The sequence below is a fragment of the Lactuca serriola genome, chromosome 6 (assembly GCF_051521515.1).
Source record: "Lactuca serriola cultivar US96UC23 chromosome 6, Lser_US96UC23_V15, whole genome shotgun sequence".
NCBI lineage: Eukaryota > Viridiplantae > Streptophyta > Magnoliopsida > Asterales > Asteraceae > Lactuca > Lactuca serriola.
In genome coordinates this window covers 158,460,673-158,515,999 of record NC_136413.1, presented here as the reverse complement: position 1 = coordinate 158,515,999, position 55,327 = coordinate 158,460,673, and the positions used below count along the sequence as shown (strand labels likewise).

The following is a 55,327-nucleotide window of genomic DNA, read 5'->3' as shown; positions in this document are numbered from 1 at the left end:
TTATTTTTAAATTGTATGTTCTCTATTCATAAAATAGCAAAAAGACTAAATTTTTAATTATTTCGTTACTAAGACTTTCAATTCTTAGAAATTCTAAATCATTTGGATTTAAAGAACATCCAAACACCGATTTAATATATTTCTTTATCAAGGTTGCGGCACATCTTGTTGCTCGTTTACCCGCTACGTCTATGTAATTTTCAAGTTAAAGGGAGTAAATAAATTAACCAGATTCTGAGAAAACAAAACTTTTGCATCATGAAATACAAGAGATGAAGTATAGTGGAGGTCTTGAACACATACAAATTTACTTCCCATTCATGGCGTTATGCAAGTTTAATGAGGGTTGAATAAGGTTGTCACTATGCCCACCAGGTGTTCGGTTAAATGCCAAGGTAAGTTTTTTTTTTTTTTTTTTTTTTTTTTTTTTTTTTTTGACTGTTTATACAAAAATCTCAAAATTATATTCATACTGTTTAGGTTTGGATTTTCTTGGTTTATCCACCACCTTACAATGTTTCAAAGAATGGTCTAATTCCATTTACAACATGTTTAATCAAGAAACTTTAATGACTTAATTCATATATCTTAACATTTTTCTCTAATTGACCATATGCATAAGCATATTTCTAGATTAAGTGTATTTTTAAACTATTAAATTCATAAAGATTGGAGTTAGCAGATATAGAAGTCGTAATCAGGGAGAAACATATATATGAGACAATAGAGAAACAAAGATGAACATGGAGTGCAGGCCGTTTTTATAATTTATGGCTTTTAGTTTTTTTTTTTTAATCTAAAAAGTAAAATCAGTGAAAAATGAAGGATGGAAGTAGAACTTCACAGGTGTAATACACAAAAAAAAATGCCCTAGAATAACCGAAATAACGTTAAAGAAAAAGAGCAAAAACGATAATAGTCATCACAATCAACATTGTATTTGAAAATAATACCATTATCTCAACATGATAATCAATATATGAGGAATTTTTTTAAAGTACAATGTCCTAATAAGATTTTTTTTTTTGAAAGTATGATGGAATTAATAAGTAAAAATAATAGCAAATTGTCATGGCATCCAAAAAAGCTAAGATGGTCATTTTCACTAAAAAAAACTTCAATTTTTTTTTGCTTTTTCTTATTATTATAATGTTTTTTTTTGTTAGGTTTTAAAATTTGTAGAATTATTATTGAAATATTCATATATTTATATCCAATGATGCTATGTTTCTTATATGAGATACATGAAACTTCTGTATTGCTTTAATATATTTTGCAAATTTCCATTTACTAATTTAACTTTAGGAAGGTTTTGACAAGGCAAGAAAGGTGTTTGTAGACGCACACGACTCATGAGGACCAATATAGAAAAAATGTAACAAAAGAAGAAAATGACAGACACAGAAAGTGCAAGAACGAAAACAGGAAAAAAAAAACATGAGTTTCACTATTCCTAACTGGTTGTTGACTCTTTTGGTGGAAAAACCCGGGTTTTGCCCCGGGCCATTTTTTTGTGTGTTTTTTTATGAAAAAATGTAAAAGTTTTGACTGCAATAACCAAAGTGTCAAAATGGTTAAAAAATTAAAGGGGTTAGAGTTAACAAGTTTTTAGAAAATAGACCAAAGTTGTCAATTTCATAAAGTTGTGTTGCCAAACTTCGAATATTAAAAGGTTCCTAAAAAATATAAAAAATTTGATTGCAATGACCAAAAATGTCAAAATAACTAAAGAATAAAAAGCAAAGTTGACAAAAAAACATGGAACTTTACTATTCCTAACTTTGAACTTTTTTAGTATAAAAAAAAGACCAAAATCAGAGAGACATAAAGCGACAAAGTATTGTAGCAAAATTGGAAGGTAAAAGAGAATAGATAGAATTGCAACATCACCCAAAATCAGGGGACCATTTCTGTCAAATCGTTAGGAACTTTACTTTCCTAACTTATACATTTTTCATATATATATATATATATATATATATATATATATATATATATATATATATATATATATATATATATATATATATATATAAAGTTAATTCATACATTTCCTTTTTAAAATCATGGCTTAAAAATAGTTTTTGTTTTCATATTTACTTTTAACAACTTTTATAAAAAAACTTTATTATTTTTTACACATTTTAAGAACAATTTTTACACTTTTTTTTACTAGTTTTATAAAACCTTTTAAACTTTTTCAAGACTTTTTTGTACAAATCTTTTTAGACTTTTCACTTTTCAAGTTTCTTCAACTTTTTTTATTAATATTCATATTTACCTTTTTTTAAATGTTTTTACTTATAATTTTTTAGGTTTTCTTTAAACTTTTTTTGTTACGCTTCAAACTTTAAAACTATTTACTTGTATTTTTTTCATGTTTAAATTTTCTAACTTATTCTGATGTGTGTTCAGATTTAAGACTACGAGGCTAAGACTAAGCGATGATATTCCAAAGGCTACGACTTGTAGGATACTCAAACCTTTGTTATAATATCTATTTGATACCTTGCATTTTTCTAAACAACTAACCTTTTGGAATGCTTTTTAGGACCGTTATTAGTAAACTTTTTATAACACCTAAAAATTTAAGTCAAATTTAGACTTTCCAAAAACATTTAAAAGCCAATAGTAACTACAAATTTGTTTCCAAAATAGTCTTTATCAAAGTTTTTCCTAGAATACATAACAAAATGTGAGGATGGTACGATCACGCCTTTTCCTTGCCTCGATCCCCTGATGTACCTAAAACAATAAACTAAAACTGTAAGTCCGAAAACTTAGTGAGTTCCCCCAAAATAACAACACTCACAAATATACATATTATCATAAGCACAATATACAATGGGTCCAGTCAATCATTGGGTTGGAATACCACAGTCCCTCAACCAGCAGGTTGGAATTCCAACACGGTATGGGTCAAATCATCCTCGGGATGGAATACCCCAGGCCCTCAACCAACAGGTTGGAATGCCCCAGTCTATTGGCCTCGGCACGAAGCAGATAAACCTCCACCACCAAACAAACATGTGCACATATAACAGATAATCACATAACGGTCTACAACCAACACTGATCTAACAAATCCTACCACATAGCTCATCATATCATCCTATCTACCATGATTCCGATCTAACAATTCATACTACATATCATATAATATTATCCTACCCTCTAGGATACCGATCTAACAGATCATACTAGCATAACATAACCAGATAACAATCCAAAGGGTAACAACTTGTTACCTTCAAAATGATGCCAAGGCAAAGAAGAATCTGGATCTACAACAACCATTAGCTCCAACTTCTTGAACTCCAAGATCTTAACTCCAAAGGATCTTCTTTCAAGGCAAAAAGCACACACAAAAGAGGGTAAACTCCTACAAACTCATCGTGTAGACCTTGAAATCAAGAAAGTTCTTATGTAATTCAATTACCTGAAGATCGAGGCGTTATAATTCTCCCCCACTTGAACTAGACTTCGTCCTCGAAGTCCACCGAGGCGAACAATGTTGGGTAATGCTCCCGCATCTCGGCCTCCGGCTCCCACGTCCACTCGGATCCTCTCCGATGATCCTACTGCACCTTCACCAATGGTATCTCCTTGTTCCGCAATGCTTTATTTTGATGGGTTTTGGCCATATGAACATTCCTATGTGCACATGCAAACCCTAATGCTTGGATCTAGGTTTCTCTAATTAGACATGCATTGAATCCAAGGCTTCTAATGGCTAATAAAGTATAAGAACAATACAAAATCAGAGTTAGAAGCTTACCTTGAAACACTTGTTTGATCTTCTAGTTCTTGGAGCTTTAGAGTCACAAATGTCACTCCTCTAATGGCTTACAAACACCAACCAGCAAGAGGATGATTTGAGAGAGAGGAGAGGGAATAGAAATCGGCCAGGGTTTCTTTGCTTTAGCAGAGGTGCCGATTTCCCTTGCCCCAAGGGTCTATTTATACTTGTAAGGCTCCTAGGGTTTCACCCTTAAACCTTAGTTGGATAATCTTTACTCAAAGCAATCCAAATCCTTTCCAAGATAAGCCCTTGGACGATTTGTGGCTTATCCTAAGCCCTAGAAATCGTCCAACCCTATCCATAAAGGATTTACAGCCCAAAGTGTAACTATCAAACAATTGACAGTTTATACCCTCTTATTTAATTAATCTCTTTAAGTCACCAAATTAATTCTAATTAATTTATGACTTATATTAATCAAATAATAATATTATTATTCCTTATATTATTCTCATAATGTATTAATAATATTTATTCTCTCATAATAAATCATCATGTCAAGTTGTTATGGTGAAGGCAACCCAAAAGGACCATGGACAATCCGGTCAAATACTTGCCCAATATAGTTGCAGCCTTAGATACTATTCCAACATATTCTTCTTTTCCAGAATGGCCATCGGCCTCTCCGCATAATTTAAGCGCTCATCAACCTAGATATCATCCAACGACACCACCGCCTCTTGATCCATGATGCACTTTCGCAACTGCGAGATGTGGAAAGTGCTATGTACCCGAATGAGCTCCTCCGGTAGCTCTAACTTGTAAGCCACCTTGCTGACCCTAGCAATGATCCTGAACGGCCCAATGTAACGGGGACCCAATTTCCCTCTCTTCCTGAAGCGGATAACACCCTTCCAGGGTGAGACCTTCAGGAGTACCATATCACCCACTTGAAATTCTAACTCAGAACGACGTCTGTCGGCGTAACTCTTATGTCGGCTTTGGGCAGTCTGCATTCGAAGCTCTGAGACCACTCGTCGAGATTTCCCGCATGCAACCCGACAAGTTTATATTCATCTAACGATTTGGGAAAACCTTAACCGACTCGCCGAGCCGTTCTACAAGCTCGCCGAGTCTAAGGCAATATTCACCAAACTCGCTGAGTTGTTCATCCAACTCGTCGAGTCCTTGACCATCTTCAAATGACTCGCCGAGTCGACCATGCGACTCGTCGAGTACCTTAAATCCTTCATCCATACAGAAGCTTTTTAAGTCATGCAAAGGCTCCAAACTGCAGATCTAAGCTTCTAGGGCATGATTATCTCGGTCTGAAACAATGGAGACCGGAACCCCATGACGAGCGACGACCTCACAAAGATACAAGTCGGCCAGCTTTTCGGTCGAAGAACTCTCCCGTATTGCCAAGAAATGGGCACTCTTGGTCAGTCGATCTACAATGACCCATATGGAATCAAACCCCTTTGCCGTCTTTGGTAGTTTGGTAATGAAATCTATCGTGATCTGCTCCTATTTCCACATGGGAATCTCGAGAGGCTGCAGCAAACCATACGGCCTCTGATGTTCGACCTTGACCATCCTACAGGTCAAGCACCTCTCGACATACCAAGCGATCTCTCAGTTCATAAACGACCACCAATAACTCAAACTCAAGTCTCGGTACATCTTAGTGGCCCCCGGGTGTATAGAGAAATGAGACTTATGAGCCTCCTCCATAACTGTCTATTTGACCCCACCAGACATCGTAACCCAAACCCGACAGCATCAGGTCAATAATCCCTGACTATCTTTCACAAACTGGGCGTTATCGCCCTTGATCCTTTCCATCTTCTAGTTCTCCGGTCGCATGCCCTCTACCTGGGCATCTCTGATCAATCCTACAAGCGGAAAATCCACCGCTATCCTCATACATGTTGCTAGGGTTGAAGACCCAGCTGACTTGCGGCTCAAAGCATCTGCATTCACATTCGCTTTACTGGGGTGGTAAAGGATCTCGCAATCGTAGTCCTTAACTACATCCAGCCATCTGTGTTGCCTTATATTCAGGTTCGGCTGGTCCATGATGTGTCTCAAGCTCTTGTGGTCCGTATATATGGTATAGTGGACCCCATATAGGTAATGCCTCCAAATTTTGAGAGCGAAAACCACCGCTCCCAACTCCATATCATGTGTAGGGTATCTTGTCTCATGTGGCTTCAGCTACCGCGATGCATAAGCTATCACTCGTCCTATCTGCATGAGGACCGCCCCTAAGCCTGTGATGGATGCATCAAAGAATACTACAAAATCCTCAACTCCCTCAGGGAGTGTCAAAACTGGAGCCTCGCACAAGCACTGTCGAAGGGTCTCGAACACCCTCTGCTGCTCAGGGCCTCACTGGAAATCCACCCCTTTCCTCGTCAGACGAGTGAGGGATACTGCAATCTTGGAGACGTCTTGAATGAACCTCCGGTAGTATCCTGCTAACCCCAAAAAACTCTTGATATCCGAAAGGGACCTCGGAACCTCCCACCGCATAACTGCCTCGATTTTGGCAGGATCGACCAAAATCCCTTCTTGGTTGACCAGATGTTCGAGGAACTGGACCTCTCATAACTAAAACTCACACTTCGAGAACTTGGCATACAATCGTTCTCGCCTTCGAACTCCCAACAACTCCCTGAGGTGCTCCTCGTGCTGCTCTTTGGTCTTGGAATATACCAAGATATCATCTATAAACACTATGACCAAGCGATCAAGCATCAGTGTGCACACCCGATTCATCAGATCCATGAACACTGTCGACGCACTGGTGAGCCCAAACGGCATCACCAAGAACTCGTAATGGCCATAAAGAGTTCGAAACACGGTCTTCTATACGTCCTCATCTCTAACTCGGACCCGGTGATACCCCGACCTCAAGTCAATCTTGGAGAACCAAGATGCACCCTGCAACTGATCAAAGAGATTGTCTATCCTCGGAAATGGATAACGGTTCTTTACCGTCAACTTGTTCAACTCCCTATAGTTAATGCACATCCGGTGCGATCCGTCCTTCTTCCTGACGAAGAGAATCGGTGCTCCTCATGGAGAACTGCTAGGTCGAATGAACTGCTTGCCTAGCAGTTCCTGCAGCTATGATGACAGCTCCTGCATCTCAGGCGGTGCCAACTGGTACGATGCCTTGGCGATAGGGGCCGCACCAGGTACCAGGTCGATCCTAAACTCGACTTGCCTCTCCGGAGGTATTCCTGGAAACTCCTCCAGAAACACGTCTGCAAACTCCCTGACTACTGGAACCTCGGAAACTGAAACCTGATCCCTGGCTTGCGTATCCACTACATACACCAGAAAGCTCGCACACCCGTGCTGAATATACTGTCGAGCCTTGGCAACAGAACAGAATCCCGAACCCACTTTTGTGCCTTTCCCATATACAATCAGTTCTCCCCCACTTGGGTTCGAATTACCACCCTCTGGCTCTCGCAATCTATTATGGCACCTAAACGACTAAGTCATTCCATCCCCACGATCACACATACTTCCCTCATGGGAATTGGAATCAAATCTATCAGGAAGGACACTCCATAGATCTTCATCTTACATCCTCGGAAAACTAAAGAAGCAGAAACCCCGTGTCCGTTGGCGATAGAGACTCGCAACGGACACTCCAACTCGCCTACTGACGCACTAAACTCCTTACTAAAAGCTTGGGATACGAAAGACCGACTCGCTCATGAGTCAAAAAGAACCAAAGCGGGAAATGAATTCACTAAGAACGTGCCTAACACGGGTATAACAGATAAGCATAATACATGCATGATAAATAAGGTAAAGGATAGAAACATACTAGCAACCACATCCGGTGCTGCCTTGGCCTCTGCGGCCGTAAGTTGAAATGCACGACCCTAAGCCTTCGGAGGATCCGCCTTCACTGGCCTCCCATCTGCAATCCTCAAAGTGGCCGACATCGGAGTCTGTTCCGGCTTGGCAGCTAATAATGGACATTGGGCCTTCATATAGCCCACCTGCTCACAATGGTAACAAAGCCTGACCCCGGAAGCTGGTTTCTGCTGTCTGCAGTCCCTAGCCAAATGACCCTGCTTGCCACATCCGTGGCACCCACTCCCTGATCGACACACCCCTGAATGAACCTTTCTGAACTTTCCACAAGTACGGCCTGGATGTCCTCCAAACCTGGTATCGGCGATCTTGGACCGCTTCGGCGCCGGTTGCAATTGTGTCGGGGCCTGCCGCTGCTCCTTCAACTGCAGCTCGATCTCCAACTCACGCCACCTTGTGGCCTCCTGTAACTCCATAAGAGTACCACATCACTGGGTACACACAAATTGTCGGATATCGGTCTTGAGCATGCTCAGATAATGAGTCATCTGAGCCTGCTCAGAAGCAAACTTCGGGCAGAACATCACCCTCTCAGTAAACATGCGGGTGATCTCCATCACCGATTCTCCATTCTGCCTCAAACTCAAAAACTCCTGAGCCAATCGTTCCCTCTCGACCTGAGGAATGTAACGAGCTCAGAACATATCTCTGAACTGCTCCCAAGTAACAACAACTCTCTGGTCATCGGTGTACAACCCAGTCGTCAATCTCCACCAATTCTTGGCCCCAGACCTCAGTAGGTTCAGGGCACACGTGACCTTCTGGTCAATAGGGCATGAACAAGTGAAAAAGCACCCCTCTAAATCAGAGATCCACCTCATGGCCTTGATGGGGTCCTCAGTCCCATCAAAAGTGGGGGGCTTCGTGTTATCGAAGTCCCTGTACTGGAATCCCCGTCCGGCTCCTATTCCTCCTCCTGCCACTGATACAGCTGTCGCGGCAGCCGTCTCAACAAGGGCTGCATATCTATTGTCAAAGTACTCTATCATAGCGGACTTAATAGTCCCAAACAGTTCCGGAATCTGGCTCCGGACAATCTCGACCACCTCATCTCGGATGATCTCTCTGACCCGATCCTCTGTCATCACTGTCTCTCCCTGGATGATAACCTCGGGTGCCACCAAAGCATCCTAATCACTCTCACCCGATCCTGATCCGGATCTAGTCACGAAGCGCCTAGTAACCACCATACTGAAAATACAACAGGAAAATATCAAAAAATCCGCGAAATGATTGGGAACCAACTCCCTACAAAACAATAGGGGTTGTGACTTCCTTGCTACACGTATGGGTCCTGTGCTTTCAGTAGTACGGGCCCATACTACCTTCCACACCTACCCATATTTATCTCAAGTACTAGCACAACGCCCTAACACTAGACATACACATGGCTGTCGCTCAACCTCACCCCTAGAGGAAGGCTAATTGTCTCATAACTAAACTAACGGTCTCACGCAATCACCCGACCATGAAACTTCCACCAACCATGTAGCACTGATGTATGCTAGCCATACATAACACTGGACCCTATAGACATTCGAATATCCAATCCTACCCTAGGCCCTAATCAATAAGAACATAAGGCCAGATCAAACATTCTCAGGCTATAAGATCTTAATTATATATGATTGTGATGCATACACAAGTAACTATAGTAATGATGTCAATCTCATATAAAGAAAACCCTAGGCTAACAAGCATCATAATATCAGGCAATCCAATTATGCAATTCCTGTAGATCCCTAGCCTAGTACTAGCATGTTGTGCTAACTTATCACATAATCAAATAATTGGTATGGTATTTTGGGGTTTACTTACTGGCTCCGGCTGATTATACACTCCGCCTCCTCCTTAGTTGTTTTGAAAACCCTTTTAAATTTTTATCTTGAAAATCTTTCCTTGATTTGAGACTAGATTCACACGAGTGTTGCTCCAATTCGCTCAAACCAAGGCTCTGATACCAACTTATAACACCCAAAAATTTAAGTCAAATTTAAACTTTCCAAAAACATTAAAAAGCCAATAGTTACTACAAATTTGTTTCCAAAATAGTCTTTATCAGAGTTTTTCCCAAAATACATAAAAAAAATGTGAGGAGCGGTACGATCATGCCTTTTCCTTGCCTCGATCCCCTGATGTACCTAAAACAATAAACTGAAACTGTAAGCCCGAAAGCTTAGTGAGTTCCCCCAAAATAACCAAACTCATAAATATACATATTATCATAAGCACAGTATATAATGGGTCCAGTCAATCATTGGATTGGAATACCCCAGGCCCTCAACCAGTAGGTTGGAATTCCAACACACTATGGATCCAATCATCCTCGGGATGGAATACCCCAGGCCCTCAACCAACAGGTTGGAATGCCCCGGTCTATTGACCTCGGCACGAAGCAGATAAACCTCCACCACCAAACAAACATGTGCACATATAACAGATAATCACATAACGGTCTACAGCCAACACTGATCTAACAGATCCTACCACATAGCTCATCATATCATCCTATCTACTAGGATTCTGATCTAACAATTCATACTACATATCATATAATATTATCCTACCCTCTAGGATACCTATCTAACAGATCATACTAGCATAACATAACCAGATAACAATCCAAAGGGCCGGCCTTGGTGCCTTAGACCCTTGAGTATAGTGAGGAAAACTCACCTTGCAATGTCGGCTCGCAGGAATAAGCTCAAACTCTCGGATCACTGACACGAACACCACCACTTATATTTATTATGAACCATGCTCGTAAATCTCCAATCTTTCCAAAACTATCCTCAAAAGTCAATGGGTCAACTCATGGTCAAAGTCAAAGTCATCGGTCAAGGTCAACAGTCCATGTTGACCTTAACTCGTCGAGTACCCTCAACTGCTCACCGGGTTTCTTTAATAATCGCCCACCCGTCGAGTCACCAGAGTGACTCGTCGAGTTCCTAAGGCTCGCGATCGAAGCTCTGAGACCACTCGTCGAGGTTTCCCGCGTGCAACCCGACAGTTTATACGCATCTAACGATTTGGGAAAACCTTAACTGACTCGCCGAGCCGCTCTACAGGCTCGTCGAGTCTAAGGCAATCTTCATCAGACTCGCCGAGTTGTTCATCCAACTCGTCGAGTCCATGACCATCTTCAAATGACTCGCCGAGTCGACTATGCGACTCGCCGAGTACCTTAAATCCTTCATCCATACAGAAGCTTTTTAAGTAATGCAAAGGCTCCAAACTACAGATCTAAGCTTCTAGGGCATGATTATCACGTAAAGTTGCAAACTTTACATGCATGCAAGATGATATGACCCAAAACAAGCTAAAAGGATTGGCGTAAGGCAATGGGATATGTCATAACTTGGCAATTACTGAACTTTATGATAAAGGGAGGCTAAAGGAGCTCAGATCTGAGGTTGCAACCCCAAATCTTGACCCAACACAGAAAATCACCACAAACCCTAAAAAGGGCTCTAAACCCAACCATGAGGGGTTCTAATCAAAGGAGAATCAAGGTAACAACTTGTTACCTTCAAAATGATGCCAAGTCAAAGAAGAATCTGGATCTACAACATCCACTAGCTCCAACTTCTTGAACTCCAAGCTCTAACTCCAAAGGATCTTCTTTCAAGGCAAAAAGCACACACAAAAGAGGGTAAACACGAATTAGGGTTTTTGGATCCAAGAGAGGTAGTGAGAGAGGCTAAGGGAAATATGGGACCCTTAAATAGGGTGCCAAAACCCCAGGATTTAGGGTTTCATTTGCCAGCTCCTACTCGTCGAGTCCCTATTTGGACTCATCTAGTAGATCACTAAACATGCGAGCCAATCCGCTGCTACTCGACGAGTAGGGCTACCAACTCGTCGAGTAGACCTTGAAATCAAGAAAGTTCTTATGTAATTCAATTACCTGAAGATCGGGGCATTACACTTTTAAACTCTGAAACATTTTATTTTAAAGCTAAAAGGATTTTAAATGTATATTTTCATACTATCTGCAAGCTTGGTCCAAGCCGAGTCCATAATAGCAAAAAAAATAGTAACAGAGGATGATTTTTTATTTTTGTTTTTAGAATGAAACATTGTTATAAATTTATCTTTAGATTGGTTTTGTAATATTATTAGTAGTTTGGTTTTTTGTTTTTTGTTTTTTTGTGTTCTTACTACCTAATAAATGTTTTCTAAACAATGTGTTTTAAACTTATAAAACAATAAGAAAAAAAAAACAACTAAAGGAAACGAAAACACCTAGTTGGTGATTATCTCACGAATCTCGTCATGTGTCAATCCTGGCCTATTCGGGCGACCAGCTCCTGATCCAGAACCTCTAGTGATCGCCATATTGAAATCAAACCGAAATACATCATAATATCCACAAATCATACTATTACATCATTAAAGGATCACTAAATATTTGGGGTTCGTGACTTCCTTGATTCATGTACGGGTCTTGTGCTTCTAGAAGTACGAACAAATACTACTTTCCACACCTACCCATATTTGTCTCAAGGATCACCACGAACCACCCGACCACTAAGCCCCAACGACTAGGATACGCACACATCCTATACTCACCCTCAATAGCGGCTAATCATTCCTTATGTTGGGTTTGTACAAAACATACTCACTCATGAAACTTCCACTAACCATGCAGCCACTCGTGTATGCTAATCATACATAACACTGGACAAGATAGACAGTCGAGTAGATGATTCTACCATAATACCACAACCATACAATGAACATGAAATAAGGCTAAATCAAACACTCTCATGATCAAATGACCTCTAGCCTAGCTGATAGAGTTGCACCGGGTTTTACAACCCACAATGGGGTGCAAGGTCAGGACGTCGAATCTCAAAGAACCCATAATTCCTTGTATGAAGCTTCTTGTGGGGGAATTTTCATTGGGACCCCCTATGGGTTCGATCTTCCCTTTGGGATGACTCGAAATTGGGTTTCCTTCTGAAATAACGGAGGATAGGCTTCCGTTGCACCAACCATCATTTCCAAAAAAAACATTCTCATGATATAAAATCTTAGTTATGTATGACTATGATGCATACACTAAGCAGCCATAGTAATAATGTCAGTTTCATATAACATATCAAGAAATTTTACTAGGCTAGCAGGCATCATAAATCAGGCCATTCGATCATGCAATTCCAAAAGATCCCTAGCCTATCAACTATCATGTAATTCTATCATATCATCAATACAAATAACAAGTGTGGGTATATTGGGGAATACTTTCCTTGGCTCCGGCTGATTATGCACATCGCATCATCTCCGTGGACCCTTTTAGAGTTAATTTTTGAAAAATATTTTTGTAGATCCTTAGTTTGAGTCTGGAATCACACAAGTGTTCATCTAATTCTCTCAAACCAAGGATAGGATACTAACTTGTAACATCCCAAAAATCATGATAAAAAAATTTATTTTTCATAAACCATAAGACATATAAAGCATTGTTTCCAAAACATAGTCACAAAATCAGAGCACTTAAAATATATCATTATCCAGAGCACTTAAGCCCCATTGCATTTATAGTTGTATATCTTTTACTGGTTGATATACTTAGTTCACTATAAACAATGATCTGATACCCACCCCAAAACCGGAACAGCGGAAACGTTCGGGGGTGGAGGACATCATGTTAAGTATCACGAGATATGTATATGGTAAGCAAGTAATAAAAAACCATTTCATTTCAAAAGAAGTGGTTACAATGTGTGTGTTCACAAAACATAGAATTCATACATAAATAACAAAACAAGACTTCAAGCTGTAATGCTGCATATTTAAATCCCCAGCACGAGCACCTGTCTAATAGCCTCCTGAGAATACAAGTTATTTGAAAGAGTTGATCAGCAATTAAGCTGGTGAGTTCATAAGATTTTAGTGATGTGTGTAAGTTGTAAATTGTTTTTGAAAATGTATATGTAAAAGTGGTGTAGTCTGTAAGTTCTATTTTGAAAAGTTCGCCTGTTCCTCCTAGAAAATCATATATTTCCTACTTGAATGAAAGTTAAGTGAAATGACACTACAAGCCTTTCTATGGGTACTAAGTGGGTAAAAGTTATATAAAACTCAGAGTAAACAAACAATCGATTGTGCGCATCTACCTTAAGCTCACAACCCAACGGGGAACAGAAAGTAAGGCGGATAGCACACATCCCATTGGTTGTTAGATCGTTATCATATATAACCCTGGTGTATTCACCTGTTACTCATGGAGTTAATTGTAATGGTTCCTTTATATCTAATGAAAATTTCTTTAAGAAAACCTATATTTCTTATAGTAAAATAGTGACCACAGTGACTATTTTTATAATAGCTTAGTTTATATTGCTATATATAATATGATATCGGATAGAGAGTTAATTGGGTGAATCTGCCCTAAGTCCACAACCCAAATTTTAATCTTATATGAATATAAATTGATTTTAATCTTATATGAATATAAATTAATTTTAAAAGTAATTACTATTTTGAAAACGTACCACTACTCGTCGACGACTCTGGGGTAGATTCTCCTGCGGTGATCATCAGAATGCGTGCATCCGCTCTTGAGTTCCTTATTATTGGGAAGTCCCTATGACGGTGACCAGTCTCATCACAGACATAGCAGGCTTGGTTTTCTTAAGCTCCGAGGACTTGGGAGATCGGTTGAGTCGGTGCCCTACAGTAACGGATTGTGTGTCCTTTTCTGTGGCAGTTCAGACACTGCATTTCCCGACATACTCCGGTGTGGTGAAAGTTGCACTTTCCACACTTCGGAAGGTTTCCAGCATATCGACTGGCAGGGGCTGAAGCAGTAGGCATTGTGGCGGCGTACATAATACTCGCTCGTTGCTCTTGTGGGGTGTCCTGTGTTGTTTGCTTCTTTTTTCTCTTGTTCCCCGACTTCTGGTTATTGTCCTCTTCCCTCGATGGTTCGGGAATCGGAACTTTTACACTATGGCGGACTCCATGATCGATGAGTCGCTGAGCCAGTTGTTTAGCACTATCAAACGTGGCTGGGTTAAAAGACAACACATTTCCTTGGGTCGGAGCAATTAGACCCCAAATGTATCTCTCTATCTTCTTCTTCTCTGAGGTAATCATCTCGGGGCATATAGCTGCTAGTTCGTTGAACCGGTTTGTGTAGGTCACTATGTCTGAGCCGACCATAGTGAGATCCCACAACTCTTGTTCCAGTTTTTGAATCTCGCCTAACGGGCAATATTCCTCCCGCATTAATTCTTTTAGGTTTCCTAACCTACTGAGTTAGCCACTGATAGGGTCAGTGACTTAACATGGCTGTTCCACCATGTTAGGGCCTTGTCATAGAAGTTGCAGACAACAAACTTCACTTTCCTTTCTTTTGGGCATAAACAGATTTCCAAGATCGACTGTGTCTTCTCGAACCATTGCATGAGGGCAATGACTCCTTCAGTCCCATTAAAGGACAATGGCTGGCATCTAGTGAAGTCCTTGTAGGAGAACTCTCTCGGGCGCACAGGAACCTCACCTTGAGTAGAATCAGTAGGCGTTTCACCTCCACCTGTACTGATGGGGTGATATTGAGCCATGGCTGTTGCCACAGCCACGGCCACTGCAACGTTTATAGCTGCCATATCGATTTGCGAAGGAGGCTGTATTGGAGTTATCAGAGTAGTGTGTTTGGGTGATCTGCGAGGAGGCATCTTTGCTAAAAGAAAACAAAGATGAATCGGAATAAGTTTATAGTAATGGACACAAGCCGAAAGCTGAAAAGACAAGGTTATCCTAGTTCTGGATGTATCGGGCAGGGTTCTAGAAACAATTCATAAATGAGTCTATACCTAATAAACTTTATGAATTTGAATTAACTATCCTCGAATGAATATATGTTTCCTGAATAACTGTTACTAGCTGCATGTAGGAAAATAATCCTAACACATGTAGTGTGAGCAGTGTTTCCACTCGCTCGATAAATTAACATGATTAATATTTATTAGTGTGACGCGTAAGACATTTTGGTTATTTCGGCTGATCTTTCCTTGAAAACTTCTCATGAACTTGTCCTTGTTCCTCCTGGACTCTTTTGTTGTATACTATGAGGAAGTGGTTACATTTATCTGGGCTTGTCGTGCGAGAATGAAAGTGACTAAAGAACCTATGAGCTTTAAGGTAACTTTATGGGGGTGATCCTTACGAAATCCTCCTATAATTGTACAATGTACACAAGTTTGTATATAATTGAAGATTAAATAGACCTTTGAATAAATGATCCCACTCCAACACTACACCCTTAAGAGGAATGGATAGCGAAGCGTAGGCCATAAATTCTATGTCTATAAGATCCTGATTATATATAAAACTTTAGGAACATACCTTGCAAGATTATAGACTTATCCAAGGGTCTTTTAAATTCTCACATAAGTTACTTATCTGGACTAAAATACTTTTATAGTATTCTAACTCTGAATGTACTCGTTCTGGTGTTCTCTTGATTGGTTTTCAGGTAAGTTTTAACTCTGTTGCAACACCACATCATTCCCAAACACATGTCGGTCACATCTCGAATGAATATAGTTAATCAGACTATATTGATTCTAGCTATGATTACATAGCTTTTCAGGTTAACGACAGTGCCCAACCTTTAAATACTTTAGTTCTGTTTCTCCTCGTGACAATAGTTCTATTATGTACATGTATGAGCAAGTAGGTATATTTTTATAACTTGTAGTTACACTTTAAAATATATCATTATCCAGAGCACTTAAGCCCCATTGCATTTATAGTTGTATATCTTTTACCGGTTGATATACTTAGTTCACTATAAACAATGCTCTGATACCAATCTGTCACACCCCAAAACCGGAACGGCGGAAACGTTCGGGGGTGGAGGACGTCATGTTAAGTATCACGAGATATGTATATGGTAAACAAGTAATAAACAACCATTTCATTTCAAAAGAAAGTGTTTACAATGTGTGTGTTCACAAAACATAGAATTCATACATAAATAACAAAACAAGACTTGAAGCTGTAATGCTTCATCTTTTAAATCCCCAGCACGAGCACTTGTCTAATAGCCTCCTGAGAATATAAGTTATTTGAAAGAGTTGATCAACAATTAAGCTGGTGAGTTCATAAGATTTTAGTGATGTGAATAAGCTGTAAATTGTTGTTGAAAATATATATGTAAAAGTGGTGTAGACTGTAAGTTCTATTTTGAAAAGTTCGCATGTTCCTCCTAGAAAATCATATATTTCCTACTTGAATGAAAGTTAAGTGAAATGACACTACAAGCCTTTCTATGGGTACTAAGTGGGTACAAGTTATATAAAACTCAGAGTAAACAAACAATCGATTGTGCGCATCTACCCTAAGCTCACAACCCAATGGGGAACGGAAATTAAGGCGGATAGCATACATCCCATTGGTTGTTAGATCGTTATCATATATAACCCTGGTGTATTCACCTGTTACTCATTGAGTTAATTGTAATGGTTCCTTTATATCTAATGAAAATTTCTTTAAGAAAACCTATATTTCTTATAGTAAAATAGTGACCATTGTGACTATTTTTATAATAGCTTAGTTTATACTGCTATATATAATCTGATATCGGATAGAGAGTTAATTGGGTGAATCTGCCCTAAGTCCACAACCCAATGAGGAACAGGAAGTAAGGCGGAAAACACACATTTAACTGCCTATTGGGTATTAGTTTTATATATAAATATGGTGTATAAGCTAAGGTATTATAAACTTACTCACCTAAAGTCTTTAAAATTGTACCGGCTTAATAAAATGGATTAAATCCTTTTCTGGAAATTTCTAGTTTTGTATACCAAAAGTATTGACGTTGGAAAGTATGTTTTGTACTAGTAAAACTATGCTTCGACTCTATGTCCTATAACCTGACCCATACCTGGTACCCTTATGATGACTTAATGTATACAAAGCATACATGTATAGAATCGGGTAGATAGTAGATTGGGTAAACCCGTACCAATCCCACAACCCAACGAGGAACAGGAAATGAAGCGGAGAGCACACATTCTATTAGCTGTCGGAACCTATTGGTATATATGTATCCTGTGGTGTATACATTAAGGAATCATAAGACTAGCATTATGGTCCTAACTTTTAATCGTAGCCTTCTACCAAGACCCAACTATTTTGAAAGTAGCCTTCTACTAAGACCCGACTGTACGAATATTATTATTGAAATCTAATTTACCTCACCGATTATGTGAATATGACACATAGTAAAGGTATTTAATAATATATTAACTGGAATTTTATATCCTTTTATAATTGTCGTATATACCGTGTGAGTACTGTAGTATTTGTAATAAGTGACTACTTTTTGTACTATTTTGCCTTAATTGAGGGTTAAGGCATAATGTGATGGCTAGATCCCATGCTAAACGCTCCCTTATCAAGAGATTTTGGGAACTACACGCGACCCCTGCTATGATTGCAAGCCGCGAACATCCACATTACTATGATCATGTATACCCAATATAATTATCACAATGTGTTAGTGATTCATTTGTATAGTTAGATCCTGAACTTGTTCCATGCTATAGCACCTTATTATGTTCTGTTCTGTTATCGTGTATTGTAATCGTATTTATGTAAACGTATTCATGTAAGCGTATTGTATTAATATAGACTCATGAATGAACTGACTCTTTGTGTGCTTCATTGTACTAGAAGTAATGAATAACATTCTCCTAATCTATACCTATTATAGTTTACTAATGTCCTACTGGGACTGTTATTGAAAAGACTCGTTTATCTACTAAGTTATGCTTGTACCTTCAAAAACAACAGAGTTTTGTATAACTATAAAGTAACATAACCTTTAAAAGAGTTTTGAAATGTTTTGACAACTTATAAATAACACAAGCAACATTTTGAAAGATGTTTGTAACAAACAATTACACAATTATCATTGTGTTCAACTTGTATCCCCCCTTAAAATAGTTAAAACATTTAAAAGATTCATTACGGGGTATGAACTCATCTGATGTGGGTGATTCAAACGGGTACGCGTGTAAGGATGAGAAGTTCCACGAATGAAGTCCCGAGACACAATAAGTCCTAAATGACATATAAGGACACATATTGACATGAATATAGTGTTTATAAACAACTATATGAAAGGAAACACCTTCTGGGACTAGGAAACACCTTAATTAAGTGTTGGAGTCACATGTGATTCATCAAAGGGAAGTGAAATGGCATCAAAAGGGTGTTTAAGGTTTTGTAACCATCACCTTTGGAGTTTACGGTCGTAAACCCATGAGTTTACGGCCGTAAACTCATGTTTCCTTTACCATTTTGTGTTTTGAAGTCTTACAAGTCATTCTAAGCATTCGTACTTCATGTTTAAGCCTTAGGAAGTGATTAGGGCAACATTTCACCCCTAATATGGAGTTTACGGCCCATGGACTACTTTTCCATGTGTTTACGGCCGTAAACCCATATGGATTATAGTAATTTGATGTTTTCAAGTACTAAGCACATCAAGGTAAGGGTCTAGGTTAGTTTCCAAGGCTTGTAAGGAAATAGGGCACACTTTGGCACCATTTTTAGGGTTTACGGTCCAAGAACATCTTAGACCGTAAACACCTTTGATCTTGACTTTCTTGGGTGTTTTCTTGATGTTTAGAAGTGTAACAAGTCTTATAATACTCTAGGATAGAAGTACTTACTAGGTAGAAGCTTGAAAATGTGCTAAAAGTCCAAGAACACTAGTGTGTGTTCTTGGTGAAACTTGAAGATCTACACTTTTGGAATGATTTCATGGATGGAAGTGTGTTAGATCACTATATTAAGGTAGATATCAACTTATTAGAGCTAGAAACACTTACAAGTTGAAGATCAAGGAGGAAAATTTGGATGCTACTTGAGAAGATTTGAGTTTGGATCTTGAATTTGTGAAAAAGTGATAAAATAACTAAGTCTCACTTATATAGTCATTAGGGTTTACGGTCCAAATACCATTTGGGCCGTAAACTCCAAACTCTAGGAGTTTTTGGAACTTTGTTGATGCACAGTAAACCCTAGGGCATCCTCTCTCCTGTTAACTTCTGAAGCACTAACTTTAAAACATTCAAACTTATTCCAAAAAGCTTGAAAGTTAGCAGAAACTGTTCTGATTTCTATTGAATTGAATGGTTGTATAGAATAAAAATTTCGGGCTAAGCTATTTGAGGTATAAAGTTCTTTACTTGATGATTCTTTACGCTAGATCCAATTTAGGGCTTTATTTGTGTATTTTTGGGTCGTTAAGCCATATTTATGAGTATGATCTACTCCAGAAGCCATGGTGTTATATCTTAGCACCTTTAAGGTCTATTGACCATAAAAATGCAATATTTATGAGTTCTATTGGTCCATGCATGTGTTGGGATCCTTTATATGGTTCTTTTTGAGTTTTGAGTCCTATTAAGTCATGCATAGGAGTAACGTTGCCAACTTTACGTGTTAAGTCACCATTTGGGATCAGATATGATAGTTTGGCTTAGTGAATTAACCGATTAAGTGTTTAATGGTGAAGTCTGGTCAAATGCGGCGTACGTTGGGCGTAGCCAGCTAGTACGTTGCGCGTACTGGCCACCGAGGTAGAACGTGGTGCGTAAGACTTAGTAAGTCGAGCGTACTCAACAACCTTGACTTTTGATTGACTTTATCGGTTTGGGCCATATCTTGGACTTTTAGGGTTTGAGTCTTTTTGGGCCATTAACCCTTTGGTTTTGGGTCATTTCTAGGTTATGGGCCTTCTTGGATTTAGATCCATTATTAGTTTTGAGCCTATTTAGGAAGTTGGGCCATATTGGGCTTTGATGATTCCGTAGTGGTTCCACTGGAGGATATTCAGGTGGATGATCTCCTGAATTGTGTCGAGAGACCGGTGATGATTCTTGATAGGAGGAAAAAAACCTTGAGGAACAAGGTTGTTGAGTTGGTGAAAGTACGGTGGCAGCACTGCAAGGGCTCAGAATGGACATAGGAGTCGGAGGACGAGATGATGGAGCATTACCCTAAGTTATTTGCAGTAGCGGACTTCGAGGACGAAGTCTGATTCAAGTGGGGGAGAATTGTAATATTCGATATTTATTGGTATGTTCCTTTTTAACCCTTAATGTGAAATCTTCACATTCTAGTCCTTAGTCTAGTACGTTGGGCATACTGGCTCATTTGATAGTCGCAGAGGCGTCCACGTACGTTGGGCGTACGTGGGAGTATGATGGGCGTACGCAAAGCAGGGGAAAACCCTAATTTTTAGGGTTTTTGCCCTATTTAAGAAACTTATGTTGCTTTGGTTGTATCATTTGGTCATCCTCTACTCCTCTACACCTTAAGATCGAAACCCTAATTTCCCTTTTGTGATTTTTGAGCTTAGAAGTGACTTCTGGTGGTGTTTTTGGTGATTTGAAGGAAGAAGAACACTTGGATGTTGCTTTGGAGTGACTTGAGCTTGTATATCCATAATCATCAACGTCTTTGCAAGCTATTGGAGGTATAAAGTTCTCTACTTGATGATTCCTTATACTAGATCAATTTAGGGCTTTATTTGTGCATTTTTGGGTCCTTAAGCCATATTTGTGAGTATTGTCTACTCAAGAAGCCGTGAGTGTTAGATCTTAGCACCTTTGAGGTCCTTTAACCATAAAAATGCAATCTTAATGAGTTATATTGGTCCATGCACGTGTTAGGATCATCAATATGGTTCTTTTTGAGTTTTGGGTCCCATTAAATCATGCATGGGAGTAAAGTTGCCAACTTTACATGTTAAGTTACCATTTGGGATCACATATGAGAGTTTGGTTTAGTGACTTAACTGATTAAGTGCTTAATGGTGAATTTTGGTTAATTGCGTCGTATGTTGGGCGTACCCAGCTAGTACGTTGTGCGTACTGGCCACCAACTGAGTATGTCGGGCACACTCAACAACCTTGACTTTCGGTTGATTTTCTCGGTTTGGGCCATATTTTGGACTTTTAGGGTTTGAGCCTTGATGAGCCATTAGCCTTCTGACTTTGGGTCATTGCTAGATTGTGGGCCTTCTTGGATTAAGACCTATGATGTGTTTTGGGACCATTTAGGAATTTAGGCCATATTGGGCTTTGGGATGCCATTTAGGAATTCAGGCTTTTTGAGCAAATGGGTTGGGCCTTGGTTTTTGGGCCAAGTAAGAAAAGGGTAAAATAGTATTTTACCCTGGATGTTGGACAAGTAATATAGATTATTGATTATGTGTTAAGACCCAATTATTAATTGGATATTATCTGATGATGTTAGCGCAGGGATTTTTCGGATCAACAGACCGAGATTTTATCTAAGAGATTCAGCAGATTAAAGTAAGTGTCCTCACTATACTTGGCGGGTCGAAGGCACTAATGTCAGCCCATGGTTTATTATGATTAGGGTGCTAGTTGTCTGCGTGACTCTGCAAGTATGATATTTGTTATGTATACTGGGCGGGGCCTGATGACTCTCTTGTATGTTATTTATCTATGTGATTCTTGCATGTGTTTATGTGTTTGTATGTATAACGGGCGGAGCCCATTATTTACTGACAAATTGTTTCGAGCGGGGCTCGATGTCGGGCAGGGTCCGATGACTGGTGGGGCCCATTATATGTTTGATATATGGTATTTTGGAGAACTCACTAAGTTTTGTGCTTACGATTTTCATTTTATGTTTCAGTTACTTCCGGATCCAAGAGGAAGAACTCGGGGTGATCGCATCGTACACACCATGATGTTCTGTATTTTACTTTACTCTGATGTATTTGGATGTTTGATCATACTTGATTTTATTATGGTTATAGCAGGATCGACTCAACCCAACCACAAGATGTCGACATAAGCAAACAATAATCAATAACCAGCAAGTACAGGAAACAATGCAAATTTATCAATCTAACAGATCACTACTGCATAGCAGCATCCTATACACAAGGATAAGTAACACAATCTAGTGGGCCGACATTGGTGCCTTCGACCTACGAGTACAACGAGGAAAACTCACCTCAAAGTCTAAAAGATAGCTGAACCGATCACTGGTCCAAATACCTGACTCTATATGGCACCTATACAACATACATGGACCAAGCCTCAATCTATAACTTAAAATACTCCAATTGTCCTAAAGTCAAACTTGGTCAAAGTCAATAGTTGATGATATAAAAGTCAATGGTTAACTTCAGCCCAATTACGCCATGAGTACATGACTCTACGCCACGCGTAGAGTACACAGTGGCTTTTACGGGACAAAACGGGGCTATGCGTTGCGTAGCCAAAACTACGTCATGTGTACCACACTGTTGCTCACTTTTTTCATTAAGTTCTTAATACATAAGGTTAAACCACCAAACTTCCAGATCTAAACTAGATGGATGTCTTAATGGATAAATTCTCTGACTTTATCTATTTGCATGCTTACCAAGGGCACAAAATCATAACCTATGTCCAAAAAGTCACCCAAAGCTCCATAACTCATACATGGTCGAATGAGAGCGACCAAGCTCCCATTTTTATTACTTATAAAACCTAAAAATGTATGGAAATGACACTCTAATGGTCTGGAGTATCTCATACTCACATACACCATGGTTATAGGTACAAAAGCTTGAAACCTAAAGCAAAGCTAGATTTAGTACAAGAACACATCAAGGTGGGAACTTTATACCTCCTAGAGATGGTTGAGGAAATGAAACTTCTGGATCCAAAGCTGATTTGAGCTTCCAAGTGATTCGACAACCTTCTCCTTCTTTCAAAAATGAACACCAAACACTCTTAAGGCTCAAAAACACACCAATGGGAATTAGGGTCTCCAAGGGGCCGTCTGGGAGGATGGAGGCTGATGATGGAAGCGCCTCAAGGGATTTAGAGCCTTTAATTAGGGCTCAAACCCCCAAGATCAGGGTTATGGTTATGGGCAGCTACACGCTGCGTAACATGCTCTACGCCCCACACAAATCATTTAATCCCTGATAAATGATTCCTTCATATCCGCTGCGTAGGAGGTTACCCTACGTCTCGGACCCACGTAGGACCCATCTTCACAAATACTAAAGCTTTTAAATAAGGAAGGAAATTTACCTGAAATAACTGAGTGTTACAATTTAGGCGTTCTTTATATATACACTCTTAGAATTACGATTACTACGACTTCCATTTAGATCACTTAGGCTAATAAGCAACCTATCTCCGATTCATATTTTCCGACGCACTTTGTCGTATAGAACTGAACGCGAAACTTCAAAACATCATAACTTCTTCATACAAAGTGTGATTTGGGCATTCTTTATATCGAGAATCATCATTGCGTTTTCTACAACAATCATCTTTTGTTTTTAGACGTTTATTTAATGTATTTTTAAATTCTATAATAATGTTTTATACAAATATTATAAGCCCACAATATATGTTCATAAAATATGTGTGCAATATATAACTATTATTTATATAACTCACATCACATATGATTAGTTTTTAATTATTTATGATTATCATATTCGAGAATTTAATTATTCGATAAAACGAATATTTATAATTTATAATCCTTGAAACGTGTAGCCCAAATTCGCAAGCGTTACACAAATGCTATTTTGACTATGATAATAACAACTTCGATTTCACCTTGCTTGCAAGTTGAACCGGAGAAAACCTCATCGTAATTGTTTTTGTTTAGAAGAAGTGATTCATAGTAAACGTAGATTAATCAATTTGTAAAGGATCTTCTTCGAGAAGATGGGCATCAATAGGAACAATGTCTTCTAATCTGATACTGATGATATTTTCGGGCTAGTTCTTTGATGAGAGAGAGACCATTTTTATATTAAACAATAACAAAAACTTTAAAAAAATAAAAATAAAAAATAGAAAATAAATACACAAAGAATACTACAGATTTAAATTTTCTAAGGGACCAAATACACAACAAAACTAATTCAAAACGACCACAAATCCAAAAAAAAATTGGAGTTTAGACAAAAAAACACATACCACATAAATGGTTGTTACAGTTTTGTCTAACAAATTAATAAAAAAAAAATCAGCTTGCATTTTACCCGATTTTACCCAGCTTAACAAAGTTAAATCAACATCAGATACAAAAAAAAAATAAAAAAATAAAAAAGAAATCAAATCCTTAACAATTTTTTCATGTTTGAAACTTTTTTTGTAAAAAAATGAAAACCACAGTTTTCTCTAAAATAATAAAATAAAATAAAAAATACCGACTTTATTTTTTTATTTGAAAGCCGGAATCTGTGAGTTGGGACCTGGGGTTCTGAGAGGATTTGGATTTCTGTCAACAATGGAGTATCAAACAAGCCAACAAAAAGCAACCATCATTACTCCTTCGGTGCCCCACCACCCCGCGTGTTCTTCCTCATTCATTCCTATTCCTCTCTCCCTCCAAGACCGGAGTTTCACCGGAATTCACCTTCCTTCCGATCGATTTCAGTCCCCGATATATCCTCATCCCTTTCACGCATCTCCAGACGACTTCCCGAAGACTAGTCAACTCTCTTCGCCACTTCAATCGAGGTTTCAATTTTCATTACCTCGACCTTTTTTTTATCGCTCGCATGTGTTTCTGCTTATTGATAATCGGATTAGTTCATAAGTTCATGCTTTTATGTGTTTTTCTAAATATTGTTCTATTGACATGCCACTGAAATTAATTCTCATAAAGCTTACATGATAATCTGATTCAGAGCAGAAGAGGATTTAAGAAAAAGTTAGGTCACAGTACATATAGATCAATACAAAGCATTTATACATATATAATCCACTCCTTATGCTTCTGTTGTTTTAGGCTTCAATTGAGTGAAATTCATTGCAAAAGAGGTCGAAAGACAAATTTCTGCACAGGATCATTTAAACAATTTGTTATGACCCCTTTTTTGGTAATATTACCAAAACATGACAGACGATTTGTGTGTTTTTTTCAGCTTATTGTAAGCATCTCAAACGCCGGAATATGCTTAAACCATGGGTTGATCCTAATCAGATGTTAAATGGAATAGGATTCCAAAAGTTTTTGTTCTTGAGTTCCTCGAGGAAGTCTAGGTTTATGAAGAAGATTCTATACTTGAGGCCACTGCATATTGAGATTTGAATTAAAGTGCTGAAATTGGGGGAGATGAATAAGATAATGCACTTTATCATCTTTTTGATGTTGAGAATAGGTCAGAGGAAGCTACTCTTTATTGGAGCCATTATCACAGTAGTAACTTTTACTCTTCTTCAAATAAAAACGCTTCCTTATCAACTTACAACAATGAATTCATCTCTTCCAGACACAAATCACTTTGAAATCACTCCTTTAATCAGAGATAACCAATCTGAAGCCATTAATCCACCCCCTTTTACCCCTCTCCTCAATTCTTCTACCCAATTAGTCGAGTCAAATGCACTTGTGCAAGAAAAAGTCAAAGTCACCCCAAAAAAGATCCAAATAGATGTCATTAAGCCAAATATTTCAACAACACCAAATTTCTCCTCTGATCCTGTAAGAAGACAAAAGCGTTATCTGGTAAGATTCCCAAACTTTTAACGAACATTCAAGATTCTTGTTTGTCATCAATAAAAATAATAAAATAAACTGAAATCTACAGAGAGATATAAAGACATTATCACCATATGAAGCACTCATATATGCCAAAAAGGAGATTGGCACTGTCTCATATGATATCAATCACCATGATCCAAATCTATACGCCCCTTTATTCAGAAATATATCTGTTTTCAAAAGGTAGACTTGATAATCTCTATACCTTGTGAGATATTCATGAACATGGATTAATGATTAATCTAGTAATTGCTTCAAACAGGAGCTATGAGTTGATGGAGGTTATCCTTAAAGTATATGTATATCAAGAAGGAAAAAAACCTATTTTCCATAATCCTTATCTCAGAGGAATTTATTCTTCAGAAGGATGGTTTATGAAATTCATGGAATCAAGCAAACAATTTGTCACGCGGGACCCACAAAAGGCCCACCTATTCTACCTACCATATAGTGCACGTCAGCTTCAACATGCTATATATGTTCCCAACTCACATAATATCAAACCACTATCACTCTTTCTACGCGATTATATCAACAAACTTTCTTCAAAGTATCCGTTTTGGAATCGAACCCATGGTTCGGATCACTTTCTAGTCGCTTGCCATGATTGGGTAAATTGATATCTGTGTGTATACTGTATACTGCTCTGGTCTGGGCACGCTTAACTGCAGAGTTCTGATGAGATCCTGATATTTTGGTATTATATGTTTTTTAGGGTCCATACACGTTAAAAGAGCATGAGGAACTAACAAAAAACGCGATAAAAGTTTTATGTAATGCGGACACATCCGAAGGCGTATTTGTCGCCGGAAAAGACGTTTCCTTACCGGAAACCACCATCGGAAACCCGAGAAGACCGCTAAGAAACATGGGCGGCAAAAGTATCTCGCGCCGCCCAATCCTGGCTTTCTTTGCCGGAGGGCTACACGGTAGGGTCCGCCCAATCCTCCTAAAACATTGGGCTAATAAAGATGATAAAATGATAATATCTGGGCCTATGTCCTATAAACAATCTCAAACGATGTCGTATTCTCTTCACATGAAATCTAGCAAATATTGTATTTGTCCAATGGGATTTGAGGTTAATAGTCCGAGGATTGTGGAGGCTATTTATAATGAGTGTGTTCCTGTGATTATTGCTGACAATTTTGTTCCTCCGTTGAATGAGGTGTTGAATTGGAGGGCTTTTTCTGTGATTGTGGGTGAGAGTGATATTCCTAAATTGAAGGAGATTTTGTTAGGGATTTCGTTGAAGAGGTATCGGATTATGCAACATAATGTGAAAATGTTGCAAAGACATTTTTATTGGAATCGGACGCCTGTGAAATATGATATGTTTCATATGATACTACATTCGATATGGGTTAGTAGGCTAAATCAAATTCAAGTATAAGAGTCATGACACGTGTATGAATGTATGAATGTGGAAATGTATGTATGAATGTATTTGTTGAATAGATTGGTTTTGCTAAGAGAACACTTTTTTTTTGTGGTATAAATTACAATGAGAGAAACTTTGTTTATAATATTATATATACTTTGAAGCTTGGTTTTGTATTTCATAGAATGTGTTTTTGTTTACTTAAATAAGGGTTAACAACATAAAAACACTAATCTTTTTAAAATTATGGTTTTACCCTAACATCACTTTTTGAAGTGTTAAAACCAGAATTTTGCAAAATAGTTGTACATTTGTCCTTGTTATAATTTAAATCTAGTTCTAATTCTTTTCACTCCTGACTTTCATTCTCTCTAAAATTAGAACAAATTTTACCTTGTTCTTGTGTCCTATAAAAGTCAGGAGTGAAAGGAATTGAGGAGAAATTGAAGGAAACGAAAGTAAAATCTCGCTCTCCGGTTAGGAGGAAGTTTAGGGAGGAAGATATCTCCGGATCTTCCTTTTTTTTTTTTTTTTTTTCTTTCTCTTTGGGGAACAAGATTTTACTTTTGTGTCCATAGATTTATCCCCAATTCTTTTCACTTCCGTCTTTTATCAGGATTTGGGAACAAGATATTAGGTTAAACTAGAATCTAGATGACGACCCAAGGCAACATAATAGTCTTATGCTCTGTCAATCACCGTCCTCAACATCAAACTATTAGATTCCATTTCATATTTGCAACGATGCTCTATGATATGTATAAGTATAAATGATAAGTTGCATCTCTTACTTTCTCACAAAATCAAATCAAATATGAATTTATCATTAAGAATTTACAACTTACAGTTCGGTGTTTGGGAGGAAAAATGAAATAAGAAATTTGAGAGTTTTCTAGTTTCACATTAGAAATTTAGAGTGCCTCTTCTTCTTCTTCTTCCGTTTTTGTTTTCGAATTTGTTTCTTCATGTGTTTTCTCTTTCAATTGCCATTCGCCACTCAGCATTCGCTTAACGCTTAATTGAGGTAATTTTTTAATGGGAATATATGATGTAATTTATAACTTATGGTTTAGCTTATGTAATATTCTTATGATTGTTGTTTTTTACTTTTACATTTAGACAATTTGTGCCAATAAGGGAGTCGATGCTTCTGGAAATTCTATGATCGACTCAAACGATAGGAAGACAATTAAGTAAGTTATAACACATCTTTTATGATATAGACAACATTATAAATCAGTTATTTTCTTAAGAACTTTTGTTTCCTTTTCGTAAGAACTTTTGTTTCCATCACTACCATTAGCTACCACTAAGTAGTGGGATGGTATCCACTATAGTGGTTAGTGGCCAAGTACACCACGAAGGGGCTCGTCCTTGGTATACCAGATGACCTTATTGTTTTTGTTGTTTAGTTCAATAGAAAGTCAGATACATTAGACCGATTACGCAATGATTTGACTATTAAATATGAAAGTCATATTTTTTAATTGCCTAATTGGTTTGGTAATGGATATAAAAGTTGAAAACGCCATTGATTTTTAATTGGTTTGGTCTGTTACTGTTAATGTCGCATGTGTTTCTTCACGTGTATGATGTTGTTGATTCAATGTTATGATTTTCGAATATAAAAGATATTTTACTTTAAAATATATAATTGATGTTTACCTGTTTTTAGGGGTGTAAACGAGCCGAGCCCGAGCCCGAGCCTGACGAAGCTCGAGCTCGGCTCGTTTAATTTTGAGGAAGCTCGAGTTCGGCTCGTGAACAATTTAGTGGGCTCGCGAGCCTAATCGAGCATATATATATATATATATATATATATATATATATATATATATATATATATATATATATATATATATATATATATATAGGCACGTTTAAGCTTATTTAGGCTCGGGAGCCTATTAACTGAAGCTTGGCTCGAGCTCATTTAATAAACGAGCCTCATATTTAGGCTCAAGCTCGGCTCAGGCTCGTTTAATTCGAACTCGAGTCGAGCTTTTAACGAGTCGATCCCGAGTAGCTCACGAGTAGCTCGGCTCATTTACACCCCTACCTGTTTTGTATGAAATTGAATTTGATTGATTTTTACCTTTTCATATGAGTTTCCTTGTAAGTTCAAACTTAATCACTAATAGCAACCAGAAACTTTAAATAAGGCTCTTTCATTTTTTACTCAAATTTTATTTTGTTATAGATATTTTTTCATTGATAATCATATTAAACATGTTTCTTCCGTCAAAATCTTCATGTGCTAAAAACAGAAAACAATAAAAAAGAGAGCTAGAAGTCGTTCAATCTACTTTAATAAATGAAATTTTTTTACTCTCATTCAATTTGCCAAATGTCATTTTGTGGTTATTTTGAATTAATTTTTTTTTCCACATCTCATTTTATGGGTTTTTTCTATTTTAATAAATTTCACATAATACTTTAATGTATTAATTACAATAAATGTAGTAATAAAGGAATATCAATTTCATTAATAAACTTATCTTCTTATTTTAAAATTCTCAAATTAAAATTCATTAATTTATTTTGTTTATTTATTTAAATTTAAAATATAAAAAAATCAATTTTAATAATTTATTATTTTTCTTATTTTCTTATAAATCCAAAAATTTCAAATATTTATACATTTATATTTAATTATTTTAATAATCCATATAATACATGAGTCTTACACATAGTCAATCCTAATATATAAAGATATTTTTGCCAAATGACATCTTCTCCTTAATCTTGACACATGCAATTTTCTCATTAATTTAGAATAATTTTGTTTCCACATGTCATTTTCTTATTTTTTCTATTTTTATTTTATTGCCACATCATTAAAGTAATTAAACCATATTATTATAGCAATTAATTCCAATTGATTATAACCAATTGTTTACTATTATTTATTTAAATGTGTTATTAATGTAATTTTGTTATTAGATAAATACGTGTTTGAATAATATAAAAATTAATTTGAGTTAACTATATTCGAATACTTAATTTAGTTATAATTGCTTAATGATATAATTTATAAAAAGATTGTAAATATATGACTATGATTCATCTTTGACTTGTAATTTATAAAAATATACTTTATTCATTTTGATTATAGATAAAGACATTTTTTTGAATCAATATAAATTAAACGTTTATATAATGTTAGTTGTTTTACTTTAAAAAACTAAAGAATAACTACACAATCAAGAAACATTAGCATGACGAAGCGACTTTACTTTAAAAAACAAAGAATAACTATTATAAAGGTGTGGATATAGAATCTTTTAAAGTGCAATATATTTATGGAGCTTTCCCTTAATATTCAAGTTGTTAATTTTTTTGAAAAATCTCGGTATATATGTTGATCTTTGAAGGCTTTTACCTATGTTTATGGCTTTTAGATGAGTCTTGGTGAATTCTAAAAATATCATGGGTCTTGGTGGTTGCTTTGTTGTTAGTATTTTCTTGGGGCTAGGTTGTTGTACTTTTAGGCGCGTTCATGGTGGCTTGAATTCATCATAAGTTGATTCAACAGGTGGCGTGAGCTCCATAAGTTCTACCTGCATAAATTTTGTCCGCTTTTGTTGCATTGTCTTGAAAGGTATAAAGGTCATCATGATCAAGTAATGACTTTTGAATATAAATTATTTTGTCAACCATATTGATTGAGTTACTTATTTATTCATCATGTTGTTTGTATATATTTCAAAATTTTACTTTAAAAAATGTTTAATGTTACACATTGATATTTAAATTTTTTAATCAACCCGTGTAGTACACAGGTCTCAAGGGCGGCTCAACCAATTTAGGAGCTCTAAGAAAACAAAAAAATTGGGGCCCTTCAAGTAAGCAAACACTTTCGAACTTGAGACTCTTATTTTTATAAACTAACGCTTTTACCACTAGGCCAAGCTCCAACTTGTCTTTGTAACCCAAGAAATATGTATACATACATATATAATTAACACAATAAGCTTTAAAATTGGGGGCCCTTTAAAATTCGGGGCCCTAAGCCCTTGCTTAGTTTTGCAAAGGGTAGAGCTGGCCCTGACGGGTCTTACACCTAGTTTGTAATAAGAAGAAATCTAGGAGTGTAGTAGTGACATCTCTAATTGCGCTTTCCTTTTCGTAAGGATTAAACAAATTTTTGTTCTCTAATCTTTAACTTTTTTTGGCGGCTGATGGAACATGTTTAACTTCTTTATCAATCAACTAATATATCTAACAATATAAACTCAAGCAAAGAATGATAAAACTTCATATAAGTTTCCGGTTCAACCTGCAAAGCGTTAGATCGAATACGTTTGTAGTTTTGAAGGAAATCGATCTGAAAGGTAAAAACCAAACAAATATAAAATCAAATCAAAACTAATAAACAACAATCATACATTTAAAAGTAATCAAACCAGTAACGATAATAATCCCATACCAAGTTAAGAATCAATAATAAGTATGTAGGCACACGAATAAACATATTTGAACTAATAAAATCAAAACTAATAAACATCTGACTTCATAATCCAAAAACCATAGAAAGCAACAAAATTATGGCACATGAATAAACATATTTGACAACCAAACCAAATAATGTCAATGGCGAGTTTGACTTTATTGGTCAAATAAAAAATATGACTTTTATATCCAACAGTAGAACTATGTCGGAATTGGACTGGTGGAGAATGTATCTACCTTTTTATTCAAAAACTAAACCAGTAACGATAATAATCCCATACCAAGTTAAGAATCAATAATAAGTAATGAAGTAAACAACAAAACAATAAATAACCATATAAATGACCTAAATTCAAAATTTAAAGGCTAATGAGTGGCAACTTGCAAATGGGAATTGAAAAGAGACATGTGAAGAAACAAACTTGGTCATTCTTACACTATTGGTTGCATTTTTTTTTAATTTTTTTAATTTTTAAGTTACATATTCTATTAAAGGGTAAAACACACCCGACCCTATACATAACCACATTGAACTTGTTCAACGGTCTATATTAATATGTGGTTAAATCGTAGAGTATTGATAATATTTTAAAATGGAATGGAGTACCATCTCTGCACCCTATGGTATATGGTAAGGTGAGGTGGCACTGCGGTGGTGTGGTTAACCCCACACTATGCGGCGAACAACAACACCCCCCCCCCCCCCCCCCCCAACAACTCATTCCCCCGCGCCTTCTTCATTTATTTTACCGTTAGAAAATTTTAACATTTGAATTTGTTTTTCTTTTTCTCCACTATAAATAAACATTTCTTCTATTTTAAACCACATGAAACATCCAAAACCTCTATATTTTCTATATATCAAATTCAAAATGTCATCATCATCTTCTACTTCGTCGGATATAATCAAAGTTTATTTGGAATGTTATACAGACAACACTCGCTTATCTACAAGAAAACAAAGCCAAAAGTTTGCGTTCACAAACTAGAAAAAATTCATTTAAAGAGAAATTGTGTAGCTTGACACAATCATGTTCTACACGACTGCTTTGTTGATGATGTTATGTATACTAAAAAAAATTAGACGTCTGCTTAGGATGAGGAAAGATTAATTATACATACGCATAGTTGATGATATGAGGAATCGTTTTCCATATTTTCAACTGAAATGGGATGCGAGAGGCAGACAAGATTTTTCTCAATTTCAAAAATGTACATCGACAATTCGTCAATTAGCATTCAAAATGGGAATGGACTCATGAGATGAGTATTTGAGGATGTTAGAACGAAAGACACAGGAATGTCATTACAAGTTTGCTAAAGTTGTGATTATCCTCTACCGCAACCGATATTTGCACAAACGTACATTAACAACGCTAACCAATTGTATACGACACATGAAAAAAAAACATGGGTTTTCTAGAATACCTGGTAGTCTATGGATTGTATGCATTGAGAGTGGGCAATCTGGCCTACAATACGTGGCGCGGTCAATTCATGCGAAGTGATCAGAAACAACCGATGGTAATTTTAGAAGCAGTGCCATTAAATGATCTTCAGATTTTACATATATTTTTTGGTTCATCGGGTGCCCATAACGAAATCAATGTTCTAAACTAATTGTCGATATTCAACGACACCTACATTAGAAAATCGTATGATGTGTTATTTCAAGTGAATGGAACATCATACAAACATGGATACTATCTTATTCATGAGATATATCCAAAGTTAGCTATATTTGTGAAATCATTCTTATGTCCAAACGACAAAAAACAATTAATGTTTAAGACAGTTCAAGAATCAGCTAGGAATGATGTCAAACGAGCTTTTTGTATTTTAAAGAGTCGTTGACAGGCCGTCAACGTCCTAACACGGTCATACACGTGTACAAGAATACATACGTGAGATATGCATACATCATATTGCATAATATGGTTTTAAAAGATAAAGAAAAAATGATTTGTCACAACAATGAAAATGAAAATTTACCAATATTCGAAGAAGTGGATATTGGTAAGCCGCAATACATGGCAAACAGAAGGTAAGTATATGAACACGTTGGACATCACAACATTTGCATTGATCTGGTGGAACATAATTTCAATACTCATCTAAATCACGATGCTTTATGTGTTTCTAATTATATAGTGTCTTATGTTTATATAGGTGACATTAAGCCTTTGTAAAGTACAAGAGGAGATTTTAAGGTGAGTAGATGGTTTTTCTAAGAAAAGATCCACTAAAAGTAATTCTTTTACTAAATTTTGTTACATAGCCTGTTGTTTACTATATCATATGTACTAGTACTTGTGATATGTTGTGCTAATTTATGTTACTTTTACTATATTATGGTGTGTGTGTGTGCCTGTGTGGTGTTTTGTAGTCTAGTTCATATACATTGTTGTGATATGAAGTGTTGTGATGTCTAGTGGATATACGATTTTGATATATGAAGTGAGGTTAACTATAACATAGGTTCATTTCATATCATTCATGTAGAGATGTGAGGTCATGATAGACTCCAAATCGTGATAATCAATTGTACATGGCCTATAAATTTATCAGTTTTAAAATTTACTACTATTATGTTTTACTCGTGTTTAATGTTTATAAGCGTAATGTTTTTTTTTTTTCAAATCCAGCCTAACTTGCAGAAGGTCACACTTAATCTTCAAATCCGTGACCTTTGTCTTCATAATCAAGTAATCGAAAACATTAAAACAAGAATTGATTGATGTTCCATCCTTCATCTTATAAGAGAATCTTCAACAAGATCAAACGATAAGAAAAGTATTACTTTAAATCACAAAACAATGTGCAAATATCAAGCAAACAATCTTATTTGTTTTCATAATCTGGGTCAATTATACAAGTCGCAAAAGAGGAATAAATGAAAAATGCATGCAAGAAAAATGAAGTGAGAACATTTATCACAAAGTCACAAGACCTGAATCAGTATCGATGGATAGATAAAGTCACCTGCAAAGAACTGTTTGGTGTTGTTAGATGGGTGAAATGACTAAAATGCCCAGAAAACAACTAACATACATGCAAAAGTAGAATACTATATCAGATAACAAAATAGTTAAATGGCTAAATCGATAAAACAGTGAAAATACATTGTGCTTTTCTATAAGTTTCCCTAAAATCACAAGATAGTTTTTAATGATTTAATCACTACAGAAATTAGTATTAGTAATGTGGATTGGAAGAATCGAAAAGATGATGAAAGTGTGTTGTGATTTCAGTTTTTAAAAATCATATTTTTCAGCAAAACCACCTAAGGAAGATATTTAACAAACATCAAATAACATGAAGACAATTCACCAATTGAGAAAGTTATACAGATACTAACATATCAGGATCAGTGTTTATTCAGTTAATGGTGAATATGATCAATACCTCAAGTTTCTAAGCAGGAATCATCCCAGCTTTTCGTGCATATGCAAAGATTCCACCAGCTTCGATCACAGGTCCAGCATCACCAATCGGCTTCAATTTATACTCTTTCCCAGTTGTATGATTAATCAGAAGGCTTTGTGCAAGCTCAATCGTCACCGTATCTCCAGTTTTGCACTCTTCACAAATCCTACCCTCTGATTCCAATGGGTAAACCTCTCCTGTTGCAACCGAATTCCTAAAAAATATCCTCGCGTATGATTCCGCCACCACCGCTGCTACTCCAGCGGCCCCCAGAGCCACCGGAGCGTGTTCTCGCGAGGAGCCGCAACCGAAATTATCTCCACCGATGATGATCGAATATTTCGACTGGTACTCCCCAGGCTCAACGAATCGAGTCTCGTACGACGCCGGGAGTCCGATGAGAGCGTAGGATCCTAGCTTCTTGTATTCATCAGGTTTTGATGGGACCAGGGTTAGGTACTCAGCGGGGATGATTTGGTCGGTGTCGATGTTGTCTCCGACGACATAGCACAGGCCGTGAAATGAGGTGGCGGAACCGGATGAAGATGAATCAGATGTTGCCGCAGAGACGATGGATGTATGGCGTGTTACCGGTGAGGTAGAAGCCAGGATAGATTGGGAAATTAGGGATTTGAATGAGCGTTGTTTTCTGGAATTCGAGAAACTGAAGGTGGAGACAGAAACAGACGCATGGTGGTGGTGGCCACGGGGTAAAGAAGAGGCAAACGTGGTGGGGTTAGCAAGAGACGCTGCGGCCGCCATTGTTGCTTGTGTGGTGGTAGGTGGAGGAAGAAGACGCCGGTAGAACAGACGACCGAATTTACAAGCTTAGAAATGGATTACAGCGCCGCCTGCCAGCTTGAGTGCTTGGTCAGTGGTTGACAAAATGTAATGGGCCGGGCTTCATTATTTTGGGCCTTTGTAGAGGAAAGACTATTTTTGTTTCTATATTTTTAAAAAACTTTTATTTTAGACTGATTAAAAAGTGAGTCGAATCACAAACCAATTTGGTTTTGACAACTTATCATTATTATAATTTATAAGCGTGCGAAATTTAATCACTTTGATCCTCATAACTAGAATTAAATACGCAAAATAATGCAGAATTGTTTTTTGCAACTTTAAGTTGCAATAATAATGTTTTGCAACTTTTGTTTTCTTTTTCTCCGCCTGTCTCTTGTAGACGTGTGCTTGCTCTGTTTTGTTTGTTGCTTTTTTATAAATCGTCGTTTCAAAAAAAAAAAAAAACACATATATATGTATTGCACATAGTACAAGTTACCAAAACAATATCATGTGAATTTAGCAAAGTGTCTTTGAAGTTTGTTTAGGGATGTAACCACCACATAGTATATGTAAAAAAAAACAATGTTTTAGAAAAATTTACATACATGCTCCCCACTTAAACATTTTTGGCACCCAATTTGCCTAAAATCTGAAAGAAAAACCTTGAAAGTTAATATATAATTGCTATTATCTATGTATTAATTAATTTTTATACAAAATGGTCTCCACTACACCGTAGTTCTGGATCCGCCACTGGATATGGCCATGTTGCACCAAGCGGGCACAATGCCATAATCGTAGTATAAGGCTATCTCACACCGCATTGGTGTGGATGTACCAAAAAGAAATGAGATTGTTGCCTATAAATACCCATTACATCTTATTTATTTTCATACCATTCTCGCACCTCATTGATACGACTAGCTTTTGCGTTTTTTTTAGATAACCCTATGAATACCCATTACATTTTATTCATTTTCAAACCATTCTCACAACTATCTAATACCCTTCTCATGTTCCACATCTACAATTGTGGAATGGATTCAAAATCGTCTAGTTTTAGATAGGTTAAACGTCATCGTCTACAAGTATGTGAGAGGGTGTCATTCATCTTTTATCAACAATGGCTCAAGTTATGCTCATTTTTTGATGACCCAAATAAGGATGAATCATATAGTAGAATTAGAGTCTGAGTTCTACGTCTATATGTACTCCTCTTATCGTGGTTCTAAATATATTTATTTCAGGTTCTTGTTTTGATCACAAAACAAGAACCGTATCAATTTTCTTTTACCTTTTCAAATTTGTACAAATTTGTAAAATTATTGTATGTGTATTTTTACATTTAAACCAAACTCAAGTATCTAATCCTTTTGAGACCGAACCATTGTTGCTTATTTTTGGTTTCGGTTTAGTTTAATGAGGTTCCCAACGTCCAATCCATACACACACCATTGTTTGAAAATATTAATACAAGCACAAAGAACATGATGATTTTAATTAAATTGATCAAAATACATGCCATTTCTTTTGAGTAGCATGCACATGATAATTTTTGAGCTCCCATTGTTCTTTTGACAATAAATAATCAAATAAATCAATATCAAATTATCATGTCATAACTTCCTTAATACTCACAAATCTTCCCAACTCAATCGAAAGCTGTGCTGCAACACCAATAGCCACCGCGATCAACCCGTCATGCAGATCAACCGCCACAGTTTTCTTCCCTTGGGTCTTGACCGTAGCCAAAAAGTTCAAGTGTTCCAAGTAACTCGAACCATGGTGCAACCCATCATATCTTAAAAAAACAAATTATCCATAAATCAACAAAAAAAAACATATAAATAGTTAACAATTTGATAAAAAAAATTAATAAATTAATAAACATACTTGATTCGATCATCTTCAACTCTCATGGTTCTTACACCTTCTCTACCTTCAACTCGCACACCATATCGAACAAGATTCTCGGGAACAAATGCTTCGCCCTAAAAATTTGACAACCCAAAAAACATTTCAATCGAGAAATAACAACCTACTTTCATTTATTTGGTTATTATAACATTCTATTTTCATTTTCCTTTATTACAACATTGTTCTTTAAGATCTTCCTTATTAACGCATCATATTTTGAAAAATCTACCAATTATAGCATTGCACTTTTAGTATTTTTTTTTTTTTTTTTTAATTTTTCATTTTGACTTTAACGTTGACTTAATGAAATTGATCCAATTGAAAGATTTGAAAATTTGTTGTATATAATACCTTTCCTATTTCACCAACAACCGAAATTTCTTGTTCGTTTTTACTTCCTTCTGCAAACATACAAAGATCAAGCATCCCTCTTGCCCCATTATCAAATTCAACAATAACATATGCATTATCGATAATATCAGGCACCTGAAATCACAAAAAAACATAAATGGATGTCAATTCGAAGGTAAATATTAAAGATTTTGACCTTGGAAGTCAAACTTTTTCACAAATAGCATATAAAGAACACAATACCTTCCCATCATAGACTTCATCTTTATGATTAACATCAATGGCTCCAGAAGCCATTACACGAACTGGATTTGCACCAACAAAAAGCCTCATAAGATCAAAAAAATGGCAGCATTTTTCAACCATAGTACCTCCACTGTTACAATTAAATCTATTCCAGTTATCCACCTATAAAAAAAAAAAAAAAAAAAAAAAAGTAAAAACACATTGGTGATCAAGAACATTAATCTTTACAAAAAACCTAGAACAAACAAACACAATTACCTTAACTAAAAACGGAAACCGATGTTCCCTAATGGAAACCATTCTAATATTTCCCAATCTTCCACCATTAACAATCTCCATCAATTTAGCTACAGGTGGCATGTATCTGTACTCCAATCCAACTTGCACCAACATATCTGGTCTCTTTTTTGCAGCTTCTATCACCTAAAATTTATTAATTCAAGTTCAAGCAAGAATAAGTTATAAGTAAATAACCAATCATAATCTTTCTTTTGGTCCTGTTTGGATTTATGAAGAAGGGTATTTACGGAAATTACCTGTCTACAGTCTTGTACAGTTGTGCACAAGGGCTTCTCAACTAGTACATGATGACTTTTTGGGTGGTTGAGAATGTCCATCAAGATTTCATAATGAGTCATGTTTGGAGTTGAAACAACTAAAACATCACATAGCCCACTCTCTAGAAGTTCTTTATGTCCTGAAAATACCTGTTACAACAATCCAGATATTAAAATTCATGAATTAAACTACAAGTTTATATTTTGAAAGCAATACTATATCCGATTCACCTCCTAAAAATGAAAACTTTTACACTTTTCACAGGACCCACCAAATTTGTTGTCACCAGTGATTCATGAACATTTTAGGGTTGAATCAAATTTCATTAGATACCAAATAAATCTCCAATTTATGCCTTCTAAAAATGAAAATGTTTTACACTTTTCATAGGAGCCATACTAAATTTGTTATCAATTCTTGAAAGAACGAGAATATGTCTCAATGATTCCTGAACAGAGTTGATTCAGATCTTATAGAATCATATATATGTATGCAAATAGTTTTCCAATTAATCGAGATATCTGACAATTTTTATGTAAAATGAAAATTTTTAAATAATGAGTCAGTTTGTAAAATTTTAGTTCGTCGTTACAGTATATGCATGCAGGATGCAGCGATGAATGGATGAAACTGATGTAGGTGTTTGTTGAATTGCAGCAGTAGGGAGTTAGTTGTACATATATGCATATACTACACATCTGTTCATACGTATTTCTGCAATATGGAGTTGTACCTTGAGTGGCCAGCCAAAGGACTCGGCAAATTCCGTCGAAATCTGCTGAGAAGCGAGGTTTGGATCGGCGACACAAACGACGGCGACGCCTTCGCTCCGGAGATGGTACAGATTACAGAGATGCTCTCTCCCCATCATTCCTACACCGATGATTCCATACTTCACCATTTTCTCTCCCATTTTTCCCCTGATTTATTTCAAACTCGATCAATGCAAAACCAAATTCAGTTGCGTGGTGATTGAAATTTTACTTGGTTTGTATTTGTGAATTTTGATTTCACGTCGTTATTGTTGCCTGCATTGATCACAATTTATAATAATACACAGAGACGAAGGAATAATGCTTTAGGATCAGGACGAAGATTCTAGGAGTAGTGTTGAATTCATAGACTATTGCATTTAATCTACGAATCATAAAGAAGGAAGAAGATTGTGGAAATTGAAAAGGGAGGTAACGACGATACAAGGAAAATGCACAAAGTACAATATGCGGGTTAGGTCCACGGGAGAAAAATCCTATCAGTCAAACATTTTATTTATAAACCTAACAAGATCAAATAATAATAATAATAATAATAATAATAATAATAATAATAATAATAATAATAATAAAATAAATTTAATTTTTAGTGTTTATTTTTATAAAAAAAGAATATATTAAAATTTATAATATTTTGTCATCTATAACCAAAGTTCATATTTTTTATTTTTGGAAAAACATTCCATTTTGATTTCTATAGTTTTGTTTTAATTTTTTTTTAAAATATCATTCAATTTTGGTCTTGATTTAGTTTTAGTAAAACCTTTTATGTTTTTAGACTATATTATAGAAATAGTCCATGTATTTATATGGAAATTATATTCTATACTAAATTATAGAAACCAAAATCAAATGGATTTTTAATATAAATTAAAATTGAATGGCTAAACTAGAAAAATAATAAAATATATAATGTTTTCATATTATCAACTTCAATATTTATGCTTATTTTTTTGTGACTTATTTCAAAGAGTTAAATACAAATTTATGCAATGAAAATCTAATTTTTATTGATGTAATCAACCATAATATTATATTTTTATTAATTTATATTAAATATATTCAATTTTAGTAATTTATGAAATAATATTTTACTTTCTTACTGGTTAATGCAAATATATATATATATATATATACACACACACACACACTAGCCGTTTACTCGCGCCAAGCGACGGGTGTGAATAGTTTTTACGAAAATTAGTTTCTAGAGACGATTTGTTATTTCTTTTTTCTGCAGGACTATGCTGATATGGGAAGTGTTAACACAAAACACACACACACCATTAGAAAGAGAGAGAGAGAGAGAGAGAGAGAGAGAGAGATTTTCTACTTATTTCTTTTGCAGGGTCTAATTTGTACCTGTCTTACAATTTTTATTTCTTTTTCTGCAGGATATTGCTGATATGGGACCTGTAAACACAAAACACACGCACACACCAATAGGGAGAGGGCGAGAGAGAAAAAGAGGGAGAGAGATAGATAGATAAAGAAAGAGAGAGAGATAGAGAGAGATTTTCTACCTGTTTCTTTTGCAGGGACAGAGAAAGAGAGAATGTAGGAAAAAACGTTGGTTGTATCTGGTCTAAAAACACACAAAAAACAAACAAATGTAAACACAAAAAACACACATACTAAATAGAGTTATAATCTATATTAATAGCATTTTACAAAGAACTTACCTGTTAAGGTTTTTTCTTTTGCAAGGACCGAGAAAGAGAGTATGTACGAAAAAACGTTGGTTGTTTTGGGTCCTGTAAACACACAGAAAACACATACATAATTAAGAGAGTGTAAATTTGTGTAGAGTAAGTTTGTTTATGTATGTAGTTTTTTTTTTCTGTTGTATTAAAGAGGGAGAGAGAGAGAGAGAGAGAGAGAAAGAGAGAGAGAGAGAGAGAGTTTATGTATGTAGTAAACACACCCAACACACACACACAATCAATCGCATTCACAACCTACATACATGTTAGGTTTTATGTATGCAAAAAAGACACACACACACACACACCTTTAATCAGAAACAATAACAAATTTTTTGTCATGTTTCCTATAAAATAGGTTTATTATTTGAATATGTAAGGTTGACTCATTCAAACAATAATAGATAGACTCATTCAAACGATAATACTCATTCAAATTTGATTAGATAAGCTTGACTCATTCAAACAATAATAGACAGATTTTTTCTGCATGCCTAAATTCATTGTAAATACTGCATAAGGTCTTGTACCTCTTAAAATTCAACAAAATCTTGTAAATGTTTTTTAAGGTATAAAGATATATCCAATTTACAACCTGCCAATTAAACAGTTTACCAATAATATATTACATATATTGTTAAGTTAATGCAAAATCCATATTTTTTTTTTACCAAAATAGAAAAATAATCACCGATCAAATATCCGTACAAATAATTAAATATTACCAATTTTTACAGTCTTATTGAACAATTTGGAAATTAACTTAGTTTGGTAATGTTTATCTACCCTAATAAATGAAAATGTTATTGTCATTTGCCATTCTCTCATTTAATTGACCACATGTCATTTTGTCATAATTTTGAAATATATTTATTTTTCACTTGTCAATTACTTCATTATTCATTTTCACTATATCATTAATTTAGTTTCCATAAATTAAACCTATTATAATAACTATTAATTTCAAATTTGAAATTTCAATTTCAGTTTCAAATAAATTTACACTTTAAACCTTTATATTTAACATTTTATTACAATAACTCGTTTAGTACACGGGTCTAACAATTAAACACATAATGTTAATTAATTTATTTTTTGAATGTTTTTTTTTTCATAATTTTCACTTATTTTATATTTCAAATTCAAATAAACTTTTGATTTAATTGCTCTTATTTAACATTATGTTTTAATTAACCCGTATAATATATGAGTTTCACAACTAGTATCTAATAAAGACGCATATTATGGTGTCTATATGTAGCATTTAATAATCAAATTGTAGTTAGGGGTAGAAATTATTTGGTCCGAAACCAAAATACCCAAAAATCACATCGAACTTAAATTGATTTCAAACCAAATCATATTTAAATTCGGTTGTTTGTTTGGTTGAAGACAAAACCAATTTTTGAATTTGGTTTTTGGTTGTGTTTTGGTCTCATAAACTTTAGACCATACCAAACCAAGAATTCCGATTGCATTAATTACAAAATATATTTTATATTTAATATATTAAGTTAAAGTATTAAATACTCAATATAAAAAACATTTTAGTCCTTTTACCAATTTAGGATTTTTACTATTTTGTATTTACGACTCATAACCCTCACGAATTCATGATTCACACGCACCCTTTATTTTTCGTTTTCAATCCCACCTAACAATTATAGATACTTTAGATTTTTATGTTTGGAACTTTAGTTTTTTATATTTGAACCTTTGTAATTTATGTTTGTAAAATTGCGACATTAATTTAAAAAATATATATTTAGTTTTCTCAATTTCCAAACCGAATCAGACTGAATTATGATTTGGTTTTAGGTTGGTTTTCGAATTGGACCAAAAAAAATTCAAACCGAGTAAACTGATTCGAAAAAACTGAAAAGTCTATTAACCGAACTGATTCTCACCCATAACTGTAATAAAACAAAAAAATATGAGATAGTCTTTGTTGAGATTATTTTGTTTTAACTTCTTATAATCAAATAATCATCTATGTGAATGTTTGATAATAAGACAACTAGAACAATTTATCAAAATCTAAAATTTTATAAATCAGAATTTTGTTGTAGATTTTATGTTTTAAATGTATATCTCAAAGTAATGTTCAAATAAGGGGCAACTTTTTTGTGGCAAACTGTTGCAACTTATGACTTTATACTCTTATTATGATAATACACATTTTGGTATGTTCGGCATTTGATAATAATATGCCATAAAAAGTTACTTAGCGTATTGATATAGTTTATATTTGTTAAGTGGCGGTTATTTGTCAAAGTAAAACATTTTTTTTTTGTTTAAAAAAAGAGTGGATAAAAGAAAATTTAAAATTTAGAAAAGAAATTAAGCACATTATTAGCAAGTGTGTTTTCGCTAGACATCAATTGTAAAGGAAAGGAACCTCGGACCCTTATATATTTGGTTGTCTAGATTATTTGGAAAACTCACAATGATTTGGTTTTCAAACAGAAAATATATATATATATATATATATATATATATATATATATATATATATATATATATATATATATATATATATATATATATATATATATATATATAGAGGGATTGTTTGACAGGATTTGAACTTTTAAGATCTAAATTTTTAAGAGGTCTAAATTTCTAAGAGAGTCTGAAATTTTAATATGTTGTTTAGTTGGAACCACTGAGTTACTATGCTGAATTACAAAAATGGCAATTTTACCATTTGTATTATTTTTTGCTCAATTCAATGTTTATGTTTATAAAATACAATTCTCTAATAGGAAAAAGTGAAAGTAATGATGTTATAATAGAGAAATCAATAAAAATACATTGCTATTCCTTATATTTAACATCATACAAAATCCAAATTAAACACAAATCCAAAATACAACATAAATTCTTTCAAATCCATGAAAACATACAAAATACCTTGGTGTGATCAACAAATCTATTAGAAAAAAAAAAGTGATCAGGAAAAACAACAAATGTTCAAGCTAAACAAATACATCCATAATCTTTCTCCATCATTACATGAAACATGCCCTTTGATAGCCTCTAAAATTTTCTTTCCAACATTTCAACCTACAATTGATAAAACAACAAAACAAATAAGGTCAATGAAAAATATACAATCATTAATGGAAGTATTTTTATCGACTTCAAATTTGAATCGATCATCATAAAACCGAAAGGGATTAGAAAAATACATCCCTGAAATTTGTACAATGCCAGTTAATACACATTCCAAAAGTGACACAAACATCTTGACAATTGAAGTACATAAATGAAACACCGACATTCAAAACCTATGCACAACTCCAGAAAAAACCCTCTAAAATCGATCGATCAACCAAAAACCCGGACAAATCCGAAGGAAGAACACAACTCCAGAAAAAACATCTCCATAGTTAAAATCGAGTTTTAGGGCTTCTGATTTCAGGAAAAAAAAACTAAATAACAACCATCTATGAATAAATAATCAATTTTTAGGGCAAGAGAGAAAAAACCTTACCTAGAACCGGTGGGAGGGAGAAAGGGCGATGGTATCGGAGTCGCTATCAGGGCTGTTGATGTCAGCGTCGGTGACGGCGTCGTTGGCGGGGCTGGTGTCGGCGGCGGAGGGAGATCGACGGAGGGTTGCAGATTGGAGATGGAGCGGGAGGGAGAATGGGTGGTGGTGTTGATGGATTAGAAAGAAATGAAGAAGATGGTTCCTGAAATGTTATAAGTGGCAAAAAGGAATACACGTATTTTTTATTTATTTATTATTATTATTTTAATTCAGACATGGTTTTACATCTGAAAAATTAAGAGGGTTTTGATAAATTAAGAGGGTTTTATTAAGATGCTACCAAACACACTGAATCTGAAAAATTAAGAGATTGCCTCTTAATTTTCCAATTATAAGGCAAACAAACAACCCTTACCTTTAAAATCAACAGATGATTTCCAATTAATTTCTTGCAACCATACAAAACATAGATATTCTTGTATTGTTTGTTGGTATTGATGTATCTTGCTAGAGTCTTAATGAATGAGCCACTCAAAAAAACAGACTTAGGATATGTTTGACAAAACTAGCCCGTAATTGAAAATTAGAAATTGATAGTCGGTAGTTGGTAGCCAGGGATTGAAAACTATAATTTTATTTGTATACAAGTGTTGGACAAAAATATCTTGAATTAGATTTTAAGTTATGAACTTTCTTTTCAAAATCAAAGTTTTTTTTTTGAACTGCATCAATATATTAGCACAAAAAACTTAAACGAGATGCTCAATAAGGTTCAAAAAGGGAGACGTACACCAAACATACCAATCATAACTACTTGAATTGGGTGTATTCTTAATCCAGTTAAATGTGCTAATACTAATATCATCCGCGATAGCAAAAGCCATTTGCATTTCATTTTTGAAAACCAAAGTATTCACTGCCTTCCAAATTTTCCACAATGTACTTTAAATGAGAGAAAATAAACATTTTTCTTCTTTTTACCCATCTACCCCATTGATCTTTTCTAAAACGTTAGAACATGAGTCAGGGGGGTTCCTAAAAAATCCAAGAGCAATCCACCAACAATCTCCAAATATCAATAACAAACTCATAAGAGAAGAAGAGGTGCTCCATACAATAGAGTGACACAATGAACAAAAATCCAAGAGTAATCCACCAACAATCTCCAAATATCAATAGAGTGACACAATGAACAAAGAGTCAAAGAAATACTTGTGTCTCTTGCTCAGATTGTTGTAAGTAGGAATCTTGTTTTCGAAAAGCCTCCAAACAAAACAAGTTATTTTAAGTGGGATCCTGTTAACCCAATTAAAATTTGCATTCATTTAAATTACTATTCCAAATGCATTTATACTTGCCACCTTTAAACTGAAATTTATCTAACATATCTGATAAAGCCGAGAGCTGCAACATTTCTCTGCCTCTTCTCATTTGGCGAAACCAATCACAACACCATTGCAATTTGGAATAGCAAAACAGCCCTGTCACACACCATGCGGTCCGTATATTTTGCTTCTCCGACATCTTACTGCCTTCCCCCCCCCCCCCCCCCCCCCCTCATCTTTTTGAAAAAAGCCGTTCTACATTAAGGGGTTCTCGGCGTGGCACCAACACCACCTAATTTTTCTGTCCATAGTGAATTTTTTTTTTATTGTTGATTTTTTTTACCTATTTTTCATGTATTGGCAACACCTACTTCGTATTTTTACGTCCGCCCCTTTACGGTCTTTGTTCTTCTCTAACACATATAAATTAGGGCATTTCAGCTTTAGAGGTCTTTCATCACAACAACTATCTTTCCCAAAGTAAGTATTGTCTCCGGAACCGACAACTCTTTTAAACTGACTGCTTAAGAGCCCATTCATTTTGAGCAATACTAAGATGTCGTTTTTTTCGAAGAGAAAATGTTTAAACTCTGCGGATCACCTCTGCAAACCTTTGTAGCAGAAGAGGAGGACCAAACGGTTGCAACATGTTATAAAAAGTTTGTTTGTTTTTTAACCTCTACAGACTGCTGCAATAAGTTAAAATAAGGTGTCAAGAGGTTTGAAGCAGATGATCAAGTGTTGTGTCACGCAGCACACGCGCAACAATTTTTAAGTCAGAAATCTTTTGAAAAACAAACAACTGCGAATGACCAAGTGTTACACGTGTGCTGCGCGGTGTAACAATAAATGGTTATAAGAAGTTTTTAGAAAAAAAAAACACCACCTACACCAAGCTAAAATCTTCTATTACGAAAAGCTCTAAAAAACCTCATCTTTTTCAAAATTTATAATTTTAATTTACATTCCTTTTGTCTATATAAATATATTTGGTTGTAACTTTTTAGCCTTTTATTATATATCTTTGCCATTTCAATATATTTACTTAATTCATATATCACCTTAACTAACGAGATCATTAAAAAGTTCATTAATGGCGTAAAATGTTCCGTTAGGAAAAATTCATTTTATGTCATAAATAAATAACAATTTCCTTATTTTTATATAAAGTTTTATTTTTTCAAAAAAGGAATATCATAAGAAAAATAAATAAAATAATTTATTTATAAAATATCAACAGAATAAAGATATTTTACACAAATGTTTAAATTCTTTAGCTTAAAATATTATTTTTGAAGGTGAAAAGTAAAATGTACCATTAGGACATATTAAATGATAATGTCATAAATAAATAATAATTTTTTTATAAAACATTATATCTCACAAAAATGATATCATAAGTAAACAAATAGAATATTTTATTTATAAAATATAAATAAAATTTATAAACAAAATGTTTAAATTAATAATCTTATAATATTATTTTTTAATCAATTTGTTTTTTAACATCTCAATCACATTAAACATCTAACTCGTTGTACGATTATATTTAAATTAATGAACTACTTATTAAACCATATATAATAACTTAAAAAAAATGTTCCGCTAGAAACATGATAAAAAATTAAAACTTTCATTTACATCTTCCATTTTTTAATGAAAAAATCAAATATCTATCAATTTTTGGTTTAAACATCTCAAAAAATCTATCAACTTTCATTTACATCTTCTATGTTTATAACCAATTAAAATGTGTAATGGTAATGGTTTAAGTGAGCTAAATTTATTGTTCTACATCACGATTTTTTTTACCTTATAAAGTTATGATATAAATCTTAATATATTAGTTTTATGTGTTTATTAAAATAAAATTTAGATGAAAAATCAAATATTTTCATATCATTTGTTATCTTCTCACTCATAAAATAATAAGATGTAGAATCTATTAAATACTTTTTTAAAATTTATTATCTTGATTTTGAAATTTGTCGTAGTATATGAGTTGGAAAATGCGTAGAACCAGTAAAAGGAAATTTGATTTCTCAAATTAGATAAATTTAATATATTATATATATAATTTTCTAAAAAAAGAAATAGTATTTAAGATATGTTTGGTGAGTCATAAGGACGTAACAACGGCTATATTAAATTGAGATATCACGTAGGATCGTCGTGTGATGTACCTTAAAGATTAGCATAACGTCTCTATTTCATTTCCCGATTTTCCTATGTGTCCAGGTTCATTGAACCTGTAAATAGTGTCTACGTTAATTGAATCTGTATAAAATCTATAATCTTATATGTTATCTCAATGACTTTAGAGCTGCATGACAAACTTCACGTTATTTTTTAGCCAATACATGTTTTTAAGTTTTCTTCTGACAAATAAATGATACTCCATAAAAATGTTTATTACAATTGTTGAATAGTTTCTTTTTATCTTTTAAAGAAAAAAGTTGATAACCATAATAGTTTTTCTTTATAAAAAATAATTTATATTTTAAAATATTATACTATATGATTATGTTTTAAAATATTATATTATATAATTTTATAAAATATAATTTATTGTGTATGAAAAAAATATTACTTTGAAATCACTCCCGTTTAAAGAAATCTTCAATATCTTCATCTTAAATCTTTGAACACATTAAGTGAATATAAAAGGGCCCGTTATATTTCTGCTAGAGGGGGAGATGATATTTTCATATATGGTTTTGATATGTCGATTTAAAAACAAGTAATCTGGTTTTTATGTCATCATCATGTTTCTTTTTATTCAATTAAAACAAGGGTATGAAAATCAAAAAACCTTATTTTTAAGTGGATGATATTTTTTGAACGTCAGCATATCAAAAATGAGGAAACAAAACTAAAAAATTGCTAAAAACATAAACAAAAATATCACCTCCGTGGTTATTTCTTTCCTAAAGTGGCTAAACGGAGAGTTGAATATATATAAGTTCAGTTTATTGTCTACGGGGGCTTTGAGGGGTAAAGTGGACAATAGTCTACTTTTTTATTATATATTTTTATTTAAAAATAAAAATTAATAATTTCTTTTTTCTAGTTCGTACTAGACTTTTAACGATATTTAATTTCTCAGGACCGATCATGTTTTGGATGAAATGTTTCTGTTAACATCTTATGATAGTTGAAATATTGGGTTCGTAGATATCACTTTATCATATTTTTTTTCCTAAAGAAAATCATGACCTTTTTAAAAAAATGTAACAGACAAAAAATGTGAAAATCCTTTTTCTCTAATGGATTTTAAACAATAATAAATTTAAATATGTTATAATCAAAGTTTCTTCTCATTAATTGATCTTCTTGGATATTAGCGATCATTGGTCGACAACTTGTATCCTTTTACTTGAGCTTGGACTACCTTACACTCGTTGTTTCCAGAGTGATGCGATTGATTAATATGATAATGTTTATTTTTTATAATCTCTATATTTAATTTTCATTGATTAAGATGATAATGTTTGTTTTTAATTTTAGCTGTATATACCTACAAGTTATTATTAATCAAAGATCAAATTATAAAAATAGTTCATGTTACAAAAATAGTTCATGTTCTACTTGGTTTTTATTGTGTTTAGTTTGATTTTAGAACATATTGTCATTAGAGTGCATCACATCGCCTTACTCATGAGGGAATTTTGCTTATTTTGTTTTTCAGTTTTGGTACGTGTCTCTTTTAACTCATTTAAAAAATTAATTTATTTTGTGGAAGACCTTCTCTGTTTCAAAAATTGTGGGCTATGCACAATCCAGGTCGACGATTTCATTGTTGTCTCTATAACATCTTGCAAATAATGTAAAATGTTTTAGTGCAAGATGTTAAATATATCCATATAATTGTTATTTCATAAATTACGGTTTTAATCGAGTAATTTGCATGTTGTGAAATAAGTAAAGATTTTTGTGGTTGTGAAATGTCCAATTAAATATTAAGGTATAGTGAAACAGAGGTAATTCTTTTACTAAAGAAATTAATTCGTCCCAATAAAATACATGATTTACTGATTTTTATCATAGCTAGAAAAATATTTTATCATATGGAGAAATCAATTATTTTAAAGGGAAGAATCACCTTCCATAATCTTACTTTGAGTTTAAATACAAGGGATTTTGTTTAAGGATAAATATAACAAATATTAATTATAAAAAATATTATAATATTTAAACGTAAAATTTATTAATTATTATAAGAAATACTACAATATTTAAATGCAAAATGCATTAATATCTTCATAATATTATTAATATTTTTATATGTGCCTAATTACTAACATTACTAATGTCGGGGAGTGAATAACTGTTCTCCCACTTACAAGTCGTTGGATCTTTTTCAGATCAAATCATAGCTTTAAACTCCCTATTTACGGTTATTTTAGGACAGTTATCTTTCATCTCCTGAAAGCTCACATGTCGTAGACGTCCTCTGTACTCCCAATTTCTTCAACCTTCGTCTCGTCTCAACCTCTTCTTATCCACGTTCAGTTCTCCCTAAACTCCATCTCTAACCATCAGTCACCATCCCACGTTCCCCAAACTCCCTGCTACGTCAACTTGTAACGACCCAATTTTTACCAAGAAAATTTTTCATTTTTAATTAATCAAACAATTCCCATAATCCATAAATTTCCAAACCATTTGTTTTCCAATTCACAATTATTACAAATTCATTGTACTTTTGAAACATCAGAGAGTCCCAACACACAAAAAGAGAGGTAGAGTGCACGCCACGTCATCACGCCTTGCCTTTGCCCCTTAGGCGCTGAAGTACTTGAAACAATCAACAACCTGTAAGCGAAATGCTTAGTGAGTTTCCCAGAGCGTACCACATACATACAAACCACATATCATATATCCTGTTAGCTATAAAAGCTACACACATATCACGTAAGCCATGCATACATGAAAACTGTGAGATTGTCATGGGCTACCCCACATGGTCTTTACCTAGGACTGCCATGGGCTCCCCCACATGGCCTTACATCCAATGCCATGGGCTACCCCACATGGTCTTCACCTAGGACTGCCATGGGCTACTCCACATGGTCTTACATCCAATGCCACGGGCTTCCCCCGGGGTCTTCATACAAAACATGCAATCACATAACAAAACACAGAATGTCTAACACATATAACATAATCACATAATGGGCCGGCCTTGGTGCCTTAGACCCATAGGTATGGTGAGAAACTCACCTGTCACGAATGTTGAACTGACACTTTGCGACCAAATGTACCCCACGGGCTGCTCCACGCAACTGCCTAAAAATGTCATACAATATCCAGTCATTTCCCCAAAATCCATCCTGGTCAACCGTAGCCCAGATCAAGTCAACGGTCCCTGTTGACCCTAACTCGCCGAGTTTCCTGGGATAACATCTACTCGCTGAGTCATTAAGGTGACTCGTCGAATTCATGCGGTCTAGATCGATAATCTAAGGTCGTTTGTCGAGTTTCCTTGCTTGCCACTCGACACGTCTATGAACATCCAACCATTGGGGAAATCTTACTCGACCTGCCGAGTTGTTCCTTCAACTCGTCGAGTTCTAGGTAATCTCCATCCGGCTCGCCGATTTGTTCATCCAACTCGTCGAGTTCATAGCAATATTCATCGGGCTCGCCGAGTTGTTCGTCCAACTCGTCGAGTCCATGCCTGCCTTCATATGACTCGCCGAGTCTCCCCCTGTAACTCGTCGAGTCCTATTAGATCTCAAGCCATACAGACCCTTTTTGAGCCATGCAATGCTTCCAAACTACAGGTCTAGGCTCCTGAGGCATGCTTTCCACGTAAAGTTGCAAACTTTACGTGCATGCAAGGCTTTAAGGCCCTAAAATGGCAAATCTAAGCTTGGAGTGGAGTCATACACTTGAGAGAAGGCACATGCTAAGCTCAACTGATAACTTTATGCATCTTAAGCCCAAAAGGGGTTCAGATCTGAAGTTACAACTTCAGATCTTGGCTTAAACACAAAAGCCCTTTCTTAGAATCCATGCACAAGAGGGTTTTAGGTGGAAATGAGCCAAGAGACATCTTAATACCTTCAGAAAGTGCTCCACAGAAGTAGATCTCTTGAATCCCCACGAGTCCCTTGCTCCTTCTAGCTTGATTCCTTCACCAAATCCCTTCTTCAAGCTTTAAAACCACCAAGAAGCACACTCACACTCAAATCGGGGTTTTAGGGAGGTATAGAGGGGGGGTGAAGGGAGGCTAATGACCCTTTAAATAGGGTGCAAGGCCCTGGAATCTAGGGTTTCATCTGCCAGCATCTACTCGTCGAGTATCATAATGGACTCGGCGAGTAGATCATTAACCTCGCGCTCCAAACCCGCTACTACTCGACGAGTAGGGTGGCCAACTCGCCGAGTAGGTTTTCAAAAATCCCAAACCGAAATGTTAATATTAATACCTGATGATCAGGGTGTTACAACTCTCCCCCACTTGAATTAGGCTTCGTCCTCGAAGCCTGCTGGTCCAAACAACTCCGGATAGAAACCTCACATCTCATCTTCCGGTTCCCGGGTCCATTCGGAACCCTTTCGGTGCTGCCATTGCACCTTTACCAACTTCACATCTTTATTACAGAGCTTCTTCGTCTTCCTGTCTAGGATCGCAACTGGTTCCTCAACAAAATTCAGACTTCCATCCAACTGAATGTCTTCCAATGATATGACTGAAGATTCGTCGGCAACACACTTCCGGAGCTGAGACACATGGAAGGTGTTGTGAATCCGACTAAGCTCCTCCGGTAGCTCTAAACGATATGCCACCTTGCCCACCCGGGCTATGATCCTGAACGGACCTATGAACCGAGGTCCCAATTTGCCCCTCTTGCGGAACCGGATAATCCCTTTCCAAGGTGACACCTTTAGTAAGACAAAGTCTCCTTCCTGAAATTCGAGGTCTGTCCACCGTTGGTCCGCATAACTCTTCTGGCGACTCTGTGCGACTCGCAATCGGTCACGTACCTGCTGAATCAGTCCGGTGGTCTCAAGTACCGCCTCCGTGCTCTCCAACACTCGGTGTCCAACCTCATCCCAACACACTGGAGTCCTACACCTCCGCCCATATAACATCTCAAATGGTGCTCGATCGATACTGGCATGATAATTATTATTGTACGAAAACTCTGCTAGTGGGAGGTACGTATCCCAACTCCCTCCGAAATCCAGCACACATGCCCGCAACATATCCTCCAGCTTCTGGATTGTCCTCTCACTTTGGCCGTCGGTCTGGGGGTGATATGCCGTACTAAAATGCAGCTGAGTACCCAGTTCCTCGTGGAACTTCTTCCAAAACCTGGATGTAAACCGAACATCCCTATCTGAAACCACTTATACCGGCATTCCGTGCCTAGCCACCACCTCTCTAACATAAATGTCCGCCAACTTCTCTCCATATATACTCTCGGAGATCGGAATGAAGTGAGCACTCTTCGTCAGTCTATCCACGATCACCCATATGGCGTCGACTCCCCTCGCTGTCTGCGGTAGCTTCGTGATGAAGTCCATAGTGATCTCTTCCCACTTCCACATGGGAATGGGTAGTGACTGAACCTTGCCATGAGGTCGCTGGTGCTCGGGCTTGACCTTCCTACAGGTCAAGCATCGCTCCACATACCCGACGATCTCCCGCTTCATGCAGGGCCACCAATAGCTCATCCTCAAATCCCTATGCATTTTTGTCGCACCTGGGTGTATGGAAAATCTGGACTTATGCGCCTCCTATAACAATCTCCGCCTTACTCCCCCCGACATCGACACCCATACTCGGCCACACTGTGTCAACAAGCCACGACTATCCTTAACAAACAAAGGATACTGCCCCCGAATTCTTTCCAATTTCCAGTTCTCCTTCTTCACCCCCTCGACCTGAGCCTCTCGAATCATGTCTATCAAGGATGGACTTACAGTCACCCTCATACAAATACTCCTGATCGACGACCCCGTCTCTTTGCGACTCAAAGCATCGGCCACCACATTGGCCTTCCTTGGATGGTATAGGATCTCGCAGTCATAGTCCTTTAGCACGTCCAACCATCTCCTCTGACGCATATTCAGGTTTTGCTGGTCCATCAAATACTTCAGACTCTTGTGATCGGTATACACAACGAATTTCACCCGATATAAATAGTGCCTCCAAATCTTGAGGGCAAACACCACCGCCCCCAACTCCAGGTCATGTGTAACGATCGTTTCCGAGGTATAAATTCATTTAATTCTTCAGTTTATTTAGTGGGCTATAATTGAATTGTTATTGTGAGTAGACCTCTTTTTGGGCCGAAGTGTAAGCAGCCCATAAGCCGTACGCAGGGCGTAACCCCCCCTTGTACGTTGGGTGTACTGATTAAATGAAGCGCGGGGAGGCTGAGTGTACGCGCAGCGTACCTTATGGTACGCCCAGCGTACGCGACCAGGTGCCAAACCCTAATTTTAGGGGTTGAGGCGTATTTAAACCCCATTATAGCCTCCCATTTGGCCTCCTCACTTATCATTCACTCCAGAGAAACCCTAGTTCGTCCCCTTTGCTCCTTGTTTGTGTGTGTTTGATCTTTGAGCTTATTTTGTGAAGAAGGAGAAGAAGAGAAGTGGAAGAAGAAGAACTTGAGCACCTTGAGCTCATAGATCTGGGATCATTACTTCATTTGGCATTCAAAAGAGGTATAAAGCTTCC

At 35.8% G+C, this 55,327-nt stretch overlaps 3 protein-coding genes across 5 annotated transcripts; 1 reads left to right on the top strand and 2 right to left on the bottom strand.

The window, feature by feature from the left end:
- Window positions 1-24,905: 24,905 nt before the first annotated feature.
- LOC145057173 (putative glycosyltransferase At5g25310) lies at window positions 24,906-27,746 on the top strand. Its single transcript, XM_079004958.1, has 5 exons — window positions 24,906-25,188; window positions 25,596-26,179; window positions 26,262-26,398; window positions 26,478-26,826; window positions 26,931-27,746. Exons 2-5 carry the CDS (start codon window positions 25,787-25,789, stop codon window positions 27,606-27,608), a joined length of 1,557 nt encoding a protein of 518 aa, XP_078861084.1. The 5' UTR covers window positions 24,906-25,188; window positions 25,596-25,786; the 3' UTR covers window positions 27,609-27,746.
- Window positions 27,747-34,873: 7,127 nt separating this feature from the next.
- Window positions 34,874-36,350, bottom strand: LOC145057171 (3-isopropylmalate dehydratase small subunit 1-like). 2 transcript variants are annotated; one of them, XM_079004957.1, is made up of 2 exons: window positions 35,454-36,350; window positions 34,874-35,030 (listed from the first exon to the last, which is right to left on the bottom strand). In XM_079004957.1, the coding sequence occupies exon 1, from the start codon at window positions 36,234-36,236 to the stop codon at window positions 35,463-35,465; it is 774 nt and encodes a 257-aa protein (XP_078861083.1). In that variant the 5' UTR covers window positions 36,237-36,350; the 3' UTR covers window positions 34,874-35,030; window positions 35,454-35,462. The 2 variants fall into 2 exon arrangements, with proteins under 2 accessions (XP_078861083.1, XP_078861082.1); XM_079004956.1 differs by having other exon boundaries at window positions 34,874-35,040; window positions 35,454-36,348.
- A 1,381-nt stretch (window positions 36,351-37,731) lies between these two features.
- On the bottom strand, window positions 37,732-42,043 carry LOC145057170 (Oxidoreductase family protein). Of its 2 annotated transcripts, none has more exons than XM_079004954.1 (10): window positions 41,788-42,043; window positions 41,629-41,690; window positions 41,468-41,518; window positions 40,066-40,360; window positions 39,311-39,481; window positions 39,033-39,197; window positions 38,772-38,936; window positions 38,529-38,663; window positions 38,154-38,251; window positions 37,732-38,061 (listed from the first exon to the last, which is right to left on the bottom strand). In XM_079004954.1, the coding sequence occupies exons 4-10, from the start codon at window positions 40,243-40,245 to the stop codon at window positions 37,872-37,874; spliced, it is 1,104 nt and encodes a 367-aa protein (XP_078861080.1). In that variant the 5' UTR covers window positions 40,246-40,360; window positions 41,468-41,518; window positions 41,629-41,690; window positions 41,788-42,043; the 3' UTR covers window positions 37,732-37,871. The 2 variants fall into 2 exon arrangements, with proteins under 2 accessions (XP_078861080.1, XP_078861081.1); XM_079004955.1 differs by having other exon boundaries at window positions 40,066-40,252.
- Window positions 42,044-55,327: the final 13,284 nt, after the last annotated feature.

Coding starts and splice junctions, on each gene's coding strand:
- LOC145057173 (XM_079004958.1), top strand. CDS start 25,787: ATGAATAAGATAATGCACTTTATCATCTTTTTGATGTTGAGAATAGGT. Junction 26,399..26,477: donor AATATATCTGTTTTCAAAAG/GTAGACTTGATA, acceptor TGCTTCAAACAG/GAGCTATGAGTTGATGGAGG. Junction 26,827..26,930: donor TAGTCGCTTGCCATGATTGG/GTAAATTGATAT, acceptor TATGTTTTTTAG/GGTCCATACACGTTAAAAGA.
- LOC145057171 (XM_079004957.1), bottom strand. CDS start 36,236: ATGGCGGCCGCAGCGTCTCTTGCTAACCCCACCACGTTTGCCTCTTCT.
- LOC145057170 (XM_079004954.1), bottom strand. CDS start 40,245: ATGGGAGAGAAAATGGTGAAGTATGGAATCATCGGTGTAGGAATGATG. Junction 39,198..39,310: donor CTGTACAAGACTGTAGACAG/GTAATTTCCGTA, acceptor AATAAATTTTAG/GTGATAGAAGCTGCAAAAAA. Junction 38,252..38,528: donor TTGTTGGTGAAATAGGAAAG/GTATTATATACA, acceptor TCAAATTTTTAG/GGCGAAGCATTTGTTCCCGA.